Here is a 52517-nt window from a genome sequence, read left to right as displayed (position 1 = left end):
CACTCGGTGTCCTCTGGTCACCCGTGTTTTGGACAATGTCCCCTTAGGCTTTGTATTTACTAATGAGGTGCAGAGGGGATGAGTTGTTTCCCACCAACAGGGGCTCCTGGGCTTTGGGACATTCCTGGAGGTCAATGCAGGAGGATCTAGTTGTCTCCCAGGGAAACAGAGCTAATAAACTCCAGGGGTGGTCGTAAATTTTCTCATTATTTGGCCTGCAGCCCAGAGGCGGGGGGTGGTGGTTGTTTAGGTGGGGGCTGCTGGAGCCGGATCTGCCTGTACATGAGCAGTGAGCTGCTTCTCAAATGATCAGCACGCTGATCACATGGCTGAATAAGCAGACCAGGTTTAGCAGGTTTGATGAGTGTAAGTTGTGTGTGTGCTGAATACAAAATAACGGTCAGCTTCATCGATAGCATCGCTGGACTTTTTAATGTAGGCGCCCTCATTAAGCACACATTTAGATTTCTGTGAAGACCCTCCGTCATCCAGGTCGTGGTATAGGTGAAAGTCAAGGACAAGTGGACTAGCTTTACGTCTTTAATTCTTGATTTTTACTATTATATTTCCTGATTATTGAGTGAGTTTCCTCATTGAGCTGCAGTGGAGGGATCGTAATAAAATGAGGGAATAAAGTGGCTGAAACTTTGGAAGAAATCTGCTTGATTTCTCTAACTCAGCCTGCTCAAGCGTCCAGGCACCCTCGCATCCTTTAACATTGATAACTGATTAGAATAAACAGGACAACAAACAGAAGACGCCACACAACACCAACAAACATGACAAGGTCTAGAGAGAAAGCAGGAAACATCAAGGAGGTGTCCATTTAAACCAAACCATTGCAGACCAGTACGTTCTTGTCCTCCACAGCAGTCCATGATCTGTGGTTCCTCTGACATATAAAATGTAGGTTGCTGAAGAAGGAATGCCGTGCCTAACCGTGGAAGATCAAACAGTATTCACACTCGTCACGCATTCCAGATTTACTATGCTCAGAATTTTTTTAATCCAAAGAAAATAGCGCTCAAGAGAGTAATTCAGGATTTGAACAAGTGAAGAAACATTCTTGTAGTGTACGTAGATGACAAAGCAGGTGGATTGTGGTTTCATATGGAATCTTTCGTAGGGTGTTGCATATTCTGTATGAATCATTTTACAATTACGGAGTTGGATCTCTAGGTTTGTAAATGTTATATTGTGTTCAGTTATATCCCATCAGGCTCTGCAACTCCCTGTTCTACAAAGATGTAAGTGGAGGAAGCTTTTCAGCTTTTATAAATGACAGATATAGACAGAGACAGAGATAATGATTTATCTAAGGAAGGCCAGTATATTAATTTCCGTGTTATCTTGACACATCAGACAGTGTTTTCTCTTGTTCATAACGGGAATGTCTAATTATCTGTGAAACAGGGTTCTGTACTGTGCAGAGAATAAAGATGCAGTGTTGCCTTGGTGATCAGTAATTCAGTACTATATGAAAAACAGTCAAACATACACAGTTATCCGTTTGGAGATCATTCCAGAAATGCTCCATGTGTCAGTTTGTCTATGAGGATTCTGTCTCATATGTCTTTTCCTTGTCAGTCAACGTGGTGGACTTCTGCGGCCAGACAATCCGTGGTGATGGCATGATCGTCAACTCACACCAGGAATCCAAGAAGTACTACTTTGTGACCATGGGGACCGACTGTCACCTCACCATGCAGGCAAGCTCCCCTAAAGACAAGGTCCAGTTCCACTTCCGCTTCTTCCTGGTCTACAGTTTGCTACGAGTGGCCCCTCTGAGCCCGGCCCCTGCCTTCCCAGAGTCCCCTCGTGGCTCCGCACCTCTCAACCCCAGACTGGAGCCCACCTCTGGTGAAAGCTCGGGGGACCCGTGTCATGCCGGCTCATACGTTCAGTTCTATGACGGACGGGACAGGAGCTCGCCTCCCCTCGGGCCTCCTCTTTGTGGGAAGAGCCCGCCCCGGCCAGTGCTATCCACAGGAAACTACCTGACCCTGAGGCTGGTGACCCGGGGGACTCAGCCCAGAGTCGACTTTGTGGGGGACTTCACCTCCTTCAGACTGGGTAAGAACGACACAGACATGACCATCCATCCCACAGATGCTTAGTGTCTGACAGGCACTTTGATCGCAAGTATCAACAGAAATGTATGATAGTATAATGAAATGAGAAAATAATGAAGAGGTCCAGTATTGTATATAACCAAACATCTTGCAGTGCATTATCACCCTCCTATAATAGCTGCTTAACAAATGGTACCTTCAATCATGTTCAATCATCATCCATCCAAGTGTGTTTGTAGCCAGTTTAACACATGAGCAGGTTAGTTTTACCAGTCAAAGCTACTGAAAGTGGTGCATGAAACTTCAGTATTGATTACGTGCCTTTAATTACCTCCACACTGAGAGTGTGTTTATTAAGAGTTTGTTTATTAAAATTATGTTTGTTTTATGTTTGCAAATTAACATTAAATATCAAATAAATATTTTCTAATTCCAGATTTACTGAATACAAATAGACCTAAAATAGATCACAAATACATCGAGGAATGCTTGATTAATGTCTTGTTACAGGATGTGTGCAGGCTGTGGCGAAGGTTTTCTTTTCATAATTTTGTAATCTATTAGATTTTTAGATTTTAGTCAAACCTACATGAAAGTGCAAAGCTTGAAGGACTGTTCCATCAAACACTGTGCCTGGGCCTGCATTAAGAAGGAGTCCACTGCTGTAGTATCTCTTTGTTTAGAAAGAAATCTTTCTTCTTCTTTAGTTATTTCTGTTGTTATAAAAACGTCAACTTCCACTTATCCTTTTTCATATTCACACTCAACCCTATACTCAATATGAGGTTACATTTTGCATCTCTTCAAACCAAGACATGCACAGTGGTTTAGCTCTGACAGCATTATTGCATTAAAATCTCAATCAAAGAGACTCCACTCAAGCTGTAAGGTTTTTATGGCTGACTCAGATCCTTCCTGTCTTGCCCTGATCCCTCAATTGTTGTCTTCCTTTTCAGGTTTTAACCAATCAGAGTGTAGCAGTGAGCCCTATTTCACCTGCAGGAATGGGAAGTGTATCCCACTCGGTCTGGTGTGCGATGATAAAGGCATTGACAACTGTGGTGATGGGAGCGACTTGGAGGAGAACCTGACGACAGGTTGTAAAGGTCAGTTGCGTGATGAGGTGACGCACCAGCATCTCCACGAATTTATTACAGCACGTTCAAAATCTCACAGTTAACCCAGTTTGAGCCAATTTTGTCCTTCATCAGCAGGTCAGCTTTTACTTCCTGAACCTCCACTGGCAATAACAACCCCACCACCACCATTTGTGAATCCACCCACAGTGCCGATTCCTTCGCATATGAACTGTGGCATTCCAGGCAGCGCTCCCAGTCATGAGTCAGTAACAGGTGAGTGACCATTGTGTAAGTACAAGATAATTATTCGTCCAGCAGCTTGAAATGCTCTCCACCAACAGGAATGTGTAATCCTCTATGCTTATGTCCTGCAGTTGGTTGCTTGGTAAACAAATTAATTAAGTGCCCATTTGGATGCAAAGAGTCCTGATGACTGAGCATAAAACTAATGGCAGTGACCATTGAGTTGTTAATTTCACCTAAAGACTCGTAAACCAATAAATGGTGATCGATTCTCACGGCAGCGAGCAGCCTTTTGAGTGATCTGTCTCTATTCCAGCGTCAGAGGTGCAAATAGAAACTGCCTGGGCCGGCCTGTCAGCTTCTCAGGGCTTTTAAGACCCGGCCAAGTCTGGCATAAGAAAACAGCTTTTCTTCTGTTCCGACTTTTCAGCTCAGAGTGGGAGAAAGCCATTCACATTGGCTTGCCGTGCAAATCGCCAGCTGTTTATTAGCTGAGATCCATTTCAATGCCCACAGGGAGGGGCCACAGGCTGGATGAACATACAGACCGCTTCATTCATTGATGGCCTCGGTTGAATTTGTTTAATTTCTGTGAGTGTAAATATTGGAAGTCTAAACAGTTTGAGGGCTCCAGGCACATTAATATGCATGCTTACTTTGCTGCACAGTCAGTAGCTTTAATGACTGTTGCAGCCAACCACTACAGACTATGCACAACATCTGCGTCAAGATGATCAGACAGGTCTGATATGACATGTTCACAAAATCACATGTGTTTTCTAACTGTTAGTAAGACAGCAAGATGTATTTCCCAAAATGCTGGATTAGTGATGTTTAGAGACTGTCTGTCCATAGTTACTGTGTTGTCCTTTGACCTTTGAAGGGAGAACCAGAGAGAACCAGACAGTCCAAAGTGGATAATGCTGTCATACTGTCTTGACTGTGTTGTGTAACACACGTGGTAGATGTACAGCACTTTTCTAGTCTTTTCTGGTCTGCTGACCACTCAAAGCACTTTACAACATAAGCCTGCATTCGCCCATTCACACATGGTAGCTAGGCCAAATGCTCATTGCGAGCATTAACACACTCACCCTTGGACTTGGGGTTCAGCGTCTTGTCCAAGGATACTTTGACATGTAAAGCCGAGGCCAGGCAGACAGGGACGTTGGCTTTGGAATTGGGCTGTGATATTGTACATTTTTGTTCCTGTCACCAAAACTAACAATGTGCTAGTCCATCTCTGTATACGTCCTGACTTACTACCATCTGTGGCTCTCAGCCCCCAGCCCACTGGTCCCTACTGAAGACATACATTTTTATGTAAATCTAAATGTAGTTTTTGCCAATGTATTTTGTGGGGACTATTTTCAGGAGATCACATTTCCACCGTTGGTGCTTAATGAGCTTGTATAAGATTCTGATTTCCATCATCAGGACATCCTTGTGTTTGAAGCTGGTGAGCCCCCCTGCTGAGCCCCTGCTCAGGCCAGTGCTGCCAAGGCTCTTTAGAGAATGATGTTGTAAAATGTGAGAAGGCGCTAAGGCCTTTCCCATGGATTTCTCTTATTTAGACAGTAGGAAGGCAGAGCAGAGAGGGAGCCAAAGTAAGGCAAACACAGAGGAGGAGAGGTCCCGGCAAGCTTTGATCCCTGGCACATACAACAGCCATTTCAGTGGTGAATGGTGTGTGAGCCATCCTCAACATGTTGCAGCTTGTGTGGTTGTGTACAAACTGAAGAACTCAAAAGTAGTTTGTTGAATCCACTTACATGTGGGAAAAGTCTGTGCAGTTCTTTACACAGGAAGAGTTTTCCACCTGTATTATAACTTCAGCTGCCATGTGAATAAAGAGAATTGTATTTTTCCCCTCTTATCCCCAGACTCCCCAGTCTCCCTGTCCCTGTTGGTGCTCTACATCCTCCTGGGTGTGGTGGCGGGTAGCGTGGTGCTCTGCTGGTGCTGCTGGTCACCTGGCTGGTTCCTGTGGCGTGTCAGCATCTGTCGCTTCTTACCCTGCTGCAACTCGGCCTGCGCCTCCTGCCACGTCTGCACCCACAGCTGCACACACAGCAAGGAGCACCGACTGGCCAAAGTCACGCCACACACGCCCATCAACGTGACCTCGACAAGCGCAGCCGCCGCCACCAACAGTGCCGATGAAAATGTTACAATGGCAGTTGTTTAGAGCACAGGGTGTGTTCTGGTGGTCAGCCCTGGCATAGAGGGACGTGGGTACAGCATGCTGAGCTGGGATCAGTGGTGAACATGAACAGTTACTGCATTAGGCAGTGCAACTGGACTGATGGGGTCCAGTATGGACCTGAGCGGAGCTGAACGGTTGGGGTTAAACGGTGGTTTGCATGTTTTAATTGCGATGATGCAGGTGATGCTGTGTTTATGTTGTTATGAGGAGGTAAAGCAGGGTACAGCGTGACTATGGATTGTATGAAAAGCATGAATATATCTGAAAGGATAGAATTAAGGCTCTTGGGATCATTTAAGAAGCATTTGTGTTCACAGCCTGTTGTTACAAATTTTGATGGCAGCACCTTCTGTTAAAGAGACTGTGTGTGAAGTTTGACAAGTGCAGCCTTTAATGCTTGGCCAGTTTTCAGAAAGGACAATAAAGTGTCAAGTTGTTTTAGTCATATATTTGTTCCTTTCTTATAAATGCGCTTTTCTTAGAAGTAACAGTGTAGTCCTGCAGTGAAACTACTCCTCCACTCCACAGCTTTGGCCAGAAGTTTTCCATGGACACATGCTGAGGAAACAGCCCCAGAACTGCAAAGTGGCCCACCTGGTGACAGCAGCTGTTCTCCCTTTGAGAAATTCCTTCAAACTTTTCACTCTCCTCCCAGCAGTCCAGTGTGAAGTCTGGATAGTGGAGCACAAAGTCATCCAGTTTTTAGGGAAACAACTTTGTGGTAATTAAGTATGGACTTCAACATGCTGTTGCGTGCACAAAATAAACCTTTGATGTATTAAAAAAGAAGTTCTTGCTAATTAACCAACTTAAATCATCAATCGCTGTACAACATCAAAAATCAGGAGCAGGAGACCCAGAAAAAAGTAGACATAAGTATGTGGACAGGGTGTCTACGTACTTTTAGTGTAATAACTTGTTTGTTAGAATCATAAATTCCTTTGCGAAGAGAAATGAAAATGAGGGTGTGAACTAAGCAATCCAGGAGATTATACACATTATACACTGCCGTAAGGTAAATTTAATGTGGGGTTGATGACTTCCTTGCTCTGTTCTCTCCCGGAATTCATATACACTAAAGAGTACAGCAGACTCAACCCCCCCTTCTCCTGCTTTTACCCAGATTGATGATCCATATGAGGGGCAACTTGTGTTCATGTGTCCACCGGTCAAACTTTCTTTGTGGCGTCCTCTAGATGGAGTAGCTCCATAACCTTTCCTCCGTCAGTATTGTGTAACTACATTACACAGAGCCCCATGTACTGTCTTTTTAGGGATTTTGATTTGTGTCCTTGGTAAGGCATAAGGCCTTATGCTTAAACAAACAGTGTGTTTCTGACCTCCAGGTTGCCAGGCTGCTGCACAATAAAGTATGCAGACTTCTTTGTCTGTCTTGCTTTCTGCTGAGACTGTACAGGAAGACATGTGCATCTGTGCCCCCATCAGCCCAAGTACAATACAGATCCACTCAACTCGCGCTCACTCAGACGTGCAGGTTCATTACTCTTTGGAGAATGTCAGCGCTCCAGCTGGATGTTCTTGCTAACAAGACTGATCTCTCATTCTAATGTAAGCTTGCATTTAATGAGCATTTAACAATTTCCTCATATAATATAATTGATGACTCACACTGTCACAGGCTAATTGTGTATAAACACTGGGAAAATCTTTGGAAAATGATTCAATTCAGATTGTCAAAGAAATGTCATCCAGGTTTTAAAGCTTCACTAGACAATGATTTGGGAACTATGGCTCAAATGTGTAAAGGGAGAGAGGTCACTGGGAATGATCATTATCAACCAACTTCGCAGGTCCCATCTACAGTTTTTAAACTCTTTCAGCTCATTGGTTTGGTTTTCTTTAATTTCAAGCTACAGCAGCAGGCAGTTGGAGAAAAGCTTTAAAACACCACTGTGCACCACCTGCTCAGCATTCAGACACAGTCAGCGACTAGCTGCAGAACATTTAGTAGCTAAGAGCCAGATATTTCTTTCAGGAGTTGATGTAGACCAAAACAGAGGGAAAACAGAGTTAAAATAGGACCCGCATTCATCTGGTGGCTCTGTCTCTGATGGATGTGTAAATAGGCAACTGTTTGCTAACCAGGTCGCCACAATAACTTGATATGGTCATATGTGTCAGTGTTGTGTTCGCAGTGTTTCCACTTTCCCCACAAAAAAAAATAATTCAGCTTTAAAAGGGGTTCTTTTTTAATGAAAGGAAATGAAAGAGTTTGAATGATTTGATGGAAAGGAATAAAGTGTGATGATATTCACAGGTAGGTAAAACATTTATCATGTTTTACCTGCAATTCATGAAATCTTCCATTCAAGCAGAAAATGAACATGAGGTGTTTTCACCAAACTGCAGCATAATGTAAATAATGAAGATCTGGTGTGATGAGAAATTATGATCAGAAATAAGACCATTTTCTATTCTAAAAACTTCAAGCCTGCTCTGTTGGACTAGTCAGCACATAGAGATTAGCAGTGCAGTTGTCTCAGTGTCAGCCTTATCTTGTTGTTATTGCAATGTTTTAATAAATGCTGCAAATTGGAGATGCTCTGTTGTTTCTTAATACCTACTTTTCCCCCACAAATGTTCCCAGTGTATGACAGTGTCACACACACATCATTGAAGCTAAACACTTCTTACACTGAGTGATGTATTCCAATGCACTGTACCTTTGCTGCCCCATGAAAAGGGAAATATTCTACACATCATGTCCACGCATCAGTTTATCTCATTTGTCCCACTTTAAGGAAAGTTTTGAACAGTTTAAGCTGTTATTTTAACTTTCTGGAAACAAGTCAAATGACTGTGCCACACATGACGGCTTTAAGCTCACAATCCAGGATGCTGCAGACCAGCATGTAGCCACATCCTGGTCTGCAGCACTGTGCAGCCTGTTGTCCTTTATCTGTCTCAGAGGCTGCCTGGTTGACACTGGGGAGGGTTTGAAAGAGTCAGCGTGTGTTTTACCTCTGGTATCCACTGGCAACCTTTCAAGACAAATTCCCCCCTTGTCACTTTGATTTGGCTTATCCAGCACCAGCCACTTTATATAAAGAGGCTATAACATATTATGTATATATTTGTAGCACTTTTCAGTAGCTTTGTACCCCTTTCTTTATTTGTGAGCTCATGAAGTTGACTTTGACTTTGACTCTCTGTAATCAACTATTTGATTCCTATTTAACCCTCTGAACTCTACTAGGGGTTCAAGGCTTGTTGAAAGTGATGCTTTCTTTACAAAAAGTTGTCTGGAAATGTCATCATATTTTCTTTTTTTTTTTTTTTGTTGAGTTTAACATTGCATTACTGTTTCAGAGAATGTGCTGATTCACACAAGTGCTGCAGGGGGCTCACACTCAGTTTAGGTCAACTGTGCTCAGAGATTTAAAGGTTATCAATCTCAGCCCTCACACCGGCCATGTTATTCTTAGACCAGAGAGAATCATGTTGACTCAGGGGACGGTTGGCCTCCCACTCATGTGTGTTCACAGGTCAGGCAGCATTGTCCCATTGTTGCTGTGGTATCTCAGTGAGCCATGCTGCTGGATCAGTTCGTGACTCAGCCGAACCGTCCTGTGACCCTATAAAACCTGCAGTCAGGCATCAAAACAGCAGGGGTCCGGGGCCTATAGTCAACACTAGAGTCTATTTTAGCAAGAAGGCCTATCTCAGGTTAACACACAGGGCCAATTAAACACACTTACCATAACCATACCACCTAAAGTGGGTGCTCGACTGGAGCTCACTGATAATGGATTTACTGGTTGTGAGGAGAGCCTGAGTGGAAGTGAAAAGCTTAAGAAAACAAGCTTTTCTCAGGGTGTACATATGTAGTAGATACAACTCTAGCATCAGTTACAGCCTCGAGCAGGGGCGTAGCTATAGACAGTGCAGCAATGATGAGTGCTGGGTAATATGCTGTTGTCCAATCTTAAGTCTCTATTTGATCACATTGTTTTTGTCTGTCTCACTCTCTCTAAAAGACATTCTCATACTTGCTGCTGCAGCTGTGCACACAGGCGCTGTATCCAAGCTCACTGTCCTCTGCTGATGCTGCTCAGAGAGCAACAGTTTAAATCCTGAAACTGTGACCTCCATTTTTTCTCTACACAGCACAGCCAAACAGCTAAAAACAGAGAGTCCTCCACATGTGGACAGATGTTCTGTTCAAATTCACTGTTACAATATGAAGGGAAAAGAGCGAGAGAACAAGAGGAAGACTTAATGTCTCTGATGAAGGATTACCTGTTTTGTTCTTGTTCAACAATGAAGAGCAAATGTGTAACAATCTGGACAGTTATTAATGTAAACCTTCCCATCAGTGTGTGTGGGAGAAAGAGCAGTTCTGACAGGATCTGCTCCAGGAGCAGGATCAGCCTGTTGGATCACAGCATGATCCTGACAGCTGTGCTCATATTCATGCTGCTGTGATGCATAAAGTTGGTGATTTGCATGTGGGATTGGCTGCAGGTGTTGATTAACATATATTTTGTCTGTCGGGCAGGTGGGTTGGCTCTCTTGAGGGGTTTGGTGAATGTGACTAAAAGAAAATCTAAGTGGGTGCGTTTGTGTGTGCGCATGTTTGCTTCCTAACTGAGGAGTTCAAGGGCCATCACCGGCCTTGAGTCTGTTTTTATCAGCTTCACTCATCTCCACTCAGCACTTCCCTGATTTGGGCTTTTCATTCAGCTTTTTGCAGAGTTGCTTGTGGTGTTCCTTTGTCCTCATGGTGTTGGCCTACATTTCTCTGCAATACTGACTCACCTAAAGTTGAGCTTTTCAGATACAGGTGTTTTCATGTTACAATCTAGAATCCTGCATGGGACTGTTTTCTAGATCTTGCTAGCACCTGCTCCCACTGGATTTCTGAACATTAAAACCTACTCCCACTATCCCTATCCCAGACCGCCGGCGGGGTTTGCCCCATGCGCCCAATAGTTTGGTTGCGTCAGAGACTGCTCAGAAACCAAGACGGCCCACTGAAGAGTCATTTCCTGTATCTGCGTCATGTGCTGTGTCGCCACTGACTCGCCTCTTTAGAAGACTTGCAGCTTCCACTGGGAATCATGGGAATCAGATGTAAATACTTGTCATTCTGACACTAAAACTGGACTTGGAGAAAATGAACTTGAGACCCATCTCTGCCTCAGCAACACATTCTCATGTGATCTGGAGAGAGCACATTATGCTAACAGATAAAAATGTGCACTGTACATAGTGTTTTGGCATGGACAAGCAATAGGCCATTAGTAAGCCCAATAAGGATGAGGGGGAACAAGCAACCACACCCTCTTTGGAGACAGGAAGTTTGCACACATTTTATTTCACAGTTGCTCATGAGGGAATGGCAGGGCGACTGTACAACAACGAGTATTGGTCTGGATCTGCTCTATATGGAAAGAGTCTGAAATGCAAGTATCTAAGTAGCAGCCAGGATAAGAGCTGTTGGAATTCTCTGAATACTCAGGAAAAGTGCTTCCTTTCTTAGTTCCTTTAGCAGAGAATACAGTGGACCATCCTTTACCAAAGGAAAGGGGATAATGGCAATTCCTTTAGTTAGTTAGGCACCATTCAGACAACAAGCAATCAATGTGTAAAATGTAACATGTAAAAAATGATGTCCAAGGAAAAGACAAACTATGGCACATTATTCCAGAACTTCTTTTTGAAAAAGCAGTTTTACTGAATTCCTCTTGCATTGCAATTTTGATATAAGCAAGACTCCATTTAACTGTCTGCCATAAACAAGTAATCTTGTCCCAGTTAATTATTTACATACACAATTTATCTCACCATAAATGTTTACTTTTGAAAAATTAAGATTTTCAATTTTAAAAAAGTGCCTATTGATAGATTGGTTGAAAATGACTAATGGCTAGTGATGGTGATACAATTGCTGGGATGGAAATGGAGTTACCGAATCTCAGAATCTCTTGAGAAATATGGAATTTCAGTGACTCCTAAAGAATGCAGTTTTCTTTGATGCAACACCTTCTGGTCTTTTGAATTTAATGCAAGGTAGTGGCATGTTTGGTGTAAAACCACACTTTAAATGTAACCTAAGGTCACAGGTAGGAGACTTTTCCACAGGCCCACAACTCCTCCTGCTAAACTACATCTGAAAATATGAAGTGGAAGTCGTTGTGTGACCAACAAAACAATAATCACATATCATTTATCCTGTAAACCAGGTTCTTTCAAGATTCAGAAATATTGCTGTGAAATGTGTGTTTTGCACTATGAACTGAGATCTGTTCAATTATTCATTTAGAGTAAGAAGAATTATGATAAGAGTGATACTGGCTGCAAAAGATGTTTATTTTGAACCTCTTATTTTACATGAAAAATATGACAATATGCAAATGGACTGAAAAAACCACACATGCAACAACTGGAAACAGACATCAGATACCATACTGAAACATTACATGACCAGAACAGTACAGCGACCAAAACAGTAGAAGTTTGTCAAGGCAAATGCAAGACACTAATTGGGCCAGTAGGGGTCACTATGCTGTGGGGTCATTGTCATACATAGGTAGGAACCTTCATCCAAGTGACAGGTGTTGCTGGACAGAGCAGCAATACAGTTTTTGACCGCTGTGGCAGGAGGGGTAACATGCTTTATTGTTGTATCAAAGTTCATTGTTTGGAGTTGTGTCCAACAGAAAGCAGCCTGCAGCCTGTATCAGCCCAAACAACTTCAAAGCACAATCAAGTCAACATTTCATTTCTATAATAGAAGAAGAATCACAATTTAGCCCCCAAAGTTGCATACACTAATGATCTGATCATAGTCATCATATTTCCCACAACACTGTCTGTCTTCCAAGACAAAAATGGATATAAGACGCTTTTTGCCAGATGATGTTTTTAATCCAACATCATTGAAAGGAATGATGATATGTATGGTAGTAGATTTGCTGGCCTGACACATACAGTCATACTAGTTTGAATGTGTTTTACACCACAGCAGACGGAAACTTGAACACCAACATACTGTCTGTCAAAGCAGCCTCAGCGACTACACAGCTAACACAGACAACACAGAACTAATGCATGACAACTGCAAGGAGAGGAAGAGTGTCTGGACTGGAGATGTGACCCACGACCAGTTCATCATCGTTGATATCAATGCAGCGCAGTGAGGATACAGACGTTTCATGGAGGAGACCTGTGTATATAAACATGGATCTATGTCTCTTTATGACTGTTAGCAGAGACTGCAGTCATTGGCTACAGGCTCATTAGCGGTCTGGCCGGAGTTCTCCGCGAGGCTGCTGGTGTGAATGTGAGTATAAATACCACCATTGAATAATTACTTTACTTATCTTAAAACCAACGTTTGAGTGTGAGTATCTTGAAAAAACACACAATAAGAAATCTTGCTGCTAGTAAAAATGCCACCTCGAGAACGCTTCCATACTCACACAGCTGATGTTTTAGTGATGTGGTCATCATAACTGTTATCTTCACAAGCATAAATTCATCCCTGCGTAATCTTAGGACTTGATTTGCTGATTAGGCTAATAAAACGTGCAGCAAACACTTGAAGGAGTCAAACCAGAGGGAAACCAGACTTAATAAATAAAATGAACTTTATTGGTACAAAAAACATTGCATGTGTACAGCATATGCACAGAGCATAATATTTTCAACAAATGTTCCTCTCATTGAGCACAGTAGGCCTATGTTGGTGGAGTGGCAGATTATACCCACCGGACAACTGGTGGCGCTACACAGCAGCTTACAGCAGCCAGGCAGACTCTCAACACGATGCTGCCTTCAGGTACTCCCCACAAACTCCTAATTTCAAGTTCTAGAGTCCAAACTTAGGATCAGAAAATATGAACAAAATTTACCCTGTAGAGGTTAATTTAATCAGTCTGCTGCTTTTCTCTTCTTTTAGAAACCAAACATTGTGTTCCAGCAGCAGAATAAAAATATGGTTTTATGGAGCACACCGAATTTATTTCAGGGTTTTCATTCTAGACTAGATTCATATTTACTGGTAGACTGCTGTTTGATAAAGAAAGATTTCTCCAGGGATGAATATTGGAGATATTTGTCAGTTTTACTTCTTAAGTGTAGCCTACAGCTTTCTGTGGTTTGTGTTCATCCATTTTCCATCAGGGCTGTTTTCCAAGTAAACCCTATTCCCAAGGGAACCACAAAACAATTGCTCCAACTGAGGTTATGTACACTTCACATATACCATACAGTGTATGACTGACTTGATTTCCATGCTCTCATGATGGCAGGTGGTCCTGTCATAGTCTCAGCTCTTCCATGTCGGCCATCACTATCTTTCATGTGTGCCCAATACATAAAATCATACTAAAAAAACATTTCCAACAGCACTTGAAGGCATCATTATAAGCAGCACTGAATGGCAGGCAGTCTAGCCACGTCTCATTTAGCTGTCTATAAAGCTTCAGACTATGTACGTATTGCACAACTCAGTGGTGTAACAGGAACAGTTCCCTAATGAATATCTGAAGTCACTTGGGGTTGACCTCATTAGGAAGCATGCAGCCTATTGGCTGTGCCACGTTGGCTGAGTCTTTGGGTCTTGGAGAGGGTCACGGTCTGGATCGTGACCTCATTTTCATGATCCAGCTCCTCCTCGTCCCCTTCCTGGCCCCTGACACTGCGCTGTATCTCAGCCTGAACAGTTCTCTGCTCCCGGGCCAACATGAGGACCATCTCCGCATCCATCGTCTCACCAGAGGAGAAAGGGTGACAAACGGTCTCGACCAGGCCAATGACTGTCCCCAGAACTGCAAACACTGAACCCACCAGGTAGACCCTCAGCAAACCGCGGCTGGGTTTCTGACTCAGCATCTCTTTGGCAAAGGGGATCAACTCCTGCATGTTTTCCATTTTCGCTGGCTGTGCTTCAGCTGAGATGCAATGCTGGGCTGCAGGACCTATCAATAATGAACAAAAATGTATCAGTGAATGTGAATCATGTGGATGGTTTCAGCTGTTTCAGATGTGCAGATATACCATTTGTCTCTTCGTATCATTGTAAATACAACACCTTTGGCTATTTAAACTGTTGACTATAGAAGCAATGACTTCAGTCATTAAACCGGGTTACATATCAATATCCCATAACTGTAAGAACAAATAATAACTTACTTTGATGTAGTTTGTTGTTGGTTCTAGTCACAGCTTCTCCCCTCTCCCGAGTTCCAGTTTGTGGCAAGAACACACCTTTACTGGACACTGTGGTCATTTATAGCCCCACTCTCTCCACCCACACAGTGACAGCTGCTGAATATTCAAGAAGCATGCAAAAGCAGGCTTTCAGCCAGAAACTTTGACCCAGTTGTGTCTAGGCTTATTACACAGTCAACAGTAAGACAAATCTTCTTACTAATATTGCTTGGTGTTGCAACTGCTGTACACCAGACACCAGCATTGTTAGTGTGTACATTGTAGCCTGTTAACTGGTGAAGTTATGGTGAGGTCACACCTGTGCCGATACAGACCACGCCAAATGTACAGCACTGTACCAAATATTCAGTATTATACCAAAACAATAGGAACTGTTCAGAAGATACAAGCAAACTGACAAAAACACAAGCAAATGAGGAAACATTTCCACCACTAGGACACACATATGAGAAAAACAAAAGAAAATAGTAAAAACTGATGGGATACAGGTCGATGTATTGCCTGTATCTCTGCTAGTATTGTTATCCCTCAATAAGGATTTAAACAACAGTAGCTAATTTTCAAACACTTCTGACAAGTGCTTATTGAAACTTCCATTTGTCTTTTACAATTGGCAATACATTTCTGTGAATGTCTTAATCTGCTGATGTGTATTTAGTGTATTTATTCATGTGCTGTCAATTCTTGTCTTCATTCTTCATGATTTGTGTTTTGTCTATTTGCACGTTGTCTTGGGCTATATACCATAATTAACACATTTTATCCACAAAAAAAATCCTGCCAAGACCTATAATTTTTGCTCTAACATTGCTGCTCTATAGCTATAGACCAGTATTCTATAGTTCACTTTGTTGATTCTGGTCAACACTTCATAAGCTTTAAGGTTCCATTAGCTTATATCCAGAGTTAAAGTTTAAGTTCCTAGCCCAACTTATGGCATTATTTGAGCCTCAGAAAAGTGTTCTAAGATAAGATCTAAAACTATGACACAAATTTATAGGCTTACTTTACTAAATGTGTTTCAAGGACTGCTACAATCAATGGCACAGGAAGGGACAGGAAATCAATAATTACTGTACTATTCTGTCAATGGTCAAGATGCTATCAAAAGACAAAAAAAAAAAAAAAAAAAAACAGAATATGTGATGTTTGTCAGTTGTCTTGTTGTCAGGTCAGTCCAGTGTGGCAGAAGGTGGCTTAAAGCCACACAGGTGAACACAGGTCTCCATTCATCTGATAAAGTCCCTACAAATCCTCCCCATCAACAACCACCAAATCAGGGGAAAGGTTGTGTAAACCCAGTCTCCCTGCAGCGTTTCTGCTGCTGCAACACTGTCACTGTGAACTGTGGTCAGAGTGGAGCCATAGAGTGGACGCACGTACCACACACACTCATGATGGTGAGTAACACGGAGCAGTACAGGAAGTGCAGAGATGTTTGTTCTGAATAACATCTGAGAAACACTATCCCTAACTCTGTCTGCCAGCTGGTAGACGCCACATGATCAACTGTTTTGTCTTCTTTTTTTCATAAAAAAACGAACCAAAGGGTGTTTGTTAATGACGTACTACAACAAGACAAAGCTGTCTGTTTCCATATGGTTGAAAATGTACTTTGCCTTCCAAACACAGCAATTTTCAACTTCACACCAAAACTTTTAAATCTTGTCCACATCATCTATTTTGGTTTAGTAGGCAAATCAAATTGGCTCTATTCATAACATATACTGCATATACTATACTGATGGTGTTAAAGGTGGAGCTAAAATCCACCAGACAGGCCTTTGGCCCTGTTGAGGTGGATGGAGTCACAGGGGGTGGTGTCAGGGCTGTCCCATTGTCTTTGACATTGAAAGCAGAACTGATGCAGGTCCTTGGCCTCGCTCAGCTCTGAACCAGGGTTTGTCATTGTTGCAACACACCCTGGTGTGTGATGGTACACAGCAGTCATACACTCATCCAGACTGTTGGTAGCAGTCCTGAAAACATCCCAGTCAGTCCAAGTCAGTATGTTCCTCCATAGCTTCATTGTTCCACTCTGATATCTGCACAACAGTGCACATGGGCCTGTGGTAGAAAGTAAACACCAACTAGAACGAATTTAGGGGGGGTGAACTGGAATGAAAACTGTGCTACATCCACATCCACTCCAGAATCCACATCTGGCGCATAACTTATTATCATCACTCCCCAATCTCTGCTCTGCTGATCTCAGTGTCTGTGGGAGTGATGAGGTCAGAACCTTTATACCAGTTATGAGCAGCTATAACCAAATTTGTGCAGTCCTTGACAAAAAATACGTCTTTGCTATGTGGCTGTGTAAAAAGTGTAACAGGGTGATATATCCTCATCATATTTTTTCTATGAATATTGGTATCAACATCAAAACTCCAGTCTCAGGAAGGCTGATGTTTTCTAGGGGATAGTTCTCAGAGGCTGTTGATGAAAGCTTTTATCCAACACACATATTAACTACATTAGTTTCATCCATGACTCTAAAAATTGTATGAAACTGTAAATTCCTGCATCAGCCACCAGGACTGTGTCGACCTCACTGTTCAAAAGCAATTCCTTTGAACTGCTTTTTCTTCCGAATGAGTAAGGCAGTGCAACTAGGTTAAGAAACAGTGGTATGGCATTTGAAAGTCTTCTAATATTAATCTTATTGTTCTGCTTTAGAGGGAGCTGCTAAGTACTGGTCTCTGGCTGACATTTAGCACGTGAGTTGTGCTAAAACTGGTCTCAGTTTGTATACAATAAGAGTCTTTGTCAGGGTGTGCACTAAGTGTTAGTTCATCAGTAGATCATTGTTTGGAAAGCAAGTTTGCTCCTTACACACAAATATGGATGGAAAAAAAGAAATGCATGCATGAGGTAAATTCATAGCTGTACGCAACTTTGCTATCACATTGTTTGAGACGAGAGGTGAGAATCAAGCAATGTGATTCCAGACGTAGATGTTGTGCCTGTACTTGAAAACAGAAGTCATAAATTCATTTCAGGGAGAATATACATCACAGTATTTCTTTGTTGTTTGTGATATATAATGTATGATGATCACCATCAGCAAAACTTTGACCTTGCCAGCTGGAACCAGTCCCGGTGTACCAGGTGTACCTAATAAACTTTTTATAATGTGTGTGTGTGCTTGTGCATCTGCAATCCATACTTCAGCTCATTCATATCTTTTAACTACATTAAGCACCTTCAGTGCAGAAACATGTACAGGCACATGTTCAGGCACACAGAGGTGTACTTAAATAGTATAATGTGATTGCGAATGTTTTTCGACTGGATCCTTTTCTCCACTGTCGCCTGTGTTTCTTGCTTATCTGCTGTTCTGTCACACTTGGAAAGGGAGGGGTTATATGATACCAATAACTCCAATGAAGTCGCCTTGGCACCATCTCACTGTAACAAAGGCCCAGTGAAGAAAGAGAGGAAACACCAGGCTGTTACCAAGAAATAAATCACAGCCACAGCTACTATCCAGTGCGATCGAAGGCGTGACTGTGCTTGTCTGAAGTTGCATGTGCACAGTAGTGTATGCGTGCTAGCTGAGTCAGAAGACACACCCTGTACTTGGACTTAGTCAGTGTGTCTGCGTAGACTGGAGAAAAACATAAGGTGTGTGTTCAGCTGGGCCTCTGGCTACTATTTCTTTTAACACAGGTGGTGATCAGCAGGCCTGCAGCGCACAGCAGAGTTACCACACAGCCTGGCAAAGCTTAAACACTGCCTACAGGGCATGTGTTGTGTCTGCGGAGGAAAGACATGGCACTGCTTCACCCCCCACATCTGTGTTCTTTTCTGAATGGAAAACACCACAAAGCAATGTTTATACAGAGTTATGTAATGTATTTTCAGAATGAAATCATTACAGACAAATATTTCTCTGTCGTCTCTGGACATACATGCACAATATGACACGGCTGGACTTTGTTGAGACATGCTTGTTTAAAATTGTGGCATTTAAGGAATTTAAATGTTCCACTCTTCCTGTCTCTGTCTGTGGAGAACAATCTCTGCCATACATATAGAGTGTCCACGTCTGACACTTCCAGATAAAGCCCAAGTGTTTTCAGTTTCCACAGCTAGGACACAATGAAATAATAATACTTTGCTTTTCTGTGTGAATGGGTTAGGTTATTTTTGGTTAACTATTATTATGTTTCATTGTACTTTGAATAGTTTTATTAGTACTATTGGGTAGTATAGTGTATTGATACAACTTTCTCTCAGAAGCCATATGAAAATGTTTCATGACTCTATTGTATGTACGACTACGTACAACATAATAAGTCATACATATATACTGTGTGCGTACACAAAAACCAATCTCATACATACGATGTTACTTATAGTTTCACACCTCTACTTATGACTTCCATGCTGTTTATAGGTATAAACAAGTACACAGCCACTGTTTTGTTTATGTACACAAAAGGTATTGTGTCATGAACACAATTCCAAGTTATTTAAAAAAATATATATATTAATTTTAAATGACTTAAATTTAGCTTTTAGTCTCAAAAAAGACTAAACCTGTGTGCCAAATCCATATTACACACAAATTCTGCAGAGTACTACACAGAGTCCGCAGCCATGCTAACAGCTCTGTGAGGCTGTACGTGGTCACAGTAATGCTTTGAGCAAAATGCTAACATTAGCATGCTAAAACGATCACAATGAAAATGCTAAAATGACATTTTTAGCAGGTATAATGCTGGCCATGTTGACCCGACTTATTTTACAGTGTTAGCATGCTAGCATTTGTAAATAAGCACAAACCCAAAGTCCAGCTGAGGCTGATGGGAATGTCATTAGTGTTACAGGTATTTGGTTGATGATGGCACTAACTGAAAAGTCAGAGTGTCACTAAAGTTATTACTATTCATCCTCTGGGACCCTGAATACTGAATATACGCAACATTTTGTAGAGACACTTGGTTAGCCGGCGCATTAAGAAAAAAAAAAACGGAAAATATTGACTGTTTTTTTTTATTGGAGTAAATGAGACCATTTGAGCTCACTTTTTAGTTAATAATTAACAGTTAAATTTTTGAAGACAGTGCTTTATTACACTTTTGCACGTTTATTCTTTGTTTATTGCTCTGTTTTGTCTTTGTGTTGGTGCCTACATCTACCTGCGTGTCTGCGTGTGTGTGTGTGTGTTGATTCATGGAGAGAAGGGAGTGGTGGGGAAGGGTGTGACTCTGACACACACTGTATCATACGGTCCAGGTGAGCTGGTGTTTATAAAGCAGCAGCCTGATAGCAGCACACATTTAGATACAGCAGATAACAGAGGTGATAGAGTACCGACTGCCAGGTGAGTCTCAATCAAGAAATCGTCAAGCAGCTTTGATTGTATTTGACTTGTTCTGCTTGCTGATATTCCGTTGTTTTCTCATCTGTTCCAGACTTTTTTGTAGGAGCAACACAACATGAAAATATTTTTTCTTCTAGCTGGTAAGATCTCTGTCTGTTTTCTTTTGCTTTAATATTTTCACTTATTCTCTTAAGTGTCCTCTGTCTGTTTCATAAGGTGGAACTTTCCCCTTAAACTTTCCACACCAGAGGATTATACCCTTAAGTCACTGGGAGTTGACAGTATGCAGGTTTTCCATCCAGCAAAACACCACAGCAACTGATTAGTGTGATGATTCCATTTTGCGGCAGAGAGGAGAAACTAACCTGAATAGAGCTGCTGCAGTGAAACTGGAATGAAAAACCTGCACTCTGTGTCTCTCCGGTCATGATGGCACACGTTGAAAGAGTTGTTAACTTCATCCAAGCAGGGCTGACTTAAAGGCAATGGGACTTCTCTCAGGTAGAACTGAAGAAACCGCTTGGATGAGAGGCCAAACATTTTCCAGTTTCTACAACCAAGTCCTGTTGCCCCTGATTCTACCCTCCTTGGATAACCATGACCTGGATGACTGCCAGTCTGACAGTTTTATAGCCTGATTTCATTAGTCTGAGTCTGCTGCAGGCTCTTCCATCCTGACAAGGACCTGGACTTTTTCAAATTAAAAGAAACAAAATATCACATATCACATCACATGTGATCTATAGAAATGCATAGTTGTAGACACGATGACTTTGTCTGCGCCACAGCAAAGCATCCTCTTTGAATACTGTAGATATACTTCCTGTTTGATGCTTTTTTTTTTTTTTTTTTGGCTTCTTTTTTAGAATGGTCCAAATATGACACTCAACAGAATTTTACAGCATAATCCAAGAGCCAAACTCTTAAACACTAGGTGAATTAATATCTAACAAAGGTTCAGTAAAATTAGTCGTCCTCTGTGGTGATGGAGGTCAGATTGATCATTGACCATTCATCATTGGTCATTAATCTTGGATTTAGTCAAAAGATTAAAAACTGTCATATTTATACTGACGTTACGTTTAGAGTTGGTTGGTAGAAGTTTCATGTGATAAAAGGTGAGCATAATTATATTCATGTATATATATAAGGCATATTCTTATATTTCATTTTCATCAGAGAATGAATTGTGTATATATTGTTATTATTGTTGTTGTTGTGTAGCGTGTTATTGTCATTAATACAATAATAGTCAATTTGTGTTAATCTCACAGAAATAAATGTTTATAGTTCAAGTGATGTGTGCTGGAAAAATTAGAGTTGAACCTGACTTTTGTAGACCATAATTGGTCGTTCTTTCCTTATGTTTTGGACTGTGCTTGTATGTCGTGATGAATGTCAGTATTGACTGTGAACTGGAATATAGATGTTTGTGATGACGGATGTTGGTCATATAAGTACAACACATGGTTACATTTCATCTCTTATTGTGCCGCTGACAGCCATAGCTGCAGCATCACAGGCCCAGACCGACTGCTCGCAGGGGGCTTGTTACCCACCCAGCAATGACCTGCTGCTGGGCCGGGTTCACCAGCTCCACGCCTCCTCCACCTGCGGCCTCACAGGGTCCGAGGTCTACTGCACCCCATACCAGCAGGTAGGAGAACAGTCCTGTGTCACACTTTTGCACTATATTTGCATCAACTGGTTGTCAACTCTTACTAAATCAAGTCGATGAATATGAAGGCAGGTTGGAAAATCTGTTCAGTTTAAAATGTGGAAAGAGAAGTGTTGGAAAGCAAATATACTCAATACTGTACATATTTGATATTCTTGTACTTAACGGAGTCTTTTCCTTCTATGACACTTTCTACATTCTCCACTACAATTCAGAGAGAAATATTCTACATTTTTCTCCACTGCATGCATCTGAAAGGTTCCTACTTCTGGTTCCTACTTTTCTTTTTACAAATTCAGACTTTTACATACAAAACATATGAGGAGCCTATAGAATATGTTTTGCTATAAATTAAACTACCCTAACAGTTTATAGAAGTACAGCTGAAATGATTAGCTGATTTATCATTATTGATATTGGTTTTATAAAAACCTGTATCTGCTAAACCAGAGCCCAGTCACTGCTTAAGCCAGCTGTGTTCACCCGGGTCACGCATGGGTCTCTGCATGGGGTTTGCACCATCAGAGGCGAGTGGTGTAGAGGTCATGGCAAACTGACAGAGGTGCAGGATGGAGGCTGTGGTGGTTTTGGCAGAAATGCCCGCCATTTGTGAAACAGTCTCATTTCAGTGCCAGACCATCATGTTGCAACTGTACTCTTTGACCGACGTCTGACAAACCGCTCATCTGCTGCCTCAGCACAAGTCGGCCATTACTGGATTTAAATGCTGATTTTGAAACAAGACTTTATCTGTCCACAGCAGAGGGCATGCGGTGAGGAAAATTCAAGCCTGCAATGTTGCAATTTTTATTTTTACTCAAAAACAGGAGAAAAAAGCCTCTAGTCTTAGCTATAATCCTTTCAGTTCCTTTTAATGCAATATAAATCATCTGTTCCTGTTCCTTAGGTATCATATTAAAGCCAACAATACAAGTAAAACTGCACTGGAACAGTGTTGAATAGTCTCAACCCACCACCAGACCTTTTCACTGGTTTGGGACCACATAATGTTGTTATAGTTCATATTTGGTTTTGTGTATCTGCTATCATCTCAGGATCACCTCAGACAGTTTTTAAAAAGAGATCTTATAAAAGATATTTAATATTTCAGCTTTGTAATAATGTAATAATAACAGGATAGTGCAACACAGAGTGAGAGGGCATCGATGGTCAGGAGCTGGACTGTTGCCCAGCAGTTCCCAAACTGCAGCCCTACGTACCTCAAGTAGTCGCGGATGTTGAATGTAAAATCTTGTCTGCAAAGTAAGTAGAAGCTCCTGCCTTCAGATAAATGCAGTGAGGGGGGAAATAAGTCTCCCAAGCTGGAAATAAGTACATAAGTCAGTAAAGTAGAGAACATAATAATGAAGTTCCAGCACCACAAAATAATGACTTTGCTTTCCTGTAGAATGAATATTTCCATCTTCTAAAATCCAAATCTAATCTAAAAGACAGAGCAACACTGAAAGATGTGCTGATGTTACATAACCTCCATCGCTGACAGTGTTACAGTGTATTAGTGCTGCATGTGTTGAAACTGCCTCAGGGAATGAATAGATGTGTTGTGCACACTCTCTTCAAAACTTTCCCTTTTGTTCAGTGTTTTTTTCGCCTAAGCCGCACCTTGTCCAGACAGGGAGGGGCAGGAACACCCAGCTGTATCTCAGAGCTGACACACACGTATGCATGACTACCAAAGAAGATGAACAATGACAAAACCCTCAGAGAGATCCCAGAAAACTAGTCTGATCTTGTTGGCTATGCTTCATCGCACTGCTGCTCTGATAATCAATATTGAAGAATAAATGTAAATGTAAGCTTCTGTAGCAGAGAGTAGTGTTGATTGGTCTAGTGGCCTACAATTACCATGTCCTTGAATAGTTTGATAGTAATGTAGATAGAATTTGAAAGAAGTTTTCATAGTAATGTGGTAATTTTGTGTTTCCACATATCCTGGAAAACCTGGGTCTGTGCATTGCAGATTCCAGCTGATAAGGAAATAGAATTGTTCGGTCAGTGAGAATTTAGCTCAGGGCAGTCCTGTCCCATGCAGTGGACGTGGTTAACATGCAGCTGCTGCAGTATACCTCGACATAAGGTTCTGACTGATTTGGTGGGCTGGGAGACGTCATTTCTAAGACTGACTCATTGGAATTGCTATGTCATCTGTAAATTGATGAAAAATGAGCATTAGTTTTGATGGATCCTAAGAAGGCCTACATTTCAGATTCCATCAGGGGACCAAACCATTGTGGAGCAGGGTCAGATCTGCTACCTTTGCAATTTTTAGAGGGTATTGGATGGAAACTGGAAAGTCATTCTTGAAATCTATAATGAGCCCAAACTAGCCTGTGAATATTCTCATTCATCCAGGTCATTGTAAGCCTCAGGGCATTCAATCGTTCGCAATTGGACATACTGACAAAGTCCAGTTGCGAACGATTGAATGCCCAGAGCCCAAACTAGCAAATTATCCTCAGATTTGTAGAAATCAGTGTTTGGCAGGCAGAGGCCTTCTGGTATCAATCCTGCTACACAGACATGAATTATATTCTCTTTGAGATGACCATGTGCCCTTACCTGTTAACTAACATCAGTGATTTCATTCCTGCTGTCTTTCATACAGTAGTTGATATAAAATACTACAGCTAATATTAGTTCAAATGTAACCTGAACCTCCTTGGTTCCTCCTGAACTAATTTATCACAATGTCCCCTGTAGACTTTATACCTGTAGAATCAAGTACATGTTTATGAACAGTCAGCTGGCAAGGACAACATGCAAACAGTGTGTGTTTGCATGTGTGCTGGAGGTGACACACCGCCAAAAAAGTCAGAGACCTTGTGGAAAAGCCACGCTGAATCACTTTTAACCTACATATACAAAGTTAAAAAGAATCTCCCTGTCAGGCTTTAGTGAGATAAGTGAGGTGAAGGAGTGGTAAAACTGACACGGACACACCTGAGTCTTTGAGAGGGTTAAATCTTTTTCACCCAAGATTAGATAAGATTCGCTGTTTTGCAATAAGGGAAAAAAAATACAATGTTTTAGATAAAATGAACTGAAGTCATTATTGTATGGTGGATCCACAGGGTATACAGGACAATGATATGGCTGGGATCAGTGCAGGACTCACTGAAGCTGCTGTCTGTAGGTAGGGGGACCAACAAGTAGGAGAAGCTGTAACCCTGTGACAGCTGAAATCTGAAACCTCCAGGCTATCAGGATCTCCACCATTTACATCAAAGCTACAGAACTATCATGTCCTCTTCACTACAGTAGTGTCTTCAACTGACTGGACATGAAATTTAAACAACATATAAACATATAAAACATAGAAATGCAATAAAAATCAAAAAAAGAAGAACGACAAAGAAATATCTTGTGTGTCAGAATTGCAGATGGTAGAAAAAAATGTCGAAATATGATTTAATAGTGGTTAACTGTACAAACTATGGGAAAACAATAGAATTTTCCTAACACAATAATAATAATAAACTGTACGATATGTTTTGTACCCTCATCTGAGTTTTCCAATAACCAATCCAATTACATCTTTTACAATTTTTTGAGTATATCTTGGGTGTTGATGTTAGAATGAAGGAAAACAAACTTATAACAGAAAGCTTGTGTTACAAACTGGAGGTGTTGAGTTTAAACATGGATGTTGACTAGACAGAGGGGTTCCAGCACTTTTCAGTGGAAAAACAAATCTAAGCAATTTTGATTGTAAAATTGTGTCCTAATATGGATGGGTGAGTTGAGATTCATAGCCAGAGGGGAAAACGTTATCAAGGCTGTCACGTTGTAAGAGTCAGTGAGCCAGAGGGAACTTTTACCTACAGGGACAGCAGCCATGGTCCCTGTGCCAGAGTGGCAGTCACGTCCAGAGTACCAGCATAGAGGGGGAGCAAATAAATATTGACTGGTGAAAGCATCGGCCCAGCTGTCAGTGGTGTGAGCGCTTATTCAATTCAATTCAATTCAGTTTTATTTATATAGCGCCAAATCACAACCGAAGTTGTCTCAGGACACTTTCCATGTAGAGCAGGTACAGACCAAACTCTTATGTGGTTAACTATGCAAATATATAAATTGACAAACATACTGGATGTCTTCATAAACAGCATGTAGGGGTGGAAGAACAGCTGCTCCAAATGTTAAAGGAAAGTTTCATCTAAAAATAGAAATTTGGTCTTTATCTGCTTATTTGTATTGAATTCCATCCAGGTATAACACATGTGTTTGTTTGCATGTGTACGTGCATGGGTACTCTGACTGCCTCAGGGCTCACTACACAGTCCCCTAAAATGCAATCTTTGAATGAATTGTTTCTTTAAATATTATATTATATATATATTATTCCCTGTGGTCCGAAGTCAAGTTCCTTGGTGTCACAAAATTGAATTTATGCAAAGCACAGTGAGATTTAAACTTGGGCAGCACATAGTAGCTTCATCATCTGGTACTGGGCAAAGTTTCCGCCACATTATATACCAGCTTTATATTGTCTTAACACAATATAAAGCTTGAACTGCTGGTCATCAGGCTTTCCATCTCAGGCATACTGACTTTCTGTCAGCTGTGCCATGTGATGCTGTGTTCACTGGTACAACTTATCTACATGGCATTGTGGCAAACTCACAAATTTAGAAGTTGGTCTTATGTTTTGGGACAAACCCTTTACACTCACAGTGATGTCCACACATACACCAGATATTACAGAGGAACTCTGCAGGAAATTCCAATGTTACTGATTTGTTTGTATTTGTTTGTTTGTTTCTCAGAGGAGGATGAAGTGTTGTCCTTGTGACTCCAGGAACCCAAACGGTCAGCTGGCCCACACTGTCCAAGATGCCCTGTCCACTTCTGGACCAGATAAATGGTGGCAGTCTAAGAAAGGTGGGCAAAGATGTAAACGGCCTATAAAACCTGTAAACTGTGCTGAACAGTGTCCTCTGGCTGTAGGACTCAAAACAACAGCAAGTCAATCTGAAATTGAATTTAAACCGAAGTGTGTTTCTGTGAACATCTGTTGAAAACAGTGATCCTCAGTCATATGTAGTGTACCTGATGGAAATGCTTGCTTGTCCTGCAGAGGCCAGTCCAGTCACTCTCGAGTTGGACCTCGACAGCCTGTTCCAGCTTGACAACCTGGTGCTCAGCTTCAAGGTACGAAACAGTCTGCAATCACAGCTGGATCACATGAATGTGTCTAAAATATGGAATACTTTATCATTATTCAGTGATTCATGAAACACATCTCAGTAACAACACCCTTATATTTGTTTTATTCCTCATACGTCATTTCTGAATTTTAAAGCGGAATTCTTTTCTTTGTTCTTTACTTTCAGGGCCCTCGTCCCAATGCCTTTGTTATAGAGAGGACACTGGATAATGGCAAGACGTGGCAGCCTGCTCTCTACTTGGCTACAGACTGTCCAAAAGCTTTTCCTGGCATCTCCACAACAACACCTCTTAGCCTGGAAGATACATACTGCTACACACTGCCCCCTACTGGAGCAAATCCATACCAAGATCACACTGTAAGGACAAGCCGTCTGTTGTTCCTGGACTAGTTATTCAAAAGGTTTACTTTTGTCTGATCATAAAATGCTATTTACTGGACAACCACCATCACTAATACTATTTGAGTTTTATTACTATAGATTTGAAGGAGTCAGGCAAACAATCAGCAGATTATTTGCTTTTGTATTTTCTCCATATCTCACTTATATTATTAAAGCATTCTGAGATGATCTGAACACAAGAGGACTACATTTCAGTGTCTTTTTGCAGCATAAAAAAGTAGCTGATCTTGTTTTTATTTCATTATATTTTTTTTCTCTTGTCTAGATCCAGTTCAGTCCGTTGCGTCAGTATGCTTATGTCCCAGCTCCCAAAAGCCAAAAAATTGAAGGTAGGTCTCTGCCTGTAATGAGTTGCTTCCTGAATCGTGACTGATGCTCTGTAGACCTGCTTAAAGGTTGTAGCCTGCTGATTGACAGCTGTCTCATCCACAGATGTGACTGGGTTAACGGGGCTGAGGGTGAGGCTGACAGAGCTCGGTGATGTGCCACGTCTACCAGGCAGAGCTCTCAGTCGATTTTACGCACTCAAGGAGATGAGGGTGATGGGCAGCTGTATGTGCCATGGACATGCCAACCGATGTCTGCCAGAAGCATACAGCAACCAACTGTCCAACAGCATACAGGTATGCAGGTGTTTTCGAGGTTTTGAGGTAAAAAATACAGCTGTGAGGTAGTTGATACACAGTTTGTTTCCTCCTGCTTCCAGTCTTATTCCTAAGCTTGGCTAAACACACCCTGGACCTACATTTCGGTGTCCCTGTGCTAGAGACACTCAGATATGAGAATGATATGACAAGAGGCTGAAGTATTACAAAATGCCAGTGTAATTTGTTCTGCAGTTGCTACAACGATGGATCAGGAAAAACTTTCCAAATCTATCTGAATCTCAGCAGGGCTCCCTTTTCTCAGAAAGTTTGCTAATCAATGCGGAGCTGAAAACACAATACTGGTCAGAGGCTGCCCAGACCATAAATGAAATAAGCAGTTTTTTTCAGCTGCTATGGCTACCAGGACACCTTTTTCTGCCTAAAGCCCCACAAACCTCTTGCCCAGCCACCCCTGACATTGATCCTCATACATTTTCAAATTTGGCACAAAGACAAGATACAGTAAATTCAGCAGATAATCTTCATCTGGATTACATGGGAGAGACACAACATTAAAAAAATGTACTTAACATGCATTGTCTTCTGCTGTTACTTGTCCACTTTCTGTATAAGTAAATTGAATTTGGCACATGAGGTGCAAAAGTTTTGCGCCATCACAAGTCCCCAGAAACCAACGTGGTCTCTGTCTGTCTGACCAAGTCAGTTACCAAAGGTGTTTAAATGTTACTGATATGTAGCAAGAGAAAAGCAGCAAATCATTTCTAAATCATCACTGGTTTCATCTGAAAACATGTTTGTGAGGTGATTTGACCTGTAATCTGCTTTGGATTTCATTCCAACTTCCAACTGTCATAGGTCATCCTTGTTGGTGCAGGCTACAATTGAGATGTATTTCACTTGAAAATGCTTCCTGGGATAAACAGGTCTGTGTTGATTCAGCCTGTCTGAGTGAATCAGCTGACCTGTGATTATGCATGTCGTCATGAGCCTTTTTTCTGTGTCTCTTTGCAGGTGAATCCTCAGTGTGACTGCCAGCATAACACAGCAGGTGTAAACTGTGAGCGTTGTGCTGATCTCTACAATGATCTGCCCTGGAGACCTGCAGACGAGGGCAACACTCATACCTGCCAACGTAAGATTTTACCCATACCTGTTACACATCTCTCTAAACTAGGGTGATCAGCATGATAACGTCATGGCACACTACAGACTGTAGAAAAATATGCATGTAGTATCTGCAACATCACCGAGATATCAGAAGGCAACCATAGCTCAGTGTGAAAGGCTTAGACACCTGTCAGTCAAGCGAAACACGTGCAAAAATATATAGAATGCATAGTCATCATCACAAATGAGTGGCTTTCAAAAGTGATAGTGTGGGAGAGAGCCTTCTCAAGGAAATTAACATCAGTGGTCTGTCATAGAGGGCCTGCCAATACTTTCTTCTTCATAAGACACCTGCGCACACAGCAAATGAAATGAAAGAGGAAAACCTAAAAAGAAATCTCTGATATCCAAGACTGTTCCATTTTGGAGCCTCTGTCATGTTGGACAATAGTGAAGGCCTAAATTGGCCAACATTTGTGATACGAAAAAGGTCCTTCTTTTAATCAAGTTAATAATTGTATTATTATTATTATTATTATTATTATTATTATTATTATTATTATTATTATTAAGCTTACTAAGCCACACTGTAAGAACTACATACTGACCATTTGCCTTCTCCTCAGGCTGCGAGTGTAACAACCATGCCCAGCGCTGTCATTTTGACCAGGCGGTGTACGAGGCCAGTGGGTGGAGGAGTGGAGGTGTGTGTGAGGGCTGTATGCACCACACCACAGGGCCGAAGTGTGACCAGTGTGCCCCAGGCTACCAGCCAAACCCCCGCAGTCGAATGGACCGTCCTGATGCCTGCATACGTAAGTGGTTCATTAGCAAAATGAAAAGTTTCAGTGAGGCCCTTCACACATCGCAGCATAGTAAGTGCAACACATTAAAATCTGATGCAGTCATACAAAAAGAGAAATTCTTGTTGAGGACAAGGTGAAGTTCAGACTTGAACACCAAAAATGTGCGAAAAGTTTTTGCAATATGTGAATACCATCTTTGATGAGTGGCTCATGTTTGTGTTGTTGTGTTGCTGACAGGCTGTATCTGCAGTGCTGAGGGGACAGTGAATGGGGGCCGGTGTGACGACAGCACAGGCTCATGTCAGTGTAAAGTGAATGTTGAAGGGCCGCGCTGTGACCGCTGTAAGAGAGGCTACTATGGCCTGAGCGCCTCCAACCCTCTGGGCTGCTCCAGTGAGTCATCGAACACCTTCATATCACACTTAATAACACAATCTTCTTTCTTCAGATCTGTCTGTTTTCTGTTCACCGTTACAGCTTCACTTGGTCACAGAAATGTATGCGTGGTCCTGAATGTGAGCTACAAAGTGCAGTGCACAAATCTGCCAGTTTGAACAGAATTGAATTATCATTGGATTTGATGTTTTTGATTCCAAAAATCGAAGTACTAAGTGTCTGACTTTTCTTTGGCTTTGTACTGAAGCCCTCTTTACACTCCCATCATTACTGCCACTAATAACATAGTTATGCATGTGTGGAATCTGACCAAAATGTGCAATGTGTCTTCCTAACTGTGATTTTACCACTGCTGTCCAGAATGTTCCTGTTCTCCAGATGGGTCACTGTCAGACGTTTGTGATGCAGTGACCGGCCAGTGTCCCTGTCGTCCCCACTTCCATGGGCTGACCTGTGAGGGGTGTTCCAAAGGATACTGGAAACCATTGCTGTCAGGACGCTGTGAACCCTGCAGCTGTGACCCCACCAGGTCATACAGTGACACCTGTGACCAGGTATGACCTCCACCCAGCCACACCCCGGTGTCATCTTCAGCAGCTGTCATCTTCATACTGTCTGAACAACAGTCTGAAGCCAAACATTTTCAGGCACTGATATAATGTAATTGTTGTTGGTAACAACACTAAATTCACTTCTGTATCCTTCTTACCAGGTGACAGGTCAGTGTCAGTGCAGACCAAACTTTGGAGGCCGAACATGTACCGAGTGTCCAGACAACACATATGGAGACCCTCTCTTAGGCTGCCAGCGTGAGTCAGCCCTCTTTGATTACTCCATTTATTGTTGACAGGTCATTTGTTGTATGTGGTTAATTTAGGATTCACATATTAGCGAAGTGGTTACAAGTGAACCATCTGACTTCAACTTGTTGTTGAAGTCAGATGAGGAAGCTTTGAGGAAGAGGGTGACAGAGTTGAAATGAAATTTGCAGCAACATTGTTACTTACGTTTTTGTCTTTCTGTGTCTGGTGATGCAAAAATGAGTTCAATCACTCATCTTGTCTCTTCCTCCACAGCATGCCAGTGTGATGCTGAAGGAACCCTTCCAGAAGGTTGCGACAAGCAGACAGGAGCCTGTTTGTGCCGGCCAGGTGTCACCGGGGCCCGCTGTGACTCATGCGGTCCTGGACACTGTGACTCCTTCCCTGCCTGTGAGACATGTCCCTCCTGCTTCTTCACCCTGGGCGCCCAGAGACAGAACCTCAGCTTAGCTCTGGAGAGACTCTCTCCCAGCTTCCCTTCTCGTCCTGGAGGTGGTGGTGATCTTGGAAACTTTGGGCCTCGCATCCACGCCCTGGAGGCCAGCCTGAACCTGATCCGGAACTCCATCTCCCTTCCACCTAGTACAGCCAGACAGGTGGATGATGCTTTGTCCCAGCTGAACAAGCTCAGGTAACTGACTGCAGAGATCTTGAGAGGAAACCATAGCCAGAACGTTTTAATATGAAAACAAAAAATTGTTATTAATAAATCCCTCCATCATTGTTGTGGACTTGTTTTCTGACATTCATGAATGTAATTTCTTCATCTTATTATAACTCTTGGAGGATAACTCACAAAACCGAATTGAACAACTCGTGTTTCTGTCTCACAGGGATCAGGTAGACAAGGTTAATGATGCCCTTTCACCCTTGGCAAGAACTCCTGGTCTGGACTCAGAGCTGGACAAACTGCAGGCTCTGCTGGACCGCCTCTCTGTTGAATACAAAGCTAAGAAAGATGCAATGGACAACTCCATCAGTCCCAACAATTCAGGTCAGAAAACAAAGACACCAATCACTGCTACACTCAGTTTTAGTGATGGATCATTGATTGATTCCAACCACTTCTCTAACAGACAATCGGAAATGGTGACATCAGATAATATGTTTTGTTCTTCTGTCATATTTAGGAGCATTTTCTGCCATCAAGGACGCCTATGATGAGTCTACAGATGCAGCTAAGAGAGTGGATGCCAGTGGAAACAAAGTGAAGGAGTCAGCTGATGTCAGAGAAGAGACTACAGACCTTCTAAACCAAACACAGCCAGCCAACACCAGAGATCTGGACAACCTGAACCAGAGCATGGCCTCCCAACCTGACCTCACTCCTGTTGCCAAGCAGGTAACAACCAGCTCATTTCATCAACATAAAGCTGTGATGCTTGCCTGCTTAAGCAAATCAGTTTCTGTTCATGTCCATTAATCTCTCGACATTTTTGTTTGCACCTGTGCCTTTAATTTTCCTTCTCTTTTCATAATGGAAGTTAGTAAAGTGCAGTTTCTCTCCTCAAGGTGGCACTAGAGGAATGGCCATTGTGACATAAACACAAAAGTTGCGTTTGCCTTTCAAAACATGAATATGATCCCAAAGGTTAGAATCTGCTGTGAAGGGAAACAGTTGATTGTCTGGAGAGCAAAAATCTAATCAACTGCACATCTGTCTGTGTTATCTGGCCAGAAGTTGTAGATATATTATTACATTGAAATACTATTGCAGTTGAGAATGGTACCAACCCCTCTATCTAATATTTTTGTTAAATGGACCCTTGCTCCCGTATTTCGCCTTTAAATCATTACTCTGACTTTTCAGGTATGTGGCAGTGTTCGGGTGGAGCCCTGCACCCCTCTCCAGTGTGAAGGTGGGGACTTGTGTCCACCAGAGGGAACTCCGCCTTGTGAAAAGGGACAAACATGTGTGGGTGCCCTGCCTCTGAGCAAGAGGGCTGACGCTGATGCTAAGGATGTGAAAGATCGACTGGACAAGCTCACTGGGAAGATCACAGAGGCTACAGAGAAGGTGCGCACACACACACTGTGTTAATTCCACTATCTACCTCCACAGGCACATCACTGTGACTCTATTACAAAGAGCATGAGTAAATTAAGATTTTTAAAGAATATTCTAGACTATGATTAAAACAGTGTACAGTTTCTAAAACATTATTTAAGTTCATTTCATTTCCTTACAGCTCCAGCAAACACAGGATACCACTAACCAGGTGAGACAGTCTGCAGAGAAGCTGTCCAATAAGATGAAGCAGGCCAGAGATGAGCTTGAGGACGACTTAAAGGAGACGCTGGATGTTGTGAAAGAGCTCAAAGATTTCCTGTCAGGTAAAGATTTTTTCAGTTCAGTGGTAGTTGGATGAGTGGAACGGAGGCTCACTTGGTTTCAGTAATCATGAGTGATCAAGTTAATCAGTCACCCCTTTAACACTTTGCCTTCAACTATTCCTGTTTCTGTCTGCACAGACCCGACCTCCAACCTGACCCACATCCAGGAGGTGAGCGACTGGATCCTGAAAGCCAAACTGCCGCTCAGCCTGGCTGCTCTGAAGAGGAAGCTGGAGGAGCTGAAGAATCTGGCAGCCAATCTACCAGACAGCACGGCTGTGCTGAACGAGGCTGAGCCGCAGCTGGACTCAGCAAGAAAACTGCTGCAGGAAGCCCAGGATGCCAGGTGGGCCTTCACGCTCCAGGACCAGACTACTGTTACTCTCAATACTGCTTTCTCAGACAATTATTGGCTTTACGCATTCACAGTATTTCAATTTTCATTGAACAAACTATAAAAAACAGAGTGCTGGTTTAATCAACATGCTGCATTTTCCCGTATGCTCACACATTTTTATTTTGGCTCTGTATAATGTGGTAAATAATATTATTGTTTTTAGCATCAAAACTATTCTTTTTCTGTCTTTTTCTGCTTTGTTCAGAACAACAAATCCAAAATTACCAGAAGTGTACTTACCAAAATTTGATCCAGAATTATTGTTGATGCAACAAGGATTCATATTGGTACATCCTGTTTCTGAAACATGAATATCAGTCATCTTATAGTCAGTGTAGAGTCGTCCTTGCAATTTTTATCATTGCAGTCTTGCATGTCCATCCTGAGGATAACTCAGAGCTCTGTTATGTCTTGTAGTGATGTAAATGTCACACTGATGTAAAGGATTTCTCTGCTGGTTGCACATTCACAGGGACACGGCGCAGGGAGTAAAGGCGGATGTGGACGGTTTGCTGGCAGGCTTTGGCTCAGTGGAGGGCTCCCTCTCTGACCTCGAGGATAAGCTGCAGGACAGCATGGATCTCATTGACAACCTGAACAACAGCCTGACCAAGGTAGGAAGCATGGCTCCATCAAACAATGGATGACATGGTGTCCCTTTGAGTCCAATAAGTGCTGCTTGCCCAGCATTATACTGAGAATGGTTCTTCTCATGTAGGCCAAAGACCAGCTGAGCCCAGCAGAGAAAGCTCTGGATGATGTATCTTCACTGATAAAGCCAATGAAACCTCAACTGGATGAGCTCAAAGACCTGCTACAGAACGGCAGACAGCAGGCTCAGGATGCACAGGACAATGCAGACGATGCTGAGGGTGAAGCAGCTGCTGCAAATCAGGTGAGAGACCTGCTGTAGCTGGTCTAGTTTGAAATCTGTATATTTAGTTTAACAAGGGGCGAGTCTGGAAACTGGACGTGGAAGCATTTCAGTGGTGACTTTAGATTGAATTAGAAGCAAAGGCATCATGGCGCTTTTGCAGTTAATTTCAGCAGCCAGTGTTTGCACTTACAGTAAGTAACTGAAAGTGTTCTGGAAAAGGATTTATTGAAACATGTGGGAACTCTATTAAAGTTGCCTGTTTAAGGTAGAGAGTAAATTAGAGTTCATTAGAGTGAATGAGGTCAGCAAAATGTCTTCATAAATGTCCTAATACAAATATGTGTGCATGTAGGACCTGTTGAATTTGGCGAAGCAGCTGGATCGTCTTAAGGACAAGGCTCCAGACAGTGGGCCAGGTGGAGAGGCGGGACAGGTGGGGGATCGACTGGCGAAGCTGCAGCGGGATGCTGGAGTTCTGGCCAACACCACTGAAAACATGATGAAGGCTCTGGAAGGTAATACAGCAAAACCAAACAAAGCACAAGTTTGTGATGTCACTCACTCTCAAATGAGAGAGCTTCTAAAATCAAGTCCTCTTAGAACTTTCAGGGCTCTCCCCGTAGGAGTGAACCTGAGATGCTTGATAAATACAGCTTCATTTAGACCTTTTAACCCCAAGATTGACTTGACTATGATTCTGTTTGTAAGTAGTGAAGCTGTGCCCTATGAGCCCTAGTTTGAATTAATATTCTGAGGGGACAGGACCTTAGGCAGACAGTAAGCTTGCAGGAAAAAAACACAAAAAATGTGCTTTTTTTCTGCATTTCTTTTTCAAATTTACAGTATCTGTTCAATTACATTTGCTGTTACTTTCATCATTAATTTAAAGGCAGTTGTTTGTCCCAAAGTTACCCTACATGATGGTCAGATGTTTAGTGTACTTTTTTTTTTTCTATTGGCCTTCTGCACAATGCCAGAAATAAACACCAGGTACGGAAACACTAAAACCTATTTTAACTTACATATTGCATGGGAATGACACATCATGTGTAACAACCAGTTGTCATTACATGCATTAAATGTGCAGAAAAAGACAGAGGAAGTGACCTTTGTGTGATCAGTTGGAGCTCTGGTCCTGTGAGGGAATGTTTATTTAATCTGTTATTGGATGTGGTCACTCCATGTACTCTTATCTTTTTCCAGGTAAAGGAGATTCCCTCAAGTTGCTGCAGGACGAAATCCTTCAGAAATCAACAAAGCTTGAAGGACTTGATGCAAAGCTGAAAGACCTTTTGGCACAACTTCGTAAAAAAGCCCACGACCTCAGCACCTGCCAGGGTTAAAAGTCAACACTTCAAACCAGCCCTGCACACCATTCGCACCTTCTACTGTCAGAACAAGTCCTCACTTTGCTTAACTCACCGTGGAACACAGCTGTAATTCTTCTCTATAACACTGTACCTCTACTTTGACAGTTGTCAAAGAACTGTGGGAAATGTAGGAAATCACTTTCTGGGGTTGAATGAAATAGGACAATTCAGGGAGGCGTAAATATACTGATGATTGCTCGTCATCCCAAAATAACTATCAGCATATTGTGCATTAAAGACTAGTGATAAGTAACAGTGAGTTTCATCTTTAATCTTTAACGATGGTACTGTAGGTTCAATTTACTGATCAGAAATTACAATGTGGGTAAATATCATTGAAAAGCACCATTACTATCACATTATGTGTGGTACAATCAATATTTGGTCTATAACATTGTGATATTTTGAGTTTGTCAGTATCATATTCATCATTTAGCATTTAATGCAGAAAAAGGCCACAGTCCTGACAGCCCTGCAAAGACACAACACAAACAGATTTTCCAACAGTGAATATTGCACCACAATTACTGTATTTGTCAGAACTGGAGAAAGGGTGAATGTTAAATTATTTATTTGTCTGTTCTGCATGTGTTGTTTGTGCAAAATCCACAGTATTTAAATAAAAGCATGTTAATACTTTGATTTCTGTCTTAAAGCTTCATGGAAGAGGCTTGCATGGTATATTCATTCAATACAGGAAGAGGCAGGACGACTAGTTACTAACTATTTATTGAGAAAATAATATAAAATACATGTTTGTCACTACATTTGTGAATTCAGAATCATCCATGACATTACTAGTGTTGACAGCATCCTTACATCGGCTTGTGGCACTTATTGAGTTCAGTTGTTAAAGAAGAGAGCAGGTTATGTACATGACACAGAAAACACAGCACACACGTGGTGCTGTGTCACTGACTCCACCTCAAAACAAAGTTTAATCTCAAATAAAAAGAAGAGTTTCCATTCATTACCTTTATATAAGGTGGAAGTTGGAATCCATCAATGTAATCCATCAGAAATTCTGCCTGCGGTTGAAATTACATTGCCAGATTTCATTATTTCGTGTGGAACGGTGAGCAAGAAGGAAGTATCTTGATAAAGATATGCAGAAAATATATGATTCTTAAGTTTGGAGAGTGAAAAAGTTTTGAAAAACTTCAAATTCAAAGTACAGCCATGTCAGTCTCCAAAAAACTAAAGAAAAAATCATAAATTAGCTTTCACATTGCATACAGTATGCCAGCTCAAACTATTCAAAAGAAATACATTTTTAATGAATGGCATTTAGTAACATTTTACAATAATATGCGATAGATAATAGTTCTGAGAAATATCTCATCACTCTAGCAGCATTTTGCATGAATTATTAATTATGAATTCCTGCTTGTGTCTGCCTTAATATGGTGTTGACTGCATATACACATCATCATCATCATCATCATCATTCCACGTTAAAGTGGTTTTTATTGTGTAGATACTGTATGTGTTTGTCCATGGAACATGTTTTCTGGAGCAGAGAACCACAACAGGCATGAAAAAGCTGAGCACCAGGCGTATCAACATCTTCACACCGAGATGGATGCCACTGAGTGCCGTCAACTCGAGACACAAACTAAAAAACAGAAGATTTTGGGACATTATTTAACAAGTACATCCATTTGTATGGCCAACATCTTAATTCTGACTGAGAGAAGAGACTCTTTACCTGCATGAGATTTAGCTCAGGTTAGCCAGCCAATCACATGACAGAACAAACTCCGGACTGAAGCTGCTGGTCCTTCCTCTGAGCCACAGCATCCAGACTGCAACACATCACACAGCCACGATGAGTTAGAATAACACAACGATGAAGACGCAGCTGAATTTCTCTGGGTGAGGGTATTTCTGATAATTATATTCACTTTGAATAAACAGAGGATGTCACGGAGAGTGTCAAATCAGAATAATGTTCACAAATAGAGAAGAACAGCTTCTTAACTACTTTTACTTTTAATCTTTGTGCTATGTTGTTTTCAACCTTGGAAAATATTAATACTGCAAGACTGGATTCATCCAGAGAAATGGCCAAAAACAACTAGGTTTACCAAACCTGGAACTCTAAAAACAGTAGACTTTAAGAGCATTTGAACAATGATAATATACTTTGTTAGTAAAGTTCTCATAACAATTATTCAACCTCGATGGACAATGTTCAAATCATACCAGAGGTATGCTCTGCACTGCACTTCATGGAAAAAGTATTCTTGGAAAACATCATGAAAGGCTTTAGGAACCAATAGACATTGAGTCCTGCTTGATGAATAACCCAATTTATCAAAAATTATAAATAGGTTGTTGATTATTTGAATTATAGACTACATGTCACTGTTCAAGAACACACCTGTGACACTCCATTCCTGAAACATGGCTCTTATTCATTTACATACATGTCACAGACATACTATGTTCAAAGTAAACAAAGATCGGGGAAAATATATGGAATGTTTAAAAAAGTTTCACTTAAAATAAACAATATGATATTTTTTGAAGGTGCAAGAATTAAAATAGATAATTCTAATACATTTTTAGATGTGTCATTTGTCAGTCAAACTGAATTTATTATTAAAACTGCAGCGATCTCTTGGGCATAATTTGAAAATCACCTTGACTTCTGTCAATTTACAGATTAATGTATCCATTATTATATTATATTATATTAATTACTACAATATTATGTCTTATATATTATATAATATTATATATTATATATTTTTTCTTATTTTTCTGGTAAATCTGATATGTCCAGTTTCCCAGCAGCTGGGACAGGGCAGCAGCTCTCACCTCTTGGATGGCCTGAAAGGAGCGTCAATCTCTGAACGGAAGTTATTGACTTCTCTTGTCTCATCAACGGTGAGGGCGTTGCCAGGCTCACTGTGACTGGCTCTCAGTGGTGGAAAGACTCCTCTTTGCGACTCAGGATTACTGCAGGATAGATGATTGGCGGAATGAATGGGATTACCATTTGGATCGAGGGTGTCAGCCTCATCGTGGCAGGGTCCCAGCATCTCAAGGTCATTGTGGGAGGAGGACTGTACTATAATGTGGGGCATGGACAGCGGTGAGGAGGGAGGCTCACTCTGGGACAACTGCAGTTTCTTCATGTGATGGACTACTGAGGCTGCATGGAAGGCTTGCTGTTGGAAATGTGTACACAAAGAAAGACGGTTATACTGGTGATGCCTAAGTATGACATGAAGTTGAATTAGTCAGGACACAGTCTGTCATTAATATGTCACAGTCAGTTTACATATTAAAGTGCTACTACCCTTTAAAATGCTCCTGTGATTGTGTCATAAATAATTTACTCAATCAAATTGGCACAGCCTGCAAACTTCATAATTCAATGGAAACATTCCAAAAATGCAACAGTGTTGAACAGAAGTTACGATACAAGTTTACAGCATTTGACAACACTTGAGAGTGCTTTATGTGTCTACATTTGACATTGTAGTTGAAGCTTAAACATCAAACGATCTTACTGTAGATACTAGAAATGTAACTACAAATGCTGGGTGTAGTCTCCCTTGAAAGAACAGCAGCTGTGGTCAGTCTGAATTTATGAATTTATGTAATAGTGTAAAAAAAATCAAAATGTCCATAAAAACTTCTCCAACCACTCCAGCAGCATAATCCACTTTGCCTCCGTTAACATGCACAGTATGTTCCAAATGCTCATAATTTGCTAAAATATGGCTACATACACTGTTTTTTCTGTATTTGTGTGGTTGATGTTGGTTGCCTACAGCAAACAAAAGCAAAACAAAGTAGTCCATGAGCCAACAGTGTCACTGACCTTCCATTTGGATTTGGCAAAGTTTCTCTCCATCTGTTCACAGACAGACTGAAAAATGTCGAGGTCTTTAGCTGCGTTTCCAGCAATCCTGCAAGCATGACGAGGATATTAGTTCATTTGGAAAACAAAAAAAATATTGTGTCACTGTGTGTGTGAGTGTGTGTGTGTGTGTGTGTGTGTGTGTGTGTATGCGTTCGTGAGAAAAGACTAACCAGGGGTGTTTGAGTGCCTGTTCAGTGAGGAAGCGTTTTGTGGGGTTTTTCTCCATCATATTCCTGATGAAGTCTTTGGCTGTTGAGACATGGCATGGACAGCTGTTGGGTTCTGATTAGATTTCAGTGCTTTGACCTGCTACATACAATAATTCATTACATATGTTTTTTTTTTACTCATGCTATGCTACAGCTACTGCTATCGGTGACTTCACAAAGACATAGCGTGACATGACCTACTGTAGTCAACAATATATTGCTCTGCAGTTTAAAGTTCTTTCAAAAGGCAAGTCACCTACCACAACACAGTGCTAATAATGATCATCATATGAACACAGCACAAACAAAACCTGTCACTTATCCCCTCTTTGCTATATTACACCATTTTATAGCTTCTTCACAACATGGCATTTACTTTTTTAGTATAAAATAACAAAGAGAAAGGGAGAGGCACAAAGCTCACTTTTTGTTTTTAACCCCCACTCAATACCCCTGCCCTGCCTCAAAACAGAACATGAAAGAGCACATTAAGGGAAACTAAAATAAAAACTAAATAAAACAAGGTGACAAATGCATCTGAGAAAAGAGAAATAAAAGTAGGTCCTGCAAGTTTTTTTCTAAATATCTACTTGCATTTTTCCTCTTCATATGTTCATTTTTCAAACTTAGCTAAAGGTTTTTAATTTTTTGCAGTTCCATTCAGGATTTTCCTGCTCATGTTTTGTTCTGCCTGTCCTTTGAAAAAAGAATTCAATCCTACATGTTTTCTTTAGGTTCAGAGGACATCACTGTCTCTTGACGTCAGCTAATTTAGTCCCTCAGGCAGGTGAGAACTGTCCTTGCCCATTTAGTACTGTATCTACAGTAAGCATATCTGACCTGATCCAAACAGGTCAAAGCTCTATGGCTGTCCTCAGGTGATGATGTCAGTAAGCATGCTGGTCTATGTTAGGTTAAGCGCTAAAGATACATGGACAAATCCTGATCTATACTTAGTTAACAGGGTTGACTAACATAAACCTAACAACACTATTTGTGTCACATGTCACTATTTTTCGGTTCATGAAACAACCAGAGCTGAAGAACAGTGTAAGAACAGTGCCAGTCCTGATGCATGCTGACCTTATCCTGTGCAATGACACTTCTTACTTTCAGCTCTCCAACAGGGAGAGTCCAACAGGGCAATGCATGAAAACTAGTAACTCAAACATTAGCCTGGCAGGTGTTACAAAGATGACTAGAGGTGCTCAGAGTTTTGAGGTGGTAACATGTGCCCACCTATTTGAAGTTTCACCTGATCAAACCTTCACATCTCAATTCAAGCTTACTCTTAAGGCCGTCATGTATTAACCAAGTCAAGTTTCACATTAAATCCAAAGAAAAGTTTTTTTTTTGTTGAAGAATTCATCACAGCCTCTTCAGTCTGGCTCAGGTCAGGACTAAGTCACAGTCATTTGGATTATCGTCTATGTATAGAAACGAATGAAGCTCCAAAAGAGAAAGTGGAGTTAGCTCAGATCTCTAGACATTTTTCAGTACTGAGATGTGAAATGTTTTCTACAGTTTTCATACCTGACTCAGAGATGTTGTCCCAGAAGGGTGAATGAAAAGCGTACTCGGCCCTCATGATCTTTGAAAACAGACGAGTCTCGTTCTCTTCAAAGAATGGAGGGTAGCCGCAGAGCCTGCAACACACAGACGACAGCCTAACTCTGCTGATCTCTTTATAGCCACCTTTTGTAAATCCCGTACATCTAGATTTTGGATGAAGTCAGAAGCTATGATGCAGTGTTTTGTTCCTGGTTACAGCAACTGGGTCCTCTAAATATGCTGTCACTATGGTTTCACAAATCTCAGACTCACGTGCATTTGAGTGCATAGCACAAAGTTCTGAAAAAAGTATTTACTTCATTTTTTTTAGTAGAAGTATTTACTGTGTCCACAAACGATCCAGGAGACATGAAAAACTTTCAAGTATAAGTTTGTAATGAGGAAAATATCTCCAGATAATAATAACTACTCTCCTGTCTGTAGTGACTATGGTGAACAGCCATACAATGTGCTGTGTTACTGCAAAAGAATAGAACTCACAGGATGTAAGTGATGACTCCAATGGACCAGCAGTCCACTGCTTTACTGTAGGGTTTCTGGGCCAAAACCTCGGGGGCTGTAGAACAACACATGCAGTAAGAACAAGAAGAAGCAGTGTTGACACTGGATTACTCTTACCATGGATGTCCTCTAATATTTATATTGTTGGGTTTAAAATGTCAAATTAAACATCTCTTTTCTGCTCGCTGCAAAGCTGCTATAATTCCACAAGGTTTAACTTTTTTGGAAACTACTAAATGAACTGGTGTTGAATATCTTAATGGCTTCACTTGTATATATCACACTATTGGCCAGTGTTGATATCATAGATGATATTTTTAATGATTTCAACTGTAATAACTCTAATAGTGCTGTAGGTCTTACAGAGGTTAAATAACTGACAACAAAAAATCCTCAGCATGTCATTTTGACAATGTGTGCTTTTTAGCTGCTAAAACAATTGTGCATTTTATACATTTAAACGTATAGTACGATATATTCCAACTGATTATAAACTCTATGCTCTGTATGCCTAGACTGACTATTTCATTGGTTTAAGAAAACTGGTTGACTCCTCTTGTTCTTCTCAACTATGCCATTAGCATGTACACTGTAAGTAACTTAAATGATTCTGCATTACTGTCATGATTCATCATCTTTGTGTCATCATCACCGATACACTATTTATATAATGCTGGATTGTAATTTACACTTGAAATATATTGACATATTGTTTTTAGTTATTTATATGTACAATTTTATATCAGGTATAGATAGCAGGGGAACATTGCAAAATAGTGTATGTGCACGCCCCTCCCCATTAACTCACCAACATATCCTGGCGTACCACAGGCTGTGGACATCACACCGTGCTCCAACGTCTTGGACAGACCAAAGTCACTGACCATGATTTTAGCATTCTCATCTGTGTTATAGTACAGCAGGTTCTCCGGCTGCTCAGAGACAGAGAGAGACAGAGAGAAAGAAAGGTAAAAAGTAAGAAAAGAGAGAGCACATAAATCTGTCTACATAGCCACATTGTGGGGACTCGCCTTCAGGAATGCAGGCCCCATAATGCAAATCATTCAATTTTAGGATGAAGACTAGGGTAAAGGTTAGGGTTAGGGTTAGACAAGTAGGGGTTATGGTTGTGGTTAGGGATTAGTAATGTGGAGCGATATAAAGTGATGTAAAGGTGCATGTGAGTGTACGTCTTACCTTAAGGTCCCTGTGTACAATGCTGTTTTCGTGCAGGTAGCTGACGGCCTGCAGCACCTGTTTGATGACTGTGCTGGCATCCTTCTCAGTGTAAACCCCCTTGTCTAAAATGCGATCAAACAGCTCCCCACCTGACACCCTACACACACACAAATACACAGAGCAATCATCAGTGTTTCTATCTCTCTAGGGATTTTGTTACCTTTTTCAACCCCTCTGACGTGCTACATGGACAAGAAGTTCTCTTGATCAAAAGAATTGTGAACTTTTTTTTACATTTTAGCAAAGATCCCACAGCTCTCAAATATACCAAATGTGACAGGGTGAATTTTGGGTAGATCAGTGCTGTATAAAACTATGCAAAACATTTAGAATAACTCCCTTGATGGAATGGTACAGCCTTGAAAAACATGGAACTATTATTGACTGCCAAAATTACGCTACCAAAGTAATCGTTTAAGAAAAATTAGATAATGAGTCCACTTACAGTTGCATGACCAGGTAGTAGTGTGTTCGACTCTCGTAGAAATCCTCCAGTCCCACTACGTTCTCATGCTTTATCCTGAAATAGTAAGAAAGAGGTTGAGGCATCATTTCTGTCTTCACTGGCAAATGTTACATGTTTACAGTGTTGTCACAGCTGTTATCCTGGGCCCTGTTCTTCAGACGTGGCTTAATGTTATCAGGCTAAAATAATGCTGTTTATTCTTATTCAGCGAATGTGGTTGTTTGCACACAGACTGAGGGTCCATTTGTTAGTCCTGAATGAAGCTGTCTTGAGTAACAGCATGCTCTTATTTTGAAATAAAGGCAAAATGAGTAGGTTGTGAAAGCATGACCAGCATTCATGTTACTGGCTGTGTACTGACCAGCTACCTCCAAGTATGTTGGTAACTCTCCCAGCATGCACTGGGAGTAAAGGTTGCAATTATGTGGTAATTACCACTTTTTAACTGGAGAAATCTGATGAAGTCCAACATATTTAAATCTCAGGAACAGTGTAAAGACAAACCAAGAAGGTTTTGGGGAATTCTATTTTGTTGCTGTCAAGTTTCAATGAAGTATGTTTTACAATGATAAAATGACTAAAATGTTTCTGCAAACGGAGTGTGGTGGCTTTGGCAAGTGCAATATAGTGGCTGTTCCTGGTTAAATAAAAAGGAGCTTCCTGTAACAAAAAGGTGTGTGTAGGGATCCTCTCCATAATTTTGTCAGACACTTAGAATAACAATCTGGGTTTGTCAGCGGCTAAAACAAGTACTTTTAGAAGATGCCTGGAGGGATTACATTGCAGCCTGCCCAGAATTATGCATAAAATAAAGCCTGAATATAGTTTAAACAAGTGGGTTCTATAAAAATAGTGTTATATGAAAATTGCATAGTTGTCATGAACAGGCAAATTAGCTAGAGACCAAAAGCGCTTTTTGTACCAGGCTGTAAAAATGTTTGTTTCTGCTGTAGAGTTGGCCATTTAAATATGGGGCTCTATGCAGACTGACTCTCATTTGGAGCCAGCCTCAAGCGGTCGTTTGAGGAAGTAAAATTTTTTGGCATTTCTTCGTCATTATTGTAATCAGTAACGCATTACTCCAGCCCATGCATAGAATAATACTGCAAAGTAGCTTATTACTTTCACATGAAAGGAATTTGTAATAAGTATTTTATTACATTTTCTAATGAGGTACAAATTGGGATAATAACACTAACAGATCGTAATGATGTCTGAATACCTAAAAACTAAAACTAAAAACTAAAAATCATATCAACACTCTTTTATGATAAATCTCATAAATTAGCGAGCCTTCTGTATTTGAAAATTACTTTGTGTGTGTCGTTCATGGTAAAATGGCTCGGTCATGATCCAGCTAACTCAAAGGGGTTGCACTTTCCAGATATGGGCTTTAGGGTGAATGAAAGAATTTTAAAGCAGCTTTGAAGGACCAAAACATCCAGACTGATGTCAAATCATCAGCATTCCAATCTGTTTAACTCAGTTATCCATGTAAGAACAATGTCTCAGCATAATGAAAGCGTCACATGTGTGTGTGCCAGTGTGGGATGCTTTCAGGAACAATCAGGTAAGTGAGGACAGCTGGTGCAACTGGGGACACAAGCTGTGTCTCCAATTAGAAAACAGCTGATTTTTGGTTCTGACTCTTATGGTTGGGTTTAGCTTCAGGTTAGGGTTAGGCAGTTGCTATGGTTAGGGTTAGGGTAAGTTTCCAGGAAATGAATGTAACTTTACCATTTCCTCAAAAGTGACCTAAGTAAAGGTAAGGCTTAGGGTGTGCGTGTGCGTGTGTGTGTGTGTGTGTGTGTGTGCTTGTGTGTGTGGTTTACCTTCGCAGTACATTGATTTCATTTTCCAGGTTGCTATGAGTGAGATGTTTTTTCTTCAGACATTTGAGGGCATACAGGTTTCCTGTATTCTTCTCTCTCACCATAAAAACCTCAGAGAAAGACCCCCTGCACAAAAACAGTAAAGACAGAGACACGTAAATTAAAGTGGGGTTAACTGAGAGAAATCAGTTCATGGAAATGTTTAAACATATATCATATCAAACTATGACCAAATGACAAAGCTTTCTTTATTAGTTAGTGTTTCTTCATTATCATTAAGGTTAAAGGGACTGCTTTTTCTTCTGTTTAATATTCCTTTACTTTAAGACAGAAACATGAATGTTTCCAGGATGATGGACAATTATCTGCAAATACTTCTCAATAAACAATAATCCATTCATCTAAGATGGGTGTGCAATTAAATCTGAAACCCCTAAACAACAGGGTCAACTGCAGACCTCACTTATGTGGGCCATGTCTGCGAGCCAGTGGAAAGAGAGTAGGGTCCCCAGGCATGAGGCAGGATATTTCCAGGGCCCCCAGAAGAGAGAGGTATCTCTTCTGTTTGCAGTCTGTTTTATCTTTTAATTTGATTTGACCAGATTTCAAAATGCTTGGCAAATTTCTCAGCTCAAGACTTTTAATTAGAATTAGAATTAATGTAATGTTTTTGTCAGATAAAAATCGAGCTAAATAGTCTTTGCTGACGTTGCCTGAGGATGTGTGCTTAAACTCACACCACCTTCCAAACACAAACACCAAATACAGAAATGAAAAATGCAATGTGCTTTGAGAGGTGCTGATCCACTATATTTAGCTACCTACAATGTTGCTTCAGTCTGTGTTTTACTCCACTCAGTTTAAATTTGCTGAGGTCATATTCCAACCCAAACATCAGAATAAACGTTGGCATGGTATGTTTCTGCACACCACAGTATAGGCCTGATGTCAAATACCAACAACCTCCTGAAGCACATCTCTGATCAAGATCGCAGTTCCTTCAGTCAGTCAATCAGTCTAAACTAGGCTGCCTTGGCATGAGTTACAACACCATGTAACCTGGGCAGGCCAAGACAGTCTTGGCTGGGTTTCAGCATGGCACCTTTTTCCTTAGGCTCACCATGAGGCGGCAGCCAGGATGTAATCCTACATTTTGGCCACTGATTCAAGCATCTGTACCAGTGATACTGTACTGCAGCCCTGACCTCAAAAATGCCTCAAAGCCTAGTACTGCCGATCCCACTTGCCGTGCACGGTGTTCTAAATGAAGGTGAGAATTTGTGGAGAATTTGAGCGTCCCGTGAACGTGCTAATTCGCACCTGGTTACTACCTTGAAACTTGACAATGACTTGGCATGAAAACCATGGAGACATTTTTGAAGCACAAAAAGAATCTGCTTATTACTTTCATGAAAAAACTAAATGCACCTTTGCAAAGTAATGTGAGTCCATCTCTATGGACTTGCAACGTAAGGGATGTGTTGACTCAGACACATTTCTATCTCATGTTTGCACCAACACACACCTGCACCCTCTTACACAACCTCCCCTCACATACTATACATTCAGCCCACCGATACACCAATATAGTCAAACTCTTAATCCTATAATGAAGTGGTGCTAGGATGTTCCTGTACTGCTGTTCTGACGTCAGTGCTCAGGACACACATTCACACACATACACACCTGACTCATTCACAGCCAGTCAAGGACGAGCACTTTAAGCAGCTTTGAGAGTGTAGGGCAGCTCTGAGCAAGCAACACTTATAGTTAACTTAACAACCATTGTACTGACCAGTGATATGAAGCCAACCTGGTCTCCATACTTTTCTAAAGTATTTTCCATACTTTTTCTCAAGCAAAACTGTTTCAATGCAGAACAGGAGAGAAACAGTTTGCTAATAATTACTAATCCAATTCAATTCAAGAACCATACCAATGCTTTTAAGGCACTGACAGATCATATACAAGACTGAGTGTGAAATGTCAGCATTAGTTTGCACCAAATGTTTGTTTAGTCTTTTTTACTATTCATATTCATATTCTTTGATTAAATATTTTGTGATCTAAATCATAACTTTGTTGATGCAGTACAGGCTGAGACATCCTGACTTTCATTCCCTAGAAAGGCCACGTGATGCTTCTCATGACTGGTCAATTGACTTTGATATGTAACATTAGTGGAGTGGCGCTTCAAATAGAAAAGTGAAAGCTTTTTGTCGAAATATGACTTAGACTCAGCAAACTGTTCTAACGAAGCATCTTTTAGCATTCATAGTGAAACTCAGGTATCACCTGGGGACAGGTATCAAAACAGTTGTTTGGGGCTATAGCAAAATCAGGTAGTATATCTTAAAATCTAAATAAGCACTAAAATGTTGCAGGCACATAATGTCAATATTAATATCACACCTGATCAAGTTCATTTTACTGCAAAGTTGTGATCATGGTCATGATATGATTAATTGTGTGGCCCCACTGTGTTCCAACAGGTTAACAGTGTAAAGTCTTCCGCTAGGTTCAGCTGTGAGTGGATTACCCACACAGAGCAAGAGGCTCCATTGATAAAACAAGCTCGCAGGGAGGCGATGAAAGGGATTATCTGCAGCCTGTAGAGACCAGTCTGAGCCTGGTAACTGGTAGCCACTTCCATCCACTTAATCCAGTGACAGCCCTCTGAACTTGGGCAAAATAATTTAATGTTGCTGTACTATCCCATCCTTGATGAAGATTCATAGTATTTACTATCTGAAGTCAAGGATGTTCCCTGCAAGAAAGCTCCACCTTTAAGAAGAGCTGAGGCAAAGCACAAAGGATGCTTTTGTGAACGCAACTGCACCTGCTATTTTCACTTCTGTCCATATTGTGTTTTGGACTGTTTTAAAAGTGCTTTTTTTAGACCACACCCACCTTCTGCTGCTTACTGCAGGGCATCAGTCTGCATCTGCGGGATTTTCTGACACAAGTCATTGTACAAATCCCAGCTGCTGTCTGAAGTCTGTGCCAGTTAACATAACCAGCTGGTATCTGAGGCTACTAAGAGTCCATTAAATAGCTTCCTAGTTTGACAAAGACATCAGCTATGATTTACAAACTGTCAAATAGCATTTTGGTGCAACATGGTGCAACAGGTAGATATGATAAGATAAACTTTACTGATCTCACACCAGGGAAGTTCACTTACAGCAGCTCAAGAGTCAAAAGTAGAAGAAATTAGTGATTCAGTGATAAAAAAAAAAGAAACAACAGAGAAAAACTCCATACACTACACACCGTTCACCATTTACTTATATAGATATGACTATGTCACATATGTCACAGTCACCACACTTCTCACCTGTCATGAGTGCAAATCAAATCACACCTGTCCAGATGAGATTCTTTGCAAATTTGTTCAGCAGTTGCAAACAGCAACAGGGACATTTTTGTCCTGAATGCTCATTAATGCTGAACTCATGGTCTTCAAAAGTAACTTTTTTTTGCAATTAAATCTGAAAAACTTGCAGGCGGCAATTCACTGTCACTGAATCTTGACATCCTTCCTCAGGTGACACTCAGGGCAAACACCATATCTTTATCGTCTGTCTTTATTTTGAACAGCAGTACTTACGACCCCATCTTCCCCTTGAAGTCAAACACATCCTTGATGTTATTGATGTTTTTCTTCCAGCTGCAGATGATCTCCTTCCGCCCCATCTTGGCTCTGACGTTGCCGTTAGACTCCTGAAGCACAGATGACATAAATTATTAGTACTTATTATGGGTTAAAAAACACTGTGAAATCAGATCCTATCTTATGACTGGACAGCCACCAGAGTTGATTTAACCTGCAATCATTCACTCTAACATGCCTCTGTCCCTCACATATGAAAGCTAAAGTTTGGCCCGCAATAAATCTCATTCGGTGAACATCATGGTGTGAGGCATATACTCTATGTCTAACCATCTTTAACTGTATCAGCTGACTTTAATGAGCTGTGTTTATACCTTTTGGAAATGGCCAGAATAAGAAATATCTGATGCATTGTATCCTTGTTAAAAGAATCTAAATGGAGTCCTGTGGTGGATTAAACCATTAAAACACTTTTTTCTTCTAGATTCATTTAGCTCTCCTACTGCAGGATAACCTCAGTGTACAAGTCCATGTGCAACACCTGTTGCTTCTTTTGTTTAAGTCATATTCTGTGATGCCCTCAGCCTCTGAGTCACATCTGGTCCACGTGGATGTTTGCAGGAAATGTCCAGTATGAAAAGGCGTATCAGCATTATTTCTTTTTGCAGTTAGGTTTTCATACTGTAGCTGTGGTTATATAATCTCCTGAGATTGCAGGTCTGCAAATCAGAAAAGGCTCACAAGTCCTTTTTGGAACAGTCATATGAGTTTTTTTGGAAGACACTGACAAATGACCTTCTTTGCTATTTGGGTATGAGGACTGGGTGGAACTCTGTGATGAAACAGTTAGCTAATTAGTTGATGAACAGCACATTTACCAGTCAAATGTTTAATAATCTACTAATCTTTTATTTTTTAAGTTATTAATTCAGTAAAAATACCAAACATTTACTTGTTCAAGCTTCTCAGATGTGAGAATTGTCTGCATGTGTCTGTTAATATCACTGTAATTGAATATGGAATTGAGTTTGTTTGCTCTTGGTCAGATGATAACCAATATATATCCATACAGTCTATAGACATGAGACACTTTAGAGCTAATACTTATTTTTTTAATTTGTTTAAATAACAACTGATAATAAAAATAATTGTTAGTTACAATTGAGGAGACTGAGGTCAGAATGTTTTACAGGCTGCTTCCAATATTATTTAGATAATATAATTTGATACGTTTTAGGACTCGTGACCTCAGTGTTTCTAAAATCCTGACAGCAGCCTTAACCACGATGATCAAACATGTGTCATTAACAAAGTCAGTGCAGGAGTTGCAAGTGCTTTCCTGACCCTAACCTTTCCCTGTTCTACGACCCTTTAAGATGTCCCCCCAGCCTTCCTCTTGTGTTCTGGTTACATAAACAGTTGCATGTCCATGACTGAGGACAGTCCTCACTGGGTAAAGCCCATTTGTACCTATCAGTTACACAAGTTTCAAAAAGACAGAGGATTAGAGAGGTAAATAGCAGCGGTTAGTTAATCTTCCCAGCCATCCCTCCTGCCCTCCCTCCCTCCTTCTCACCTCCTGTACTCCCTCCTGTCTGTAGAGAGAACAGATTAGTGGCTGATTCCCTGACATGACAAAAAGTGGGTCATTCTATAAGCTTGGCCCTGAAAGGAAATGAGCTCTGGCCTTCCAAAAATATTTGCTGAAATACACCAATATTTACAATTTATTTAGATTGTACAGTTTTTATTTATCTCTTTTTAATATATGTCCTGTCACAAAAGGTTGAAGAGTAACGCAATTTCGATTCTCTGTTTGTCCTGTACATACTGCAGAATTGACAATAAAGCTGACTTTGACTTTGACTTTGACTAAAATTGATTTGCCAATTTTAGATTGTACTTCATTAAAGTTAAAGCTCAGAAAATCATTGTCACATTTTTGAGAAGCACAGACTTACACTTCCAGCTTTTATTCATGCTCTTTACTCAGCAGGGATCAGAATCCCTTCAGTCATTGCTTTGTTTGTTTCTAATGCTCTGACTGATACCTGTGGCTCTTCAGGCTGCTTCAAGCTGACTGTTTACTCCTTTGACAGGAAAAAATGAGGCCCAAATTTGAGAGAATGTAAGGGGTAGAGATTAAAAGATAATAAAGATATACTTAACCCTCGTACTGTCTTCCCATCTACTATATGATATGCAAGCACTTGAAAACGGGTCAAAATTGACCCGAAGACAATAGGAGGGTTAAGATAGTTTGAACTGTGTTTGTCCCTCAGTGATTCCCAAAACCATACACCAAAATGCAACCAAATGCAAGGCAACACTGCAGCAAAGAGTGTCAAACTGACAGCAGTTGAAATGTTTATCGATCAATAGTCAACAGTCCCACTGGACTCAAGTGAGTAGTTTGAAAAAGCCTGCATGTTCATTTTGTCCTCTTATTAAAAAACAGAACTTCCATAGATTAGGCTACAAGACAGAGGAGACGAAAGTACAGAAAGTATCTGGGGACAGCAGGAGCCAATTCTTGTCTGAAATGAGCTAGTCTGGTATTTGTAATGGTTCAATTTTATACATCCGTTATACAAATAATTTTGTGAGCATAAGGACTATTTCTGAACAAATTGGTTTGGTTATTGGTGAACAGCTGAAACATGCCAACAGTGCCTCACTCTAGCTGTACAGGTGAAAGAAAGAAAGAAAGAAAGAAAGAAAGAAAGAAAGGAAGAAAGAAAATGAGTTTTTACCTGCGGAGCGGCGTAGAGCTGGTGGAGGTGAGGCGCTCGCGGACGGACCTGACTGTGTGAACCAGGCTGCCGCGCTGCACGCGCAGGGGGCGGAGCCTCGTCCATTCATCCTCTGCTCAGTGTCAGTGAGCAGACGACATGCTGCATTCAAAGACTGCAGGACACTGCTGCATGCGGGTTACAAAGCCGTCCTCTTTCTGTAAAACTGAAACACGGTCTGTACTGCTCATTTAGTTAACTACAGCTCGTTCTCCTCTACATTTGGAATGATGAGCCTGTCATTATTTGTCATTGATTTAGCAGATTAATACGTATCTCAGACAATATCTCTCTCTTTCTG

At 41.0% G+C, this 52517-nt stretch overlaps 4 protein-coding genes across 4 annotated transcripts; 2 read left to right on the top strand and 2 right to left on the bottom strand.

Moving 5' to 3' along the window:
* Positions 1-1535: 1535 nt before the first annotated feature.
* On the top strand, positions 1536-5582 carry ldlrad2 (low density lipoprotein receptor class A domain containing 2). Its single transcript, XM_041946589.1, has 5 exons — positions 1536-2073; positions 2194-2198; positions 3046-3178; positions 3287-3424; positions 5278-5582. The coding sequence occupies exons 1-5, from the start codon at positions 1536-1538 to the stop codon at positions 5580-5582; spliced, it is 1119 nt and encodes a 372-aa protein (XP_041802523.1).
* A 7619-nt stretch (positions 5583-13201) lies between these two features.
* Positions 13202-14828, bottom strand: LOC121622674 (G0/G1 switch protein 2-like). The gene is made up of 2 exons (XM_041959558.1): positions 14760-14828; positions 13202-14545 (listed from the first exon to the last, which is right to left on the bottom strand). The coding sequence occupies exon 2, from the start codon at positions 14496-14498 to the stop codon at positions 14136-14138; it is 363 nt and encodes a 120-aa protein (XP_041815492.1). The 5' UTR covers positions 14499-14545; positions 14760-14828; the 3' UTR covers positions 13202-14135.
* A 5207-nt stretch (positions 14829-20035) lies between these two features.
* LOC121620622 (laminin subunit beta-3-like) lies at positions 20036-36757 on the top strand. The gene is made up of 23 exons (XM_041956750.1): positions 20036-20130; positions 20222-20270; positions 21633-21787; positions 26596-26710; positions 26907-26980; positions 27163-27354; positions 27665-27728; positions 27832-28022; positions 29019-29139; positions 29741-29929; positions 30158-30313; positions 30677-30870; positions 31029-31125; positions 31393-31768; positions 31971-32131; positions 32268-32479; positions 32948-33154; positions 33327-33471; positions 33610-33817; positions 34341-34482; positions 34587-34763; positions 35098-35260; positions 35949-36757. Exons 2-23 carry the CDS (start codon positions 20246-20248, stop codon positions 36086-36088), a joined length of 3504 nt encoding a protein of 1167 aa, XP_041812684.1. The 5' UTR covers positions 20036-20130; positions 20222-20245; the 3' UTR covers positions 36089-36757.
* A 215-nt stretch (positions 36758-36972) lies between these two features.
* Positions 36973-52295, bottom strand: LOC121617647 (calcium/calmodulin-dependent protein kinase type 1D-like). The gene is made up of 13 exons (XM_041952850.1): positions 52178-52295; positions 49422-49534; positions 45812-45937; positions 43959-44033; positions 43472-43610; positions 43083-43206; positions 42254-42329; positions 41735-41847; positions 40163-40241; positions 39951-40038; positions 38939-39291; positions 37824-37920; positions 36973-37730 (listed from the first exon to the last, which is right to left on the bottom strand). The coding sequence occupies exons 1-12, from the start codon at positions 52280-52282 to the stop codon at positions 37857-37859; spliced, it is 1455 nt and encodes a 484-aa protein (XP_041808784.1). The 5' UTR covers positions 52283-52295; the 3' UTR covers positions 36973-37730; positions 37824-37856.
* Positions 52296-52517: the final 222 nt, after the last annotated feature.

The sequence above is a fragment of the Chelmon rostratus genome, chromosome 2, assembly GCF_017976325.1.
Source record: "Chelmon rostratus isolate fCheRos1 chromosome 2, fCheRos1.pri, whole genome shotgun sequence".
Taxonomy (NCBI): domain Eukaryota; kingdom Metazoa; phylum Chordata; class Actinopteri; order Chaetodontiformes; family Chaetodontidae; genus Chelmon; species Chelmon rostratus.
This window is presented reverse-complemented; position numbering and strand designations above follow the sequence as displayed.

What these genes read in the sequence shown, in the direction of transcription:
- ldlrad2 (XM_041946589.1), top strand. Translation starts at nt 1,536, where the DNA reads ATGTGTCAGTTTGTCTATGAGGATTCTGTCTCATATGTCTTTTCCTTG. An exon ending in CCTGACGACAGGTTGTAAAG is followed by an intron (nt 3,179 to 3,286) that starts GTCAGTTGCGTG and finishes CTTCATCAGCAG; the next exon opens with GTCAGCTTTTACTTCCTGAA. An exon ending in CAGTCATGAGTCAGTAACAG is followed by an intron (nt 3,425 to 5,277) that starts GTGAGTGACCAT and finishes TCTTATCCCCAG; the next exon opens with ACTCCCCAGTCTCCCTGTCC.
- LOC121620622 (XM_041956750.1), top strand. Translation starts at nt 20,246, where the DNA reads ATGAAAATATTTTTTCTTCTAGCTG. An exon ending in TCCCAGCTGAACAAGCTCAG is followed by an intron (nt 31,769 to 31,970) that starts GTAACTGACTGC and finishes TCTGTCTCACAG; the next exon opens with GGATCAGGTAGACAAGGTTA. An exon ending in CATCAGTCCCAACAATTCAG is followed by an intron (nt 32,132 to 32,267) that starts GTCAGAAAACAA and finishes TGTCATATTTAG; the next exon opens with GAGCATTTTCTGCCATCAAG.
- LOC121617647 (XM_041952850.1), bottom strand. Translation starts at nt 52,282, where the DNA reads ATGGACGAGGCTCCGCCCCCTGCGCGTGCAGCGCGGCAGCCTGGTTCA. An exon ending in TTCAAGGGGAAGATGGGGTC is followed by an intron (nt 45,938 to 49,421) that starts GTAAGTACTGCT and finishes GTTTTTGTGCAG; the next exon opens with GGGGTCTTTCTCTGAGGTTT. An exon ending in CCTTTCAGGCCATCCAAGAG is followed by an intron (nt 37,921 to 38,938) that starts GTGAGAGCTGCT and finishes GATGTGTTGCAG; the next exon opens with TCTGGATGCTGTGGCTCAGA.
- LOC121622674 (XM_041959558.1), bottom strand. Translation starts at nt 14,498, where the DNA reads ATGGAAAACATGCAGGAGTTGATCCCCTTTGCCAAAGAGATGCTGAGT.